Below are 68,576 nucleotides of genomic sequence, written 5' to 3' on the forward strand. Positions count from 1 at the left end.
TTAGCTAAGGCTTCCCTACATCCGCGCTGCACGTCCAGAACACTTGCCATTCAAAATCAAGTGATATTGAAAAATACCTTTATTTCCAATTACACGGCATATAATTTTTTTTTTCCTAATATAATATTTGATTCAATAAATCAGCTTTACATTTATAAAAAAAATCAAAATAGACTTGACGGTAATTGATAATCATTCATTAAAATTATGAAATTTAAATAAATATACTGTTGTATTGATGTGTTACATTTTATTTTGGTATGTAATTCTTTTTATTATCCACAAGACCTAATAAGTTGATTTATCGTGCCATGACTTGATATATTGTTTTAGAGTTCCAATCTAGTTAGTAAGAAAACAGTATTTCTAGCGTTATTAAGATACCAAAACCAGCAGAAATGTTAGTGAAATTCACAGCCATTACATCATGTGTATTTACTGCTTAATTTTGCCAAGACAATAGTATAACATATGAATATTTAGATAGTAATTGTGTCAATACACCAAGTGACTTGTGTATTATTAAGTTTTTGTATGTAAACTAAAGATATATCCGTATTTACTCATATTATGTGATAAATTCTTAAAAATATCTCGAATAAGATGGTAAATGTACACATATTTTTGCTGATTGCTGAGATTTATCTGCAAAATCTAGCCAAATTATGATATCTGAAATATAAAACTGCTTATAATTGTGTAGATGGTTGGTTTAAAAACTGCATTGTCAGCTCAAGGTTTTCTACTTGTGCCGATCTTATTGTAGGTTGGGGACCATCACTTGAAACTTCTCTCGATCCTGAGCCATTCTGATGTGCATTGCGGCATCTGGTATTTCAAACCACTGCCGAAGATTTCTGAGCCCTGATGTTCTTATAGGTACCATACCCCATCTACCCACCTACCTTTATTTTCCTCCACGAGATATGTGGCCAAAGTATGCGGCCATTCGTCTTTTGCAGTGGGTAATAGTTCTCTTTCTTTTTCCATTATATTCAGTACCTTTTCGTTGGACACTTGATAAGCCCATGAGATACGCAGCCTTGTACAACCACATTACAAATGCCTCAATTTTATTTATCATTGAGATTTGAAGTTAAGCATAAGTTTTTAAATATGACAATTATTTTATTATTACATACTTCCAAAATATGTTCTTATTGTGTATTTGTAAAATTGCCTTCGGCTGTAAACAAGCAAATAAATAATAACTTATTTGATCAAATATATCCCACCGCTAACCATATACTAGTTAAATATTTTTATATTTTATAAATTAATGCTCCTTTGTTGTTGAAATTAGGTTAGTTTTAAATCTTCGATTTCCTAAGAGAGCGAAGCGAAGAGTCATGTAACAGTGGATGATATCACTAAAATGTCTGAACAAACCAGATAGTGCGGGTTTCCTAGAGAGGGTTGACTGTGAGCAGAATGTGTCATTTGCAGGACGGCGGTCATAGCGGTACGAAAACTGCGTTTTCATGTAGTGGTGGACATTTCTGTGTCTGAAAATGAGTGCAAATGTGATTTGGACTATCACAAATGACAAAATTTCGATTGATTTTATGAGAAAATCATGAAAAATTTGCATTCTCTGTAGCATGATTTTTAAACATCTCAGTCTCCTTCAAAGGATTGTTTTTAACTTACGATGACTCCTCATCTTTCAAATATACCCACTTATAATACTAAGTATATTTAGATTGTTAATTTTCCGCCGCAGTATGTCTCAGTTTTATAAAAATAGTTGATAAAATGAAGTGATCACGGCTAGATCACGGCTAGATCACGCCTAGATCACGGCTAGATAACGGCACCCCTCTCTTAAGTTGACATCTCTGGTCACTGTTAAGATGTCCGTCTTGTTACGCCCACCTTATCATGACATGTCATGACTGATAGATAACAGCACCGCTTTCTATAGCGTAAGAGCAAATCGCAGATTATTTTGGTAAAATTTCCACCCATTGTTTTAAAATTGAGTTATTTTATTATCAAAATTACATTAATTTAATCTCTAAAAAAGTTACTTTAGATACAGCGTTTTTCTTTCATTACCATTTCCCTTCCCATACCTACTTCATTACCGTTTCCTTTCATTTCCCTTCCCATAGGGAACTGCAACTGAACTGCTTTTGTGTCAACCGTGTCGGGAATCCAACATGAGACGTCTTGACTTGTCTAGACAAAAACCACGAGGCTATTCCTTATACCAACCATGTAATTCAATTGGCAATAATCTAGATTTTAATAATCGTTTCTCACAGTATTTTCAAATTATAACCTGCATATTGTACTTTTTGTACAATTTGCAAAATGTTTCAAACTTGTATTTACAAAATATGGTGGACCCTATGTCCTTGCTTGAGCCGTCCTGTTGTATAGTATATTGTTCAATATACTAATGTTTCTATTATAATGTATTAAATAAATATAGATAATCTGCTAGTGATAGCTTTGATTTGACTCATTGCCAAAGAAAATTGTCATAATTATATGTAGGCACATTTGAGTTGAGTAATTTTACTTTGTACAAAAATCATGCATATAAACCAGATAATTGTCGATGACAGTCTATGGTTGATAGATTATTTTATAAACCTGTATCCGTCGATCAGCCAACCCAATCGATCCACATTAATCGATGACATCGATCGACATCGGTCGGATAAATGTGGTATCACCTCAGAGTAATAACGCGCTACCACTTATAAAGCCGCCCATAAGCACAAAAATTTGATTATTTAAATTAGGTACTCAGGTCGAGAATTGCCAAATCGATATTAATCTGCAATTTTGAATATACCCATGTATTTATTTTCTTATATGGTAGGTATTATATATTTATTATTGCATGGTTATTCCAATTTATATTTATATAATTCTTCTTTTATTATTATAATACGAAAATTCTCACGTTATTTATAACCAAAGCCAAGAACAGCGACGAAAGGGTCAGTTGTTACACCAAATACAAAAATTTGCAACGCTTTTGTTCTTTGCAAAAAAGCAAAATGGCACCTCTATAAGTGGGCAGCGCGTTATTACTCTGAAGGTATCACCCTTGTATTATACAGATGAGGAAGTTTAGATTTTTTAAACTTTTAAACTAAGCCAAATATTTACCTAATTTAAGCGTACTATGATTTTTAAAATTTAAAATTGCCACTCCATTTTTACTCGTTATGGTACTTCTGTAGATTTTATTCAAACAGCCATTTGTGATTGGTGATCTAATTTGTTTATAATGATGACATAGGTACAGTGCGTTTGAATGTTTAATCACACTTGAATATTTTATTTGAAAACGTTCTGTCTTACACACATAATCAAAGTTTGTTAAATATTTTGATGGACTGTACAAGTGATGATTTTTTATATTTTTTCTTGATTTTAAAGAAGTTTCAGCTCAGGTAAAATTAAATGTTTGTTTTAAAAATAATATTTCGCCGAGCGTTAAACTTCTTCATTTCAAATTCAACACTAATAGAGAAAAAATAATGAACTGTTGTTTTCAAAAACCTTTTAAGTAAGAATGTTCCTATAATGGCAGCCATGTTAATTTAAATTACACATGACAGTAACCTACTTAGATAAAATTAATAATACATCATTGTATTTTACAAAACTATTGTAAAATATTTCGTTTTAATAGGGTTTTTCATGTTTTTTTTTATTATTTTTGTTTTTATTAACGGTATTAATATTTTTTCATACGACGTCGGATAAATTTTCTAGAAAGGTTTAAAATACGCATATTTTGAATTACCCGAAAATCAGACATTTCACGCCCTGTAGGACAAATGGGACGTATGATGTTTTGACGCCAAACTTGTACGCAATGTTTATTAGAAGCGCAGACGGCGGTCATACGTGATGCCAACTGCGGGCTGTTTGGAAGTGCTCATTTTTAAACCTTATAATTATAATTGAAAACTTATTTTGAATACATAGAATTGTAAAAATCCGCTCTAAATTTATATAATATTTTTAACATCATTCCCAGCTTGTGAAAACACCCTATTATGTTCATTCTCTCAAAGAAGACTTCGATCTGTACGATTTGTAACAGTATTAAAGAAAAAAAAAACAAGAAAAAAGCGCATTGATATAAATATTGTATTTTAATGTTTTATCACATTATGTCATTTCAAGCCTAATGGCGCAGGAAAAGATTCGGGAAAGAGCGAGAAATTATTCCAGTTCCTATTATTGTTATTATTAGTGTGCCATAGAAGAAACAAATGTAGAATTAGAGTACACCGAATAATGTAGGTATAATATTATTATTATGGGTATGTTACCAATATTATACTCACATCTATCTTATTTCATAAAACAAAATGTTAACCTTCCATACTTTTAACAATCACCATATTTGATTCTTTGGCAGGGAGTCAATTATATACTGTAGATTTGACAAAAAAGTATTACTAATAGCGAATATTTACTTGTAACTTTAATCTAAGATAATATAAAGACGTCAATTGAATTAGTACTGATAATTCATAATTATGTAGTAATATTTAAGAGGCTTGTGCGTTATGCATCAAAAACTGTGTGATAAAATATTGTTTTCATGACAACCTGTTTATTTTTATTCCTCATCCTAATTCTTCAACAAGATGGTATAGTTAAGTTAAATCACATAAAAATACAATGACTTGTTACAACTCTATCTTATAATTACTTTTGTACGTAGCTAGCTATGCATACCAATAAAATTTAGCCGTTTTTTGTTTGCCCATGTCTGATATCATTCGAGTATCTACGGGGGAAAATATTATTACATTTCACGCACATCATGGACTAAATTGACTTTAGTGCTATCAATATTAGTATATATCTATGATTTTTACAACCATGACATGTAAACTCGGATATTATACAGTTTATACAAAGTTTTATTTTCACTAAATGGTGGGAAGTAGGGAGACATTCGCTGCAATATTATCCTTTAACACAAAAGCAATTTGAACAGAGTTGGCTTCAAATTATTTTTCTTAATTAAATATAACATATTTCTATACCTCTTAAAAATTTTAAAAAGTCTGTAGCGAGTACAAAAACAAACAAAAAAGTTATAACGAAATAAACTTCATCAAATAAACTATAACCACAATGCAATTTTATATTATTTGATTGATTTCATCACAAGTTTACTGCTAATAAACTTGTGTTGCTCATTGTGTTTTTAAGTTTTCTTCCTAATTAAAAAAAAGGATATTTCTCCACTGATATTTTTAGCGCATAGGTACTGCAATTGAAACACTACATTTTATCATATGTTTTACTATTTAAATTTAAGATGCTTCCAGTCCAAAAAATACTCGTCTAAGTATTTTTATTTATTGTGAAAAACTTATTTATTTTGACCCAGTCAAGAATCAAAGTTGATACCTTATACACAACTGCAGTAAACTATGTGTTCTTTTGAAATTTAAGTTTAATTTAAGATATTGAAGCTGGTGGTGTTAAAAAAAATAAAATTGTTTTATAGAATTTATGATTTTGTCCTTTTCTCCTTGGGTTTTTATTATTTATGTATGTGTTTTATATCATTTGATAGTACTTTCTCCCACCGTTTTTATTTGAATAAAAGTAAAAAATATCTTCCTAATTTGTACGAGTTTACAAAATTATTATATCATCTAAAGTGTTGATCTATGTTTTTAGTTTTTGGGTTAAGTTTAAAACACATTTATTACATCGATATTTATTTACATATATTTCTTTTGCAAAAATAAATCATGTACAATAAATTGGTTGTTTTATTTCAAGAGCTCGAAGAAACTAAACATATGAATGGCTCATTTATGAAACATTTGGAATCTGGGTAAGCATTTCCAATAATCTTACACAAATAACAGTTTTGCACACTTTTGACTAGAAATAAAATAATTCAGAAGCTATAAATGTTAGTAAATATTTGCACATAACCACTTACTGACTTTTCTATGTATGTAGGTTTCTATGAATGTTTTCTATGTACGTTTCGAAACTGATAGAGCAGTAGTAGTAGTGATGCTATATATCACGAAAGAAGACGCACTCTCGGTGGACCATTGGGTAACCTGAGGATGTGAGAGCACTCGCCCTCTACCTAATAGTCCATTACTGTAAGGACGTACTCAGTATATATATTTTCTTTTCTTCTTGGAGGGTAAGAGTTAATTTATGGGGACCAGTCACAGTGGATCTACGCAGGTCGCTGTGAAGTCAGGTGCTTAAATAAATGGCTAAATGGCACTGACCTCTATTTACAAGAATTAGAATAAGTGGTTATATAAAAATATTTACTAATGTTTATTGAAATGTTTGACCACAAAGTTTAAATATTAATAATATAATTAAGAAGCTGTTTATCTAAATTTTAAATAAAATAATCTTACTTGTATTGTTTCATGTTTTTATTATACTTTTTAATTGAACTTTTCATATGGGTAACAAAAAAGAACAAGAGAAGCTAAGAGGCCAAATATTTGTAGTTTTACAAATTCATTTGAGAATAAAATCACAAGTAAAATTCTTTAGAAAGCGAAAACAAAAGCAACTCCTTTATGTTGTGAATGTGAAACCGCATGTAAATAATATTTCCATATCATTTAAATATTCGTGGATCAAGTGGATAAAATAAACATTTACCTTATAATTAACCTGGTTGAAAACAAAGTTGTTTTATTTTCATTTTAATTATAATTAATAAACACAAAGTTAGTGCTTTAAATATATACATTTTATATTTACTTTACAACTCCCATCTGATCTTTCTGATAATTTTTTACACACAAAATTAAATAGTACATAAAACAAATACTAAACAGTCGTGTATACACAAATAAATAGTATATTTATTATGCATGTGCACATGAATAATACATTATGTAACCGAAAACTAATGTTCTAAAATATAAATTAAATTCTACCAATGCAAGACTCAAAAATTTGCATCTAAATTCACTTAGTAATTGATACTAATGTAATTTTTGGGAAGGTATTAAACACGGTATTAAAAAGTCTTTCACATTAAATTCTACGTGTCTTCTCTAGATCGCATCAAGTTAGGTAAATCAATATGTTCCATTTGTATAAATGAAACTGCGTCAAAAGTAACAATACCGAGAAGAAATGGAACACTGGTAGGAAGAGATTCGCTGACTCTTGATAAAGCTGCAGGACTTGGAATGGGTGTTGTATCACTGAAAATGAGCAAACAGTATCTCAATTATTGCATGTAATGTGTTATTTTTTGATAATGCTTATTTCGCGACATTATTCAACATGAAAATAAATAGTAACCAAAAAAAATATTCACCAATTATGTTAATATGCCTTGCATCTAAAATGTTAGGGTTTCGATAAGTCTTAAACATTTCATTTTGGCATCACAGAAATAGTTTTAATGTGTATTTCAGCAAAAGTCTACGATACTGCTTACTTTTGAGATACAGAATACATTGTAAGTCATTTAATATCATTGAAAGTAAATAAGCTCATTTATCAGCATCAATAAATACTCGAGGCAAAGGTATTTAAAAAAATGGTAAACGATAATTTGAATGAGGAAGTTCAGTGGTTTTTAATATTTTTTTTTTTTGCAGACTATCAAACTGAGCAAAAATAACATTTTAAATATTTTTATGTATTTGTGTTATCAGCATTATTTTTAAAGTTTTGTAATTTTGAAATTACTCTGCATGTGACGTCACAAGTTCTCTTCGGTGAGTTCTGCTAACTAGTGGCTTCCCGTAAACCAGAAATCTATCACAACACTCTATCATCAGTTGACTCGGAAGAACTAGTGCATCGTTCAAAGTAGTTCATTTTTATTATTTTTTTCATATATTTTCAAGAAACTTCACCGTACATTGAATGGTCTAATTTTTACCGCACATAAGAAAACATTTTTATATCCAATTTCCTATAGCCCTGAACTCTCTCATTATAAAATATAAAATATTGAATATGGTTAGATATTTACAAGTTCAGTAAACTTACCCTAATACAACAATGCTGAATGATGGATGTGGCAGGTCAGACTTTCTCAAAGTCTTAAAACTGGGTAAATACATATCATAAGATATCTTCAATCTGTCATCCCCCTTCGCAGCACTTCCGAAAAGTTTCTGATCATCGTAAGCGGAATTTAAGATCTGTAATCGTTCCAAAACAGTGGAAACAGATTTGCAGTCTTCCGGTCTTACGAGTGGGTGCGTTTTGTCAATCTTGATAGTTATGTCATTCAATCGTGATTCTGTCGCATCATTTGGTGTGGATTCATCGTCACTTATGCAGACTGTACCCGAATCGCGTTTCCTCTGGAAAAGTCTTTTAGCTTGCCCCCAACTTTGGATTAGCCAATCTTTTTCATAACTCAACTCCCTTACGTTGTTGAGAATCGCGTAACTGATTTTCAGGTTTGAACTCGCTATGTGAATATGTCTCGGCTTCTTCTGAGAGTAAACTGGCCTATTCCAAGAGTCTTTCTTAGGATACCATGTCCCAAATATACTAGCATCTTTGGAATGATCACAGACAACTTTCTTCTTACTTCTAGGAATTGTTTCTACATAACTATTACCTGTTTCTTTGGGGTTGGTTTCAGAATCTTTAGAAATTATTTTACCTAACTGATCACCATTTTGTTCAATTTTATCATTAGATAAACTGCACACGTCAAATTCAGAATCAGACGAGCTGTATGATGTGTTGACTTGAAAAGTTAATTTGGATTCCGATTGACTTCTTTTGGTTCGTAATTTTCTTCTAACCTTTCGCTTGACTCTGGAATCTGAACTCGGTGAGTAATTATTCTTTAGTCTGGAAACTTTACATGGTGAACAATCAGAATCGGAACTCAATTGTAATACTTTGTCATTTTCTACGGTAGTCAAACATCTTTTGGCATTAGTTAAGGGCACTTCTTGACACATATTGCTATGGTTTGATATTTTCTTCAATAAACACTGAGGCGTTTTAAAATCTAAAGTATAATCTTCATTAAACTTTTGATTGAACTTATCAACAGACAGCTTTAAGGCTTTTCTAAGATCATCAGATTGTTCATTTGGGCTAATTATAGAATATCTCGAAATAAGAGCTTTTATTTGTCTAAAAATACTTTCTTTCGAAATATTAGTACCACTGCTGGCAGTTTCTGGAGGTCTAGAATAGTGCACATTTTCCGGAGGAGAAATTTTACACTTGTAACAATGATTAGTTTGATTTCTGCAACGTTTCCTGTGAGACGGATTACTCTGACTTTGGGCATTGCTATTACGGGCACTGAACATTTGTGAAAAGTTGTTTTCTCTTTCCGAACTGCACGAGTTATAATTGGGATAGTTATGTCCTAAATTATTACTCGGAAATGCATTGGATCTACTGCAGAACATACTGAAAGGCTGAAAAAAGAAATTGGGAGCGAATCTCGGCCTGCTATTGAATTGCGTAAAAAAGAATGGTCGTTGACCAAAATTATTAGAAAAACTATTGACTCTTCCAAACATCCCATTCATGTGAGGAAACTGGAAATTGTTCAAGAAGTTTGCTTGTCGAGAAGACAACTGATGGAAAATATGATTCCAAAAATACATATTATTGGCAAAATTATTACGACCGACAAAATGAGAGTTAACATTTCTAGAATTTTGCGTTTGGGAATTAGACCTTGCAGCATCTTGATGACTATAATTTGTGATACATTTCAACATGGGATTGCGGCTATTTGAAGCTTCATCATAGAAATTAACACCATTACTATCAACATCATTCATATTACTTTTGTTTGATAACTTATTCAGTACTAAAAGATAATTATTTTTATGTAATGTAATATCAGGTGGGATGTACTTTTTATCTGGAGCCTTTAAATACATCACATTTTTATGGTAACAGTTTGGTATGGAATCTAAGATATTTAATTTCAGTGAAAACGACGGTAAGCACTCGACTTCAACGGGGTCAGAGTCATGGGATAAACTAGAACATACATTAATTTCACTATCCAGATTATTTGCATCACCATTACATATGGGTTGATTACAATTTGAATCATCTACGACCATGCAATCATCACTGGAACTATCGATATCCATACACGTTTGATTATTTATATCTTCAATATTTGATTCACTTTCGTTTATAACTGAACCATCATTTTCTTCTACAATTAAAACTGTTTCAACACACATTTCTATTGCATCATCAATAATTTCTTTATCAATCTCGATATCACTTTTGTTTAATTGGTTTTCGGAAAAATCTTGTAAATTATTATTATCATTACTTTCACTATTAATTAAATCTACAGGATCACAATCTTCACTATCCTTGGTAATACAAATATTATCTTCTCCGCCGGTACGATCCTTAGATCCTAAAATATTACTAGTATCCGCTTTACTCGAGTCGCTATCACCACATTTAGCATACTGCCTCGTTTCATCGTATCTGATCAATTTGTAGCCTTGCTTAGACAGTAAAGAATAAACTCTGTACTCATTTAGTGAAAGAGATTTTCCGATCAATAAGCAATATGCTTGCTGAATTGAAACTGGAACTCCGTAGTATTTAAGTTCTAATGAATTCTGTAAAAAGGACAAAAAACTAATTGAAAATAAGAAAAGAACAAAACACGAGGAAATTTTTGACAGTTTATAGTACCTAGTTAAATTCAAGTTGACATTTTTAGATAAATTTGTACCCAAATTAAAATCAGAAATTAATTGCTAGCAATCGTAAAGTTTAATAAGTTAAACTATTAGTGGTCAATATTTGATTCAAAGAGAAGAGGCAACAGACTAACTTGTAGATATTTGGAAATTATGATAGAAAAATACTATTAAAAAAATTTCATTGTAAACTATGCCGTTAACAGTAACGGCTTATAAATTATCGACTACAACAAATTTATATTATTAAAAAGCTTTATTTACCATTTCCATTAGATGTAACGTTTCTTCTGGTAATAAATACAATTGTTGATTTATTATTTGTCCCATATGAAGCCACTGGCTTCCTTTCTTTCCTGTTACCAGAGCTTTCTGTTTGTCATCTTGCCATTCTGCTTGTGTCAAAGTGCTCCTGTAATCAATACACATATAAGTTCATACTCACCATTAAAACAAATATTTCATGTTGAACTTGCGAGAAATTAAACCAGAGGAGTAGAGCACGTTTGGCAAATGTACCAACCATTATCTCCACCACGCATCTCCACTCGATTTTACCCGAGTAGTCGTCAAGTCAAAAACACTGTCCAGGATTCTGGATCTATTTCACACACAGAATTGTATTCATTATTCGCCTGGACAGACAGTGTGTTTATTAAAAATTCATCTTATAAACAAAAAAAAGCTACTAACATCACAATTATTTCTAAGGCATATATTACGTCAAAGTCTACTGTTATTAGAATGTCATCACATTGCAGCAATTGTCAGAAAAAATATGGGACTGCTTGTAGCTATGGATAGGTTATACACTTCGCACGGTTATAAAACTTCAAATAGACTGTAGGTTTACCTTTTTTCTACTCTTTGCCATTCGAGAACACATTTCCTAGCTTCTAAAGCACTTTCAATTTGCTTTTTCTCAAGCCAGGTTCCACTGGGAACAACAGATTTGGCTCCCTTTGTTGGCAAAAAAGAATCTGATTTCCTTCCGCCCGTTTCCATCAATTGCTTGCCACTAAAAAAATATTTGATTAGATACAAAGTTCGACCATGGCGAAGAAATGTCAATGAGTAAATAAACACGTATTTAATCTAAATCTGTTGATAATTAAGGGCGCAAAAAATATTTAGGATGGTGAAATGCCAATCAATGTAAAATAACACATTTTTTAAAACTTACGATAGCAATTTCACATTATTAGCCATTACTCAAATTTACATGAGCACGACAGGGACGAAATGTCAAATTTAACAGATTGTTAACCATAAACAATTTTATTATCATTTCTGATCATTTCAGAACGCATAGACAGTGACAGAAATTTAAAATATTGAGCTGAAAAGTATGATGTAGAAAAACATAGGTTTTTTTTTCCTTTATTAGGGCTTGCTACCTAAATATTATAACATCGGCCGAAAACAAGTTACATGAATTTACAAAATATAATTAACATAAAAAGACCCAAACAGAAAGGAATAACAATTTAGACACAAACAACAGACAACAAAAATAAGGGTACAAGAATAATAAAATAATAATTGTAATAATAAATATATAACTAAACTAAGAAAACTCCAACATAAATGGAAATAGGCACTAACGGAAAAACCCGCAAAAACCAGATAACGCCTATTTAACAAAAAAGAAATACTTACTTGAAACTCATTGAAATATTTTTATGAATTAAAATTTAAGGAGAAAAATTTAAATTATGAAGATAAATAGGTAAACAATCACTCTGAGATGTCGTTAATCATTTACTTTCATGTCACTTCCCAAAATAAAAGATTACAAAATGTGTACCTCTCTTTACATTTGTTTTACTCGGGGTATACGTTTCACATAGTACCGTGTAAAAAATATGAGATCTGTAGAAAAAAGCTGTATGAAATCGGTTTCTCGATATTAGGGTACTATTATATTAGGGTACATATAAGTTTCGAGGGCACTTCTTACTGCTCAGTTGGCACATTAAAAATAATTATAATTAATTACTTACCTGATAATTAATTACCTAAGACGGCGTCAGCATATATTTTTTCATATTCCGATATACAAGACCAACCTGCCGATGGTTATGCCTGTTGGAAGGGCTAACTCTATGCTGAACAACATTGCTCTGGATGTTGATCTGTTCCATGTATTCGAAGGGGTTTTCCGGAGCAGCATTCTCCTATTACTTTGACAAGAGTCTATTTCATGTATTTTTTTGTTTTTATAATATGTACGTCTTAAATTTTAGTTTGTAATATATATGTTATTTTTAAATAAACGAATTGAATTGAATTGTTTAAAAATAGATTAAGGATTTCAATAAATGAAATTGAATACTATTTATTGTAACTTAATTTTTTTCTTAAATGTATCATGTCATCAAAGTGCTTTAAAAAATCTTAACAAAGATTATTCACTTTCATAACTTTATTATATACTCGTATTTTACGCTAAGTAAAGGGGCAATGTCGGGCATTCCAATTACGAATAGTATAATATTATATTCTTATTCTTAGAGGGGGGATCAATGCTATTCAAGCTTCTGACGTCACTGTGACCTGTAAAGATCTCAACAATATTTTGAGTTTGTCCAAATTTTTGTAGACAAGGACTGGATTCGACTCCCTGGGAAGCTGTTTATATTAACATATTACAACAGAGATGAAGAACATTTAAGAAAAGGTAATATAGAAGTCTAGGCATCTACAGGGCTTATGACCTGTCAATGGCTGGTTTAAGTGGGCCACTTAAACCGTTGACATTAACTTTACGTGAGAGTGGTTTAATTATTTTTTTGTCACTTTTTTGTCACAGCTTAATAAGTACAAAAGTATACCATTTGATACTTGGGTTACCGTATATTCACGGAAACTAGACCACTGTGCACGTGCAAACCACGAGCCTACTGCGTGATATCGCATGACACATCACGGCAAAAAACTACACGACATGATAAAATACAATACAGAGTATCGAGATTTATTATTTTACAATTACTTATTCAGTTAATGCCTGGCAAATGCAATAACCAGTATACCATGAGACCGACTAATCTCCAGTCGATTTCCTTTTACTGGATTACCAGAGAGTACTTGCTAAATTTAGATAATGATTTTGATAAAATTATCATTAAAATCTATTTTGTGAAGTTTTACAATATTATTTTAATCGGGTTGTGGTCCCGTGGCCTGGTGTTACGGACTCACGGATCAGAGGTCCGAGGTTCGAACCTCACTCTGCCCCTACTTGATTTCCATTTTCTAATAGTGAGTTATTTACAACTCGTTGCAAATGGTCACCAAAATTGAAATATTTGGGTGAATTAAAAGAACGCTAATATTTCTTTAAATGAATTATTTTAAATGAGGCGTTTTTATTGGTATTTTTATCAAAGTCATTCACTATGCAGTTTTACGTTTATTTTTTAAATATTTTCAAATTTAAATAGGTACTAACAAATCTAATAAATCTCCTATAATTTTACCGTGCCGTTTAGTTTAATATGATATGTGTGAAATAGGTTATTTTCCGTTGGGTATCACGCGGCTGGTTTGTGTATTTGGAAATTCTTGTAATAATAAACAGACTTTAGTTATATATATATATATATATTTCAAACCTGTAAAAAAGCCTTTATATCATATCCTTTATATCAATATCAAATACAAAGAAAGTTAATGTCGCATTTTTTGCATATCCGTCGTTGTTCTACGATTCCGACGATATATCCTCATGTCATGAACATAAAATTGAGTGTCATTATTCTTCGAATTTGGTGTAATGTGTGATAAGTGATGATGGATGACGTAGATATGTGGGCAGGTTTACGAGTTTTATAACTGACGTAGGTAATATTCAAATTACATCAAAATGTCGTTACTTTTTGAGCGATGACGCGTTGAATTTAAATTAATTCATTAATGGGGTAGAAATTCGCTCAGAAAAAAAAGGGTTTGGGGGGAAATAAATACAAGTGACCGATCGAAGTTTCGGTTTCGGGCAGTTTAAGATAAAATAAATGCGTTTCGATTTTTTTTTTATTATAAAAAAATAAAATTATTGTTTGTACTCCCAGGAGTTACAACCAAACTTATTTTGGGACAGAATTTTGAAAATAATAACAATTTTTGATTTTTTATTTCGGCTTTTATTTAAACGGCTAAATAGTGCAGAGCCAATTTTAGCATCATCACTCCCTTTCCGTGACTAATGATGCATAGGGCACTCCATTGGTACACCACTCGCAGCGTATCTTGATCATTTTTGTTACATGAAGGAAAGGTGGTCAGTCTTACACTTCAGGTAAAAGCCCAGGGACTATGAAATATTCTGGTCTGAAAACACCCTTTTAAATAAATATTTCATATCAACCATGTCGGGAATCTATCAGACTACGGGCCGACAACATAATATAAACCTTAGAAAGCTATTTTATGCTCATCTAATGTAGAAATAACTTACATAATAATGTACATATAAATAAATAAAAATAATCTTCTCAAAAAAGAAAAACTAAGAACAGAAGTTAAATAAAAAGAATACATGGGGGTATTAAGCAAACTTAGAAATCTCCATCGGAGGAGTTACTGAGATATTTGTGAAAAACTTTGGAAAAAGCATTGTGATTTCGAATTATTATTTTTTTTTTATTTTTTATTTTTTTTTTTTTTTTTTTTTATTTATTTGGATAACCAACAGCTATAATTATCACATATTTATATAACAAAACAAATAACAAATAAGCCAATTACAGGTTTTCACAAGTAGCATCACAGTAAGTTAAAAAAGATTCTCGAACATAAAATGAATAGTAATTAAATGTAAATTTAAAAGAAAAGAAAAAAATACTACGAGTTATTTCGAAAGCAAAAGCCGCACGTTATTAAGATTATTTTCAAATAAATCTATGTTAAATGATTTATTAATTACATTAAAATTATTAAAAGTTCGCCATAAATATGAATTTTGCCTATAATTAGATGAAACAAGAGGTATGTGAAGAAGAGGGTTATTTCTTAAAACTTTGGAAGGAACATTGATAGAAAGTTTGCAAAGTAGTTCAGGACAGTCAATTGAACCAGAGGCAATTTTAAGTAAATAAATTATGTCCGCTATTTCGCGACGTTTTTGCAGAGGCAGTAGGTGATGTTTTTTACATATATGAATATACTGGTCAGATTTAAACTCAAGTTTCAACCGGAAACACATGAACTTTACGAATTTTTTTTGAATATTTTCAATGCGTGATATCTGCACATTGTACATAGGATTCCATATTTGTGATGCATATTCTAAGTTGCTTCGCACTAATGTACAGTAAAGGATTTTAAGTGTCTTTGCCATAGTGAACGACGTAGAGCTACGCATAACAAAGCCAAGCGCACGCGATGACTTTTTTATGATGCTGTCAACATGGGTGTCAAAAAGTAATTTACTATCATGGAAGACACCTAGATCCTTTACACATAATGAGCGTTGGAGGTTTTGACCCTTAAGCACATAGTTAGTACGTAAAAAATTTACTTTGCGACTAAATGTAATAACTGAACACTTAGAAGGATTAAGGTCCAAGCAGTTGGAGTTGCAGTAATCCTCTAGACGGTCGAGATCTGACTGCAGATCAAAGACGTCAGCTGGGGTCTTGATTGTTGCAAAAATTTTCATGTCGTCAGCAAAACAAAGCAAGCGCGAAGAGGTAAAGCATTTATCAATGTCGTTAACAAAAATTATGAAGAGCAAAGGTCCCAGAAGAGACCCTTGAGGCACCCCGCTGGGGACCCGTACCCAACTAGAAATAAAATTATTAACCACTACCGCTTGCGACCTGTTGTCTATATAAGATGAAAACCATCTGAAGAGGTCACCTCTAATACCGATTTTAGTTAATTTTTTTAATAGTAATTTGTGATCGATTCGGTCGAAGCATTTACTATAATCGGTGTAAATAACGTCTACCTGATGACCACCGTCCATTGAATCAGTAAGGTAATCATTAAGTAAGATTAAATTTGACACAGTAGATCTCCCTTTTAGAAAACCATGTTGAGATGGACTCAGTGAGTTTTTAATGGCGGAATATAGTTGGTTATAGATTATCCTTTCAAATACTTTAGACACTATACACAGTTTAGAAATTGGTCTATAATTGGCAATGTCGGTTTTAGGCCCTTTCTTGTGGACTGGTGTTATAAAAGCGGATTTCCAAATATGTGGGATTGTGCATTCTTTGAGAGATCTTTTGAATAGCAAAGTGATCGGTACACATATAGTACTAGCAGAATTTATGAGAAAACATGCGGGAAGGTGATCAGGTCCAGCTGATTTTGAAGTATCTAGCTTTAAGAGTAGATTTTTTACATAGTCTGTGGTAATCACTATGGAATTAATATCTGAGGTATACACATGAGACGAGGTAGATGAGGGATTAGTGGAATTTCTCGATTGGATACTAGCTGGATTTAGAAAAGTGGAGTGAAAATATTCAGAAAATGCGTTGCAAATTTCAATACCAGTGTTTACTCGCATATTACCTAATACAAGACTATTAGGAATACAGTTAGATTTGGATTTGGACTCCACATACGACCAGAAATTTTTAGGTGAGTCCTCGATGGACTTTTCCACGAAGGCAATGTAAGAATCGTGACAATCCTTTTCAAGATGTTTGATTCTATCACGTAATAATTTAAAAGTTATTAGATTGGAGTGATTGCCGTAAGTCTTATATTTTCTTAAGTATTTATCCTTTTCTTTAATTGCTTTTACTAGCGCGGGGGAGTACCATATAGGATATGAACTGTTCAAAGTCTTAACAGCGGGTACAAATTTATCTCTCAGATTTGTAAAAGTATTGTAAAAAAAGTTTACGGATTCGTCAAATGATCTAATTGAGAATTCAGTATGCCAGTCGATGTTAGAGATTGTACTATTTATTGAATCAAAGTTTGCTTTATTAAACAGATATTTAGTTAGCGGTGCAGGCTTCAGGTAAGTAAGTTCAATAAATTGAGCATTAATGAAGAGAGCATTATGATGCGGGTCAATAGGTACCAATGGGTCCATACATTCACTAACATTAACAATGTCATTAGAAATTACCAAATCTAGGATCCGTCCGTGCTTATTAAAAATTCCATTAAATTGCGACAAGTTATGTGTATTCAATTCATCGATAAGTAGGTACTCATCGTGACTTTGAGCATTAGAAGGCAAGTATGAAACATTATCAGTTGAAAGCCACTTAATACCGCTCAAGTTGAAATCACCTATTATCAAATATTTGTCAAGCGGGTTATTAGTAATTGTCATATTTAACTTAGAGAAAAAATTTATCAATTGGTCGGAAAAGGAATTGCCTGATTTTTGTTTACATAGGTATAGAACACATAAGTGTAGTTTGGTGCGCGTGCGGGTACCTGCGAGATTAAGAGATAGCGTTAGCCACAGATCTTCAGCGCTGGAGTTGAATGTCGGCTGGGCAATAGCTGATATTTCTTTACGTACCGCTAGGAGAACACCGCCGCCCCGCGACTGTCCCGTTGCCGTGTAATCCCGATCGCGACGCCAAACCATATAGCGGCTGTCAAATAGTTCACTATCGGAAATGTTGTCGTTTATCCACGTTTCGGATAGAGCTATAATATCGTAACTAGATATGCTTAAATTACGTTGGAATATAGTAGTCTTAGAACGTAATCCCCTTACATTCTGGTACAGTATATTTAAGTTGGTGTTAGCCATAAGAAAGATCGTAAATATTAATTAACATAATTATGAAACAAATTAAAATAGAAACATGCGAGTATTGATTCCGAAGATTACCGGTAGGTAGTTTAAGCAGAAAAAAATAAATGTAATGTGTTAGAGCGGGCGAGCGGATATAGTTTGCAATAAATGTGCGAATAAAAGAGACATAAAGATGTAGATACTTGCGTTGTAGATAAATAAAGTTAAATTGTAAGTAAACATTATGCTTGACTCAATGGAGAATGCTAAGATTGCGGTGTCAAGTAGTTTAATTGAAATCTATTTTTGCAAGATTTAGAGATGGTTTTAAATTACGGCATTAACAACTAATTTTCCGTTTTTGGTGGAGATTTCTTAGCTTCCTTCTAATACCCTCACATGTTCAAATTAATAAAAATAAATGACTGTTAAGGAATCAAACAAAAATTGTGATTTTTTCGTGAAAGAGATCGAATATAAATAATTATGTTATACTCGTATTAAGTACTTTGGTGGTCTCAGGATTTGCAGCCACTGTTCTAACAGGGGTGAGTGGATCCACCCTGCAGTGAGTGGCTGGAGCTTTTTAGGCGTTCCCGTAGACTCCAGGCTCTTGGGTGAAGTAGGGCAGCGAATGAGTTTACCCGTCCAGCTGTAAACATTTTGTAGGTACAGCAGTACTACCTAGGCTATCCAACACGGTGTTTCAACGAAATATCAGAGGAAAATTCCTAATTTTAAAAACCCTCTTAAAAAAAAAACTGATTTTATAAAATGAAAACAATTCATTACAATAATGTTTTTAATTGATAAAATCCTTAATGTCACGGATTAGCATCCCTTCCACAAACCACTACCCCTCACCTACCCAGCCCCTTCTCTAGTCACCATCTGATACGAACCTCTTCGTTGGTCACATACGTTTTTAATCTTAATAAAAAAAATATATTATTCAAAAATTTGATTTTCCAAAAAAATAATTAAGATATTATTAAAAGCACATCATAAAAAATGTTCTTCGGAAGTTTTTTGAAGCAAAAGACGAAATTCTGAAGTTCCGACATTTGAATAAAAAACATGAAGTCATACGGTTTGATAATTACTTTTTTTATAATTTATGAAAATTAATATAAGGTCTATAGCTAAAAAACTTTTTTTTTTATATAATTCGAGCGTTCATTAAAGAAAATCTATTACAATTCTGTTATTCAAAGTATTGTCTGTCGGAAGTAAACATTTTCACATCTTTCTGGAAATTCGTCAAAAAACCGGTCATCTTTTGAATCAAAGAATGAATCGAGCCAATTTTCGATGCCTTGGATTGAAGTGAAGCGTATTCCGGAAAGTGCATTCTGCATTGACCGAAACAAATGGAAGTCAGAAGGCGCCAAATCTGGACTATATGGCGGGTAGGGCAGAACTTCCCATCCGCTATTTTCCAAATAGATTTTAACGGGTTGAGCAACGTGTGGTCGAGTATTGTAATTTTGGAAAATCAATGTCTCCTGTCTGGTCTGCCATTCTGGCCGCTTTGTTGTTGTCGGTACAGCTCTCCAGTAATGGTTTCACCTGGTTTTAGAAGCACATAATACACAACTCCCTTCTGGTTTTCATCTCCAAACTTTTTTGGCCGCTCTTTGTTTATAATATTAAAATCACCACTTTCAAAGCGTTGAAACCACTCGAAACACTGATTTTGCAAGAGCATGTTTGCCATACAATTCCACGAGCAAAAGATGACTTTCGGCTGCAGTTTTCTTTGCAAAAAAGTGACTCAGAAAAACTTCCCGCAAATGCTGTTTTTTCGCCAATTTTCGAAACTTTCCAAGTAAATCAAACACCGTTGACTGATTTTGAAAGCTTATGAATACAGCTTAAAAATGACATGCATGTCAATGATTTGCTACACAAGTGTTGACATCTAGTGTAAAATTCTAGTTTTAAAGTTTTAGACCTAATATAATTTAGCTATGCTATGGCAAAATTAATTTAAAAAATCATAAATACTCCGGTCATCTTACATATGTACAACCCCCATAACTGTCAATAACTGACTGAATCTCTTTTCTCACAAACATCAGCCGCAGAACAGCGTCTATGTATTTTTGTTATGAATTATATCTTCGTGCTGTCTCTTATACATATTTTTTGCTATATTGGCGTCACACTCATTCTTCGCGTAGCAGGGATAAATATTTTTTATAGTAAACTCCAGTTGAGTTTTACTAATTTTACTTTCCGAATCCGGTGTGAAAGATTGTAAAAAAAAAACTTCATTATTCAAAAAAATAAGAGAGATATATCAAGTCTTGTATATATTCTCATTATCACAAGAGAGAAATGCCCCCAGGCGCATACATTTCAAACAAAAAAATTAATACGATTTTTTAAATCTGCGTCTCTTATAAAATGTTTTTTTACGTAGTAGTTTCATTCAAAGTTTTTGGGAATAGATTAAGCTATTTCAATCTGATGAAACACAGCATCTGGATAACTCACAAATAATTTAATCTATGGATATTCAAGTCATTGAATTTAATAATGATAAAAACACATGTCCTTAATGTTGACCGTTCATCAAATTTTGTTACGACTTTTATGTATGGGAGTAAAGCACAAATCCGGCAGAGGAAGTATAAAAGCTTTTGATTTTAAAATGCTATATCTTAAACATGCGAGATCAATGTGAATGTTGCTAATCCTTAAGCAGGTAGAGCATTAGTGTGAAGTACGTTTACCAGGGATGGAAATACTGAGAGAGATATTGAAAAGGTGAGTGCCGGGAACAGGGTAGGCGTTCACAATGGAGTCCGGATTCTGAAACTTATGTATGGAAATGCAAAAACAAGGATAATATGGTTTACATCCAATTTCCCGTAGAACTGAGCTTCCCAATTATTATGTAGGTTTGTCTTCAATAAATACAGGGTTGAAATATTTTTCAAGCAATTATTTTTTTATTCTCCTATTCCTTTGAAATATTTATTCTATGTCGCGGTTGGGGGTGAGTTTTGAAATGGTAGGTAAAGTTACAATGTTTCACCCCTCATCCCACACGACCCGACTGGCGGCGGTTTTTCTTACGAAAGCCTGAAATATAATAGCACTATTATTACGTCTAGTAATAATTTCACTGGCGTACATTCTTCAAGCAATGAAATTTAATAATTCCGTTTGAATGCTATTCTTTCCGTGTCCAGGCGGATAAAGTGTACAGTTCTGGGGCCTGATGCTGGGACTCGATTATGATGGGAAGACAAAGACGGTATAGTTGAAGATTTTATTTATTTATTTATTATTTACATACAATATTACATTTTAGTTATTTTAAAACATTTTTTAAATGATTTTTTTTACAGGACTCACCAAGCCAATGAATATGGCTTGTCGGTAAAGATCCTTTACAATTAATCATATGATAGTCTTACATGGTTATATAATAATAATTACTACTAACTTAAATATAGGGAGCGAAAAAAAGTACATGTAATTTATGCTTTCAAAAAAATATTTAGAAGATGTAAAAAAAAGCAAAAAATAAGTGAACGATAACGCAATTTTAAGATAAAAAAAATAAATACAGAACCGGAGTACCAAAATTTAAAACAGAAGTCTGTACATATTTAATAGGCACAAAACATTTTATTAAAAACATTATTTATTAACATATCCATATCTATATGTAAGTCTATATCTATATCACATCCGCATCCATATCCATACATATATATACCCGTGCATGCACACATACATATCCATACATACATATATACACATATATACATACATATGAACATACATATACACACATAAACATCCATGAGAATATTACTTAGTTATAAGTTCTATTTTATATATTTCTATATTTAAAAAATGTTCAATTTTTTAAATAAATAAACTCCTGATCGAATAGCCAGTCTATTATTTTGCCCTTGTCACTTTTGGTAGTGCCATTTCTCAGATTGTTTGGTAACAAATTGAACATAACTGGAACCACATATTTTAAAGTTCTTGTCCCATATTTGTTGCTTGTCTTTGGAATCACTAAACCTTCATTCATAAATTCCCTCTAGCGATTATAAAGATATACTACCGACCCCCCACCTTCAAGTTTTGGGTAGGTACATCGATATGAAACAAGGGGAAGCGTACGTCACGGTACACATATCTACGCTCTAAAATGACATAGCTTTAGTATGAGGTCATAGTTGAAGATAAAAGTCTCCCGACCGACTACAAAGGTATACTACCGATACCCCTACCATCAAGTTTTGATGTAAGTACATCGGTTTATACCAAAGGGTCTAGAACCCCTCGATACGTTTATCTACGCATTAAAAGTGTCAAAAATTTTGTTCCACCGAGCAATTTTACCTTTAATTATGATTTATGAATATTTTTCTTTAAATAATGAAACAATCCACGCAGTGGACGTCCGTTCAGTCCGGAGAACACAATCGTAACTGATATTTATGTCGCTCCTGGTCATCTCTTTCGTCCCGCGAAAATGATCGCAAGGGTTCATACAACAGTGTACTTTCTGAAAAATATGAGATACGACAATATACATTTCAAAAAACATAACTAATCGTTTTAGTAGTTGGTTCTAAAGATATACGAATATAAACGAAATACTTTAAAAACTCACAATCAACAATTTGGGTGTTACGGCATTATAATCCAAAACAAATAAAAGCACGTATTTTTCATCGTTCCCTTTCCGCACCTAATGGTGCATAGGGCACTGCATTGATACTCCAATCACAACGTATCTTGATCATTTTTGTTACATGAAGGTAAGATGAACTATGAAATATTCTAGTGTGAAAACACCCATTCAAATAAATATTTCACATCAACCATGTCGGGAATCAAACCCGAGACCTCTTGCATGGCAGGCTAACGCGCTGACCATTACACCACGAGGCCGAGACGTATTTTTATAAAAGTCAATTTTTTTACAAATTTTAATTGTGAAGGCACCAGAAATCATAACAATGCACCCAAATGATCTGCCATTAAGATATTGATTCCCATTAAGTACCGATTGTTAGTCCCCTTTCATAATTTTACATGTTACACCACTGCACCCACACTTGTCTGTGGCCACTCTTACACCTACTAAGAAGACGCCCTTTCCTTTACCCTATACACACACATACACACCCCGCAGTACGTACAATCCATTGGACTTAGTATTATAAATTGTTCGGATCTTCCTTTCCACAAGGAAAAGGGACACACACATATAAAACATTCTGACATATATTTCTATGGACACTCAAAAGGAGTTATCCGGCGCACGCGCACAAAAAATATCCGGCTCGAAGGACCACACGGAACAAGTCACATATAGCCAAAACAGACAACGGCACACAAAAGTAAACTAAAGTAACACAGCTGTAAAAAACATCGTAGGATTGGTTTGATTTTTTTGTTTCGCTCTGGGGATTTTAAGTAATTTGGCGTAGACATGTAGGCCATCGCGCTCTCGATCGTGCATCTCTTTTGCGCGGGAAAGAAAATGAATTTTCCCCACTACGCTGGTTGTAGAACGTAACCGGCATCGTTTTTCTTTGACGTAAAAATATCTACGGTTTTACAAATTTTAAATCTTGTGTTTCGTTTGATTTATAGCGCTGTAAAAGGCGCCGGCGTTTTGGGAACGGTCGGATAAATATCAGTTGTTACGTCAGTGTGTGTGATCAATTGGCGGTCATTGTTATGTTGTGACAGATGATATTTGGCGTTCGGAGTGTACAGTGACTTAAGAAACTAATGGATGAGTATCTCTGCTTTCAAATCACAAAAATCCAGTATAAAAGTAACTTTGCGGTTTGTTATACCGTTTATTTCATGTGTGGCGCCTGTTTTGTAATTAATTAGATAACTGGAAGGGGAACACAGCTGTCATGAGCCGGTATGTGTAGGGGTTACTCGGGGTTGTCTGAGTAAATGTAATTTACAATATATTTTGACGTTTCTAGGGTACATCGTGAAGGAATTTTAGACGGGGAGGCGTTTTTACGCCGAAATGGAAGTGGATTTTGTATTTATCAGCAGTATTTGTGAAGTGCTTTATTGATTTACTAATAAAAAATAAAACAAAAACTTCATATTACAACTAAAACATAGTAAGCTGCTTTTATCAAAACTATTTTACGGTGTTATTTAAATTTAGTACATAAAACAATGCAACAGTAAATAATTCATTGATTGATTTAATTTGTTTGTATTTTAAAATCACAAAACAAAATAAATGTTATTAAACAACAAACTTTAAAAAAAATTTAACACTATTTAAAAAAATATAATTAATATGTGTGCTATTGAAATTGGCAAAAATATCAAATGAAATAATTGTGTAGTGAGTTGGAACGAGGTTAATTAATTGTAATCGCTGCTACAAAGGAAACTGCACCCTACTGCTGTCATTCGGAAAGGACAATTAACTAATTTAAGGACCACATTAATATAGGTAAGTACCCATTGTTGAAACAGTACATAAAAGCTTTATTACGATGCCATGTAAAAAAATTGGCTTAATGATTTTGGTACAGTGCTTTTCACATTCTTTATTCAAGAAATATTTTTTTATTTTGTTGATTTCATCTTAAACTAGTACATTCATAATTGGGAATGTCCTAAAATTAACTTAAATCGAATTACCATTAAACTATATAATATTAACTATCAATATTAGTACACTGAACACGATAACTTACTTTTTAGAGCTTACTTATTTGATACGAGTACATATCTTCGAGATCGTAGAACAACGACGAGTGTGATTTTCTTCAACTTTACGTGAGAGCGGTTTAATTAAATTTTTTGAGGTTTTATGTCACAACTTGAAAAGTGCAAAAGTATACCATTTTATACTTGGGTTTTTAAAAAAAAAAATTACGTTTTTTTTTCAAACCACGAAAAAAACTTTTTCAATACCGAACATAAAAAAAGTCAATGTCGCATTTTTTGCACATCCGTCATTGTGCTACGATCCCGAAAAATATATCGATGTACTTTTTTTTCAAACTGAAATTTAAGTAAAATTATGTATTTTTCTTTTCTTAATTCCACTGATATTTTCTCACTTAAATATACTTTGGATGCATCAACGAATTCTGTAATTTTGCCTTACGAAATTGCCACCGTGGTTTGTTTTTTTTTCTATTTTGATGTTCACAAGAAAATATTATTTTAGTCAACTCATTTGAGGAACATCTGTTTATTATTAAGTAAATAAAAAAAAAATTACCATCACGGTACTTTAAAAAATACTAATTGATACATTGCCATAATTTTAATTTTATTCATGACTGAATTATTTTATTTTGCAGGTAATTATGCCCCATCACATTTTTTGCATACAAAGTTTTCACCTCTCTAAAATATAGAGTAAATAATCTCATCAGAATGCAGATAGTTCAGTATTTTGTTTTGCTATAAACACGGAGAAAACATTGCATGTGTAATAACTTTTAAAATAAAAAAAAAACAAAAATGTTATTTTAAAAATAAAAAACAATGCACGCGGCGGACGTACGTCTAGTCCGAAGAACACAATAGGGATATATTACGTTTTTTCAATTAAAGTTTTGAAGTAATAAAGGTCTATAAAATACTGTCCAGTAAAAAAAAAATTTTTGCTAATTATTATATTCTTTAATTTTAATTTTCAATTCCTGCAAAAACGGTAATTCCACTGGCCACGCCCCTAATTCGTCGCTATTCATGCTTATTTGTTCCTGACCATTCAAATTTGTTTAGAACATTGTTGCGAATCTTCACGTCACAACTATCAAGGCCAGACAAGTCGCGTTTTTCCCACTTTTTTTTTCAACATTTTATTTTTTCAATTTATATACGAAAACATTTCTCCATAATATCCATATTGATTTTGAAAATACAATCAATTTTTCTGAATCCATTTCAGATATTTTTATGGGTATTCGTAATATGTGATATTTCCCTGTTGTTTTATATTTAATGATTGATTTATTACATATTTTAAAAGTAATTATAACGAATATAATTTAGAACAGGGTTTTGGGTCCCGTGGCTAGGCTCAATTTTATTCTACCACAAGTTGATCCCCATTTTCTAATAGCGAGCTACTTACAACTAGTTGAAAATCAACTTCGAAATTGAAATATTTGTGTAAATCATAAGAACGCAAATAAAGATTAAGTTTTTAACCACTGTTGACTGAGTTTGGTCGTGACTGACATTGTCGTACCGGTGGGAGACATAATACAAAATTTTATGTTATATAGAAATAACAGCCGAGATTGTCAATCATATTTTTTTATTATTATGAGAAAAAACATATTTGAATATAATGTAATAATAATTTTATAAATGTTAATATTGTTTAAATGTGGATATTTAATAAAACAAAGGTTTAATTTTATATATTATAATATAATAAAGTTTTACCATTAAAACATATATTAATTCACATAGACGTTCCCTGGGCTCTCAAAAATGATGACAAACTCACGCTCAAAAGCTGCGTCTTGCCCAACGCGTATTTAGCCGTTCTTTGGCCAGTGACAGACGTGACGTTTAGAATCAAAACCAAAACTTGTGTCACGAAAGTGTGTAAAATTGTTTAGGATATATATTTAAAAATAATTACGGGACTTAAATTATGTAAATATTTGCTCATGAGTGATTGACAAAGCTTAACACAATTAATATTCAAGTATAAACATTATTTTTGTAAATGTCAAACTACGCCTAGCGGTGAAATTGCGAAGCTCTTCTTACTTGCAGGGGTGCACTGATAGGAATACGCTTTTAAAATATAATACATGCGAGTTAATATTATTTTTGCATTCTCCAAAATCCAATGAAAAGTAATGGATCGAAATAAGCAAATTCAATGGGGAATTCAAAATTACAAATTTAAAAATATTTTTGTGCTACTAATAGGTAGGAAATTTTTTTTTTTACTGTACAGTATTTCATAGACCTATTTTACTTTTAAAATGTAAAAACAGTTATATTTCCCTATAATAAGAGTTTAAGGAACGAATCTGATCCACTAAAAGAGAATGAACAAACATTTTATACAGCAAAAATGAGTATCCTATTTTTGGTGGCATATGCATGATCGTCGAATGCAGCCCTGGTGTGAATTAAAATAACTTGTCACTACTTAAAAATATTTTACTCTATAGGGCCCGTCTATGTATTAATATGTTGTACTAACAATAATAATGATTAAACTGGTATAAAACGAAGTTTAAAAATTAAATAGTATTTTTGGACGTTGCCTAGTAGGTAAAATAATTCAGCCAGATAAAAATCGCCCACATCAAAGGTTTCAATGTATGGAGATGTTTAAACGTAGGCAAAATGGTGAATGTTACACAGTGTAAAGTGGCCAGTTAAATCCGCTAATTACGCGTCGTAAGCCGTAAATGCCTGGACTTACATATTTCCTGAACGAAAATGTTTTTCTTTTGTTGTGATACGTTTTAAGGCTAAACATATATTACGTAGCATTGCAATCGTCTTCAAAAATAAAAACAGCGTTGGTACAAAATAGTATACTCAATATAAGCAAATTAGGGTTCAAATCAAATTGTGGACTAACGTTTGAAAAGTCCAAATAGGTTATTTAAATTAAGTTAATAGTTAATTTATGTAGGCTTTTTTTAATGTCTATTATAAGCAAAGTCTCGACTTTTCAAATTAGTCCCGTCCAGACAAAATTAAAGCGACAGTACACATTTGTCCAATAACAAAGCTATCATTATTTAATTAGTCAAAAGGTTAAATTAATGTTACGCTCTTGACTATGTTTAGAGTTATATAATTATACACACAAAAAAATACCGATAGTAATTATAGGTATATGTGTACGGTATACTCATATTGAAGTGGATTGGTAATACCCTCAGAGTAATAATTCTCTGTTATTACTCTAACTAGGTAATACCGTATTTTGCGGACGATAAGACGCATCGGGCCATAAGACCCACCCCAAAATGTATCTATCAATTTTCTATCTATCTACCAAGAAAAAAAAGTTTTCTACGATAAGATCCATCGGACTGTAAGACGCACCCCAATTTTTTGTTGAATTTTCAAAGTTAAAAAATGTGTCTTATGGTCCGAAAAATACGGTAATTATTGAATAGTTTCATTTTTTGTATGAAAATCAAGTTTACAAAAAAAAAATATTCGCACATAAGGTTAAGAAATATGTATTAAATAACTTATAAATAAAATAAATGTCCATTGTTATAATTAGAGCACACATAAGAACATGTTTAAGTTTGCCCTATTTCAATATTTTTAAAAAAGTCATCATTGTCATTCAACTTTTCGCAGCCAGTGCTACATAGGACACCGTATTAGTAAACCAAATGTAACTTAGTTCGATTATCTGTTACATAAAGATAAAATGATCAGTCTTACGCTTCAAGTGTCAGTCCAGGAACAGTGAAATATTGCCGTTCAAAAAACCTTCCAAATGAATGTTTCACGTGTTTTTTTTACATGTTTTGTAAATAATTAAGGTGTTTGCTGTATTTGATTAAGAATAAATTAGAATTTTGATCTCTTGACCTTTAAAGCGTGTCTTTACAGCTTTCTTGAGGTAATTACCACTAAGAATGAACAGAATGAACAACTCACTAATTAACGCACGACGACGCCGATGGTCGCTATGAAGAAATTTTAAAAATTAAAACATGTACTATTGTATTTAAAAGATGGATACAAACAACTATATTACTAAAATAATATAAGATATTTCCTGCCTGTCATACACGTTTTAATTCATTGTGTTTTTTTTTATTTACAAAATATTATGTTCTTAAATCGTTTTTTTTAAGCTTTTTGAAAAAAATGTTTTCGGTAAATTGGCGGGCTTATTGCCAAACGGCAATTTCTTCCAGCTAATAAAATAATAGTTTTATTTTTATAGTGCAAGTTACAAAACATATTCAATAGAAAATAAAGATTAAAAAGCTAAAGAAAAAAATAGAAATAGACGTATTTGTTTATAAATAACCTTAAATCAATACTCAATGGGCAAAGATATAAATAAATACTCAATGAGAGATTAAGGAAAAGAAAGGAAATGTTTCTTCAGGCGTGATTTGAAAATTTGATGAAAAAAAAAAGTATCTACAAGAATATTTATTTATTTATTCATCTATTTAAAATAGTATTTATGGATATTTTAAATATTATATGTAATTTATAATTTTTAATAATTTGACAATGTTTGAGTATGTTCAAATGCTTGGAGACTGGCTGGATTTCCTCTCTAGGGAGTTATTCATATTTAAATTTATTTAAACTGAGAGGGAATTCCATATTCCCTTCTCAAAAAATGTTTTCACTCTCCGTTGAAATAAATATAAATATGAAATAATTTGAATCGTTTTTTTTATTTTTATATTTCATCATATGTAATTATTGTTTATTATAAATTTATATTTTGTTTTATACTTCATAATAAACAAAAAAGACATATAATGGTGTAATATAAAAATTATAAAATAACAGTTCAAATTCAAGAAAAAAGAAAATACTTTGAATAGTAATTACATATGGCGCAATACTAAAAATAAAAAATTGCAATTCAAATAATAATTTAAAAAACATTCAGTATTTTTAAAATTAATAAAACATAAATCATACATACGAGGTTAAACCAGTGTGAAAAATAAAAATATATTGATGGATGCATCGAGAAAATAGGAAACTGGATGGCTGAAAACAGACTAACATTAAACCCATCAAAAACTGAACAACTATGGGTGGCTTCAGCCAGACGACAGAATTTGATCCAGGATACGGCCCTACCCAATGTAGGGAGTACCGCTTTACCCACCGTTAAACTACTGGGAGTTTTACTCAATTCTGACCTATCTCTTGACGCTCAAATTAGTAGAACGATAAGTTCATGCTTCTACCAGCTGAGACAAATTAAATGCATACGCGAAAATTTGCCGGTTGATGCCGCCCGTCAATTAATAAATGCGTTTGTAGTGTCTAGAGTCGATTATTGTAATGGTATCTATGCAGGTCTACCAATGAACAAAATGACTCGCCTACAATCTGTATTGAATGCTGCAGCGAGACTTATTTTCGGAATCTCTAAGTTCAGTCATATCACTCCACTACTTCGGGAACTACACTGGCTATGTTTTCCACAGAGGGTCGAATACAAACTCTGTTGGCTTATGTATAAGTCACTGCACAACTCGGCTCCGGAATATCTAAGGGAACTATGCATTCCAGATGAACTAGCTGACAGGCGTCTCACGCTTAGATCAGCTACGTCTACGGCGAGAGGAAAAGTTATTATACCTCTACGCAAACAGCGCACTAAATTTGGTGAACGCGCATTTGCGGTCGCAGGCCCTATGGCATGGAATGCTCTCCCAGCAGAGGTGCGAGGCTGTGAAAGTGAAGTGATGTTTCGGAAAAAACTTAAAACCCACTTGTTCTCTAAATCATTTGAATAAATCCGTAGCACGTGACAACAAAATAAATTATTTTAATTAAATTACAAATTTAAAAGCTTCAATTAAATTAACTTAATAATAGAATCACCATGTAAAGCGCCCTTGAGGTATTTTATTACAAAAATGGCGCTATATAAGTTATCCATAATAATCCATAATAATAATAATCATTAAAATTAATAAAATGTACAAAAACAAAACTCGTATGATAATTTTAATTTGGCATATGAATTGTAAATTAAAGATAAACATAACGGTTTAAGCGACATTAAAATATGTATACATATAATATTTCAAAATATATAATAATGAAATAGTGATTAGGATAAGAATGGAAAGCAAAAAGAGATTCAATAAATTATTTCATTTAATGAATATAAATATATATTATATATGCATCAAAAGTCTATGTGTCCAGGCGGATGAATAATACAGTTATGTGTGTGAAATAGAACCAGAACCCTGGACAAGTTTTTTCAGTCGGTGGCTGCTCATAAATCCTAAATAAGGAAATCGAGTAGAGAAAAGTCTGCCTCGTTGTGATATAGTTGACGTGTTCTTCTGCCATTCTTGAGGTCCCGGGTTAGATTCCTGGCAGGTAGGACACGAAATATTGATTTTAATTGTTGTTTGAACCGCAAATATTTTATTGTTCCTGGACTGGCTCCTGAAGCGTAAGGCGGTAAACCTTCATATAACGATGATCGAACTACGGTAGATTTGTTTTACCAATCCAGTACCCTGTTATATTTTTTTTGCACCACAATAGGCCAGAAGGCCCAATAACAGTAGGGAATTACAGCACAGAACGGCCAGGCTTGCAAAAAAACATGTTTAATTTTTGTGTTCTCACCGGAAATCGAACCCGGAATCTTCCGTGATTAAGTGTCTTAACCATTACACCATGGTGGCCGCAAATGCAGCCCTGAGTACGATAGGATGATGATGATTTGAAAAATCCCCTCGGATTTGAAATGTCAAATCTCGCGCTTATATTTGACAGAAGATATCGACGCACGTGCCTGCGCATGCGCAGTTTATACTTAAACTACCGCCATCTTACGGAATACAGCGCAAGCTCTATCCTAGCGGCAACGCACCGAACTAACTCAACCAGTCTTCGGAAATTAGCGTCCGCGTAAGCATGTATATCGCGTTAACTTCTAAATTACACGCAATGTTTTTACGAAATGACCATTTAGCCGGCAGTTTTTCATTTTTGTGAGACGCGTAATCGATCGGGGGGAGAATTAGGATTATTTACTTGAAACAGCATTGTGTTTTGTGGCAGTGTAAGGGAAATTAACATATTTTTATCTCGTGCGTGTAGACTTTGTTGTCATACTAGTATTGTGTCGTGTGGTGTTGTGAACGGAGATTACTTGTCAAACTGTGCCTGTTTTATCAAAAGCTGACTTACTGGGATTAATACAACATGAGGCGAATAAGTGGTGAGTTAAAATAATTCATTATGCTCACGAATTTTTAAAAATCCTTCAATGCATACGTTTGTGCAATATACAATCACGTTTGGTTGTCTCTAGGAGCGTTAACCTCCCCCCTACATAATAATACTATAATGCAAGTATTCTGGGGTAGATTTTCGAGCTACGCAGACCCCTAATCTCCAAAAATCTAGTATTGGCAATCTTTAAACCCACCAAAAAAGCGTGTGCGTATTTTTAAAATACTTAAAACATACCTACCGTTTTAATAAAAATACTACCTAAATAATATACTTAGAAAATATATTTTTTACTTGATATATCCTAGAAAAATTTATTTAATTGTTTTTTTTTGTCGATAATATACGTTTACTTCCTGTTATATTTATTCATTTAAAATTAAACACGTTTAAATATATGTGATCTTATTCAGGTTTTTTTAGGCTGTGCCCATGTCAAGCCATAATAATAAACAATAAAAAATACTATGTAAATTTAATTAGATTAAAATATAATGACATGTGATGCAATATAATAACAATCCAGAAAAATGAGGTGTAAGTAATAAATAATAAAATTCCAAAGAATACAATTTAAAAATGATAATCAAACAAAAATATTAAAATACAAATTATACACATTTAGATTTATACATAATCAAATATACAAAATAACAGTATCATTGTAATCATCAAAATAATAGTACAATAGTAAAATATAGTAGTATTGAAAAAAAAACAAAATCATAGTACCTATCATTGAAATCAATAGAAAATGAATATATATTTAAAAATAAAACATAATTGAAATCATAATTTGGTTTCTAGAAACTCACTCTACACTGTAGTAAGAAATTGGAGTAAAAAATAATTTGCCAAATAAGATTGAGTACTAAATTAATTAATACAAAAATACATAATGAAAAAACATAAAAATATCGAGATATTTTTTTTTATTTACAAACAGTGCACGAAAAAAAGTCATACTTTTATACAAAAGTATTGAGTTTTTTATTGCTTCTTCTCAGTAAAACACTTGACAAATTTACTATGCTCTATGTTTACTTTTAAAAAAATTATTTATTGATTTATATTCCACTCGTCCATGCGCTTTGTAGCTGCACGACAGTTGGTTATCTAGCTTCCATACGTAAATGTTATCAACTATAAAATACCTCAATTTTATAAATGGGGTCTAGAATTTCAACCGTCCATGCGCTAGTAGCTGCTCTTTTTATTATTATTATTTATTTTATTTTTTTAAATTTTATTAATAAACTAAATTTTTTTATCAATTTTTAAAATGTGTAAACGGGGGCTAGACCGTCCATGCGCTCTGTAGCTGCAAGATGTGCTGTAATCAAGCTGAAAGATGGGCTGAGATATTTATTTATTGTACTGCGCCCTTGAGGGGATTTTCACAAAAATGGCGCTGTATAAATTATCCAACTATATGTATATATACCAAGTATCTAAAGTAGTTGTATGTCGTAAACAAATAAATAGGTTCCTATTTGATACTTGTTGGATTTGGGCCCGCCATGTCTTCTCAGTCTCCCTCTTTTCCTGCATCGATCAACGTTCAAAATCATGATGTTCAAAAATGATAAAGTCGAAAACTAGTTTTTTTTTCTAAATGTTTTTTACAATAATTTCGAGTATCAGTTCTGCCTCAAATGTATCAAAATCACTTCTAATTGCGCATAAATGTAATGTTTTTAAATTGCTAAATTTAAAATTTGTCAAGTCTGTTCTGCTTCAATTCAAAAACTCAAAGTCTCATTTACTTAAAATTAACAAAAATGAACATGACCGTTTTTTAATATCACCCCCTGAAACGTTATTTCGCTGTCCATTCGCTCTACCAACAACCAAGCTCTTCTTCATGTCTAAACCGACGCGCATTCTTTCTTGATTTTGTCGATGATGCTTGTCTTAATCGTCTGATGCATCTCGGTATTTGTGCACCTATCGTATATAGTTTTACCACATATTCTCCTGAGAGATCGCATTTCGACAGCATCCGGCGTACTTGTATGTATGTTATTTTTTTAAAGGAATAACCCGCTAAGTCTCCATTTTGAGGCTTGTCAGCAGGTAAGATAGAGAGGGAATTTGGAAGGAGGTAATAAATAATACACCACAACACCCAGACCAATTGAGAAAATAATCTTTCTTGGATTTTTTTTTTGGCTACTGGCGGGGATCAAACCCGCGACGCCAGTTCCACAGTTGGCCGTCTAATCAACTGCGCCACGGCGCCTGTCAATATTTAATAGAAGATTATATAATAACATAAATTAATAAAGTAAAAACATTATTTATTGAGTAACTTCAGCCCTACGGGAAATTTGGTTAAAAATATGTTTTCTTGCTTGCGGTAAAAAGTAGAACAATTAATTGTAAAATAATACAAAATATTTTAATAAAAACGCACTACTTTGAACGACGTCACTGGTTCATATGCACCAACCAATGATATGAGAGCTGTGAAGGATTTCCCGATATACCGTAAACGAAGCAATCGGGAGAACTGACTAAGAAAAACGTCACACGCGGAGCTATTTCAGAAACACAAAACTTTAAAAAATCATAGCGCTGATTATACGATATATAAAAATAAAAAAAATATTTCAAAATGCTGAACTTCCTCATAGTAAAGATTTTGTAAACGACATAAAAGGTACCATCTGCCCATTTCAGGTTCAATAGATTAAAAAATAAAATAATAACAAATATGTTCACTCCATATTATAATCATTTATTGATAACGATTATTAATCTAGGTATTGTTCTGTTTACATTAACTGTTAATAAAATAGATAACTAACTATAATTATAGAATTGGATCTCAATCAGTTTTGGCCTTCCATACATACTTCTTAGTGGTTGATAGGTGATAACCTTCAAGTCTACTTCAAAAAGCGTTAACCTAAAAACAAATTAAAAAAATATTAGTTTCATCAAAGCGCATTCAATTTCGTGATTCGTCGAGAAGACGAGGCAGTGAGACCGCAGTAGTTGGAGTTTAAACAAAAAGAGCGAATGGACAGAAAATTTCAAAAATGCCCTTAATCTTAATAATAATAGTATTTGGCTTAATTATATAGCGCCATTTTTGTCAAAAATCATCTAAATGGCGCTTTAAAATTTTATACGTAAACTTACATTCTAATTATTATTATTATGGATAACTTATAAAGCGCCGTTTTCGTAATATAATACCTCAAGGGCGCTTTACAAAGTGATTAAATAAAGATATAAATTTAATTTTATCCTTTTTAATTTAAGAAAAAAATGTACTTTGTAACCGCATGCTAAGGATTTATTTATTTAACCCTTCATATACATATACAATATATATATATATATAAGGGCGGGCATATTGCCTTAATGCAATTTCTTCCTACCTACCCAAACCGTTCAGTTTGAAATAATTACAAATTGCGTAGACATATTGAATCTTACAATTTTATACAAAAATTAAAAACAAAGATTAACTAAAAAAAATTATTTTAAAACTTAACACTATACTACGAATATAAAAAATGAACACTATAGTATGAAGAGTGGATAGGGGGTGGGAGGGAAAGAAGAAGGATAAGGGAACAATAGAAATATTTAGATAGTGTTTTAAAAAATGACAATATTTAGAAATTTATTCAAATGATGTAGAGAACAAGTGGGTTTTAAGTTTCTTCCGAAACATCACTTCACTCTCGCACCTCTGCTGGGAGAGCATTCCATGATGTAGGGCCTGCGACCGCAAATGCGCTTTCGCCGAATTTAGTGCGCTGTTTGCGTAGAGGTATAATAACTTTTCCTTTCGACGTAGATGAACGAGTAGCTGATCTAAGCTTGAGACGTCTGTCTGCTAGTTCATCTGGAATGCAGAGTTCCCTTAGATATTCTGGAGCAGAGTTGTGCAGTGACTTATTCATAAGTCAACAGAGTTTGTATCCCACCCTCTGTGGAAAACGTAGGCAGTGTAATTCCCGAAGTAGTGGAGTGATATGACTGAACTTAGAGGTTCCGAAAATAGGTCTCGCTGCGGCATTCAATACAGACTGTAGGCGAGTCATTTTATTCATTGGTAGACCTGCGTAGATACCATTACAATAATCGACTCTAGAGTCTAGACACGACAAACGCATTTATTAATTGACTGGCGGCATCAACTGGCAATTTTTTGCGTATGAATTTAATCTGTATCAGCTGGTAAAAGCATGAACTTATCGTTCTATCAATTTGAGCGTCAAGAGAAAGGTCAGAATTAAGGAAGACTCCCAGTAGTTTAACGGCGGGTAAAGCGGTACTCCTTACATCAGGAAGTGCCGTATCCTGAATCAAATTCTATCGTCTGGCTGAAGCCATCCATAGTTATTCCCTAAGCTAACATCACATATTATTGATATATTTTATAAATTTATTGCATATACTCGTATAAGTATACATGTTTACCCGGGAATCTATATAAAATTAGTGAATTAGAAAATTAATACGGAGCGTCCAGTTTTGAGCGTATCCATCTCCAATTACGCGCTCCACCCTTACAAGACAAAGAGACTTGATTTGTTAGTTCCATACGAAGCACAATATTGATATAATAAAATAGGATTAAATTCACTAGTAAAATATACCTTGATAAAGAAGCTTTGAAACTGGTCGGTAGAAAAAATAAAAAATAAGTGGCTTAAAACAAAGTTGTTATATTTATTTTATTGTAAGCAAATCACGCAAATTTGTCTGTGACGATTAGAAATCGTGACGGAAAAAGCCTGCAGATTAATTTAAACATCATTGCAATCTTTTACTAAAAAAAATTCGAAAAAATGAATTATTATTAATTTTATGGCAAGTAATTAATTTATCATAGAAATAAAAGACGAGTGATGTAAATTCACACATATGGAATAGCCAGCGACGGGTTCTCGCTAGCGCCACGCCGTTGAATAAAATTAAATGTATTCATACAAAAAGATTAAGGATTTATTACTTCAATAAATTACTAACAGATTCCACCACGAATTTTCACTAACAAACTTGAGTGTTTTATACAAGGTATTTATTCATTTACTTTTTATGTATGGACGTTACAGATATTTTAACCCTTGGTCTTTTAATGATTATTTTTAGTTTGCAAATAAAGTTTTCACGACTCCCGTTCTCCGTTTATGTTGAGATATGTTTCTCATACACAAACGCTGTTTTCAGTACAATATATCCGGTTCTCTACCTCATCAAAAATTCAAACCCGTGATCTCTGCTCTCAACGCCCATAAAACCACGAACCTTTCGATTCTTATTGCTACTGTAAGCATTTACGTAAATTTTTACCTATAAAACACGGTTTTTATTACTAGAGATGATGTTTTTCTCACGGCTGTTGTATCTTAGTTTAATGCCTACTCTTTGCCAGAAAACGATTTAAAGAATTGACATCTTTAGAAAAAAAAACATTTGCATTCTTGTTATCCAAAAATTTCATTTTGTGTTAGTCGTAAAGAACCATGTTAGAAAATGTGTTTGTACGTTTATGATTTATTTTATCAAATGTTTATTTAAAAAATGTTGTTGAGTTTGTTTTGTAACGTATTAAAGCTGACTCCGGAAATGGCCTTAGAAGGCTTAATTAATAATGTCAACAATTATAAAAATGTATGTCTGAAAATAAATGAATAAAAACAAAATAAATTTTAAATCAACAGCAAACAAAAGACACGGTAGTATAAAAACATATCCATTCTTATACCCGTTTTTTTTTAAACCGTCACTTTTGATTTACGTTACTATACTTAAGGAAACGTATATCCTGAAAATGTGTAAGTACATTAAATCATACTAACTTGGTACTTAAATCAAACTATCATTATTATTTTAATTTATTGAATAAATTCTAAAAATTAAAGATTAGAAAAATGAAATCCTTTGGTACGTATAATATTTTTATTTATTTATTTTATTTTGAATTTTGAAGTAGGGCACACATAAACTAATTCTTATGTGTGCTCTTATAATAACAATTTAATAGATTGGAGAACATTTTAGAGAAGGGAGATACAACAGAGATGGAGAACATTTTAGAGAAGGGAATATGGATGTCTAGGCATTTATAGGGTTTATGACCTGTCATTGGTTGATTTGATTGGCCATTTTCACACTGCGTAACATACACCATATTTCCTTCTCTAAATTGATTTTTAATATTTTGTTGTAATTTGTTAAACTTAATAACTCTTTAAGTGGTGAAATACAATATTTTGTCTACGAATATTTGTCATACTCAAAATATTGCAATTTTATTTTTATTTTCTTTCGTTCAGGAAACATACAGTACGGTTACATAGTTTTTTATTTTACACAGTTAGACTTAACTCTAATGGACCAGTGAAGTTTCCATATTATATAATAAATATTTGTGAGGTTATCAATGAAAGTACAAAAAAGAGAAGGAAAAAAACATAAATGGAAGTTGTTTAAAAATTTAAATCAAAGTAAAAAAGTTATTTAAAAGTTTGTAGTTAGTATTTACAAAAGGAAATAATATTAAAAATGAAGAAAATTTTCTTGTAAAAGTAATCAAAAAGTAAGAATTAAAATAAAGAATGAATGAAAAACATGCTCAGATGTAAAAAAAAAAAACCTTTTTAAAAAACGAAAAACATAAATATACACATACATATTTTAAGAGATTCAAAGAAACGATGAAAAGAATCTTTAAATTAAATATAAGACAATAATTTTAAGTAAATTTAAAAAACATCTTCAAAAATAATGACACACTATCGTAAGAGCAGCAATATTTTGATTTTATACACATACACAATATAAGTTATTAAAAGTAGTTTAAAAGTATAAAAACATGTCAATGCAGCAGAGAAAAAAGAAAAAATAACAGGTAATGCAAGTAATCTTTGAAATTTGAAAAAGCAATATAAGAAGAAGATTTTAAACCAAAGATAGTTGATAAAATTTCATTAAAGCAATTTTAGTAGAGAAATTTTATTGAAAATAACAATATTATTGTATGTAATGTGAAGTGATTTAAGGGAAAAAGGGATCAGCGGAAGTTTTATTCAAAAGTTTTCAATGCACTATTTTTAAATAATTGTAATCCTGTATTCATCAATGGCCACGCTTCGACAACTTGACTGAAATTTAACTAACAAACATCTCCACTGTTAAATTTATCATTATAAATAAGTATTTATATAGTAAATACATTGACATTTATTGATGACCTTTGCTGCGTCTATGTGAATACTTAGTATATCACTGTGATAAATAATTACTATCCTACATTTTTAATCAACACATAATTAGATATAAATTTATAAATATTAATTATCCATTCTTAGTTTTACCGGATGTCATTAAATGAATTTATTATTACAAGTCGCCAATATAACTGATTAATTTGAAGTGCATTAATTTATAATCTGCAAATGTGTTTAAAGAAATTTTCTTGCTGACACAAGATCTTGCTTTTACATTATAATAATATTGGAAAAGAAAAAAAATATATTAAGTACTTACTTTATTTCGTTTTATTTTGTTTGGGAAACCGACAGTTCTCCATCTATATTTTTTCTTTATATATCCTATGTTTTTATTTTTCTTTCTCGTGTACTCGTATTTAAAATTATATAAACTCTTATACATAAACATCTAGAACAGTGTAAGTCACTCTCCAAGCACAAGAGTTAGTCTCTTTTTGGAGAGTTACAGTGATAACATTTACTAGATGTGTAACAGTAGATATGTTTAGCATTTTACAAAAACATGAACTTTTTATGAAATTTATTAATAAAAAATATAAATAAAATATTTATAGTAAACAACAGATATTTTACAAAGTAAAAAATCATTTTTTACTTTATGGTACGACATTTTACACTTCATCATCACTCTCTTTCCGCATTAAATGGTTCATAGGGTACTGTTTGGTACACCAATCTATGCGTATCTGGGTTATTTTTGTTTCATGAAGGTGAGTTGATTAGTCTTACGCTTTAGGTACCAGTCCAGGGACTATGAAATATTCTGGTGTGATAAAACAACAACAACAACAAACCATCACGCCGTTTCCCCGTAGGGGTAGGCAGAGAGGATAGAACGCCATAACACTATCTTGGCATACAGACCTCGCTTCCTCTACATTCATACATCTTCTTATGCACGCACGCCGATTATTCCTACTTTCGACATGTCCATCTTCAAGTATTTGATGGACTTGATCGTGCCATGTCTTTCTCGGTCTTCCTCGTTTTCTGCATCCATCAACATTTGCATCGTAGATCCTTTTAGTCGTTCAATCGCTGTCCATTCGCTCTACATGTCCAAACCAACGCAGCACCCCTTTCTTGATTCCGTCAATAATGCATGTCTCAGCCTTACACACTTCACGGATCTCGACATTTGTGCACCTATCATACATCGTTTAACCACGCATTCGCCTGAGGGATCGCATTTCGACAGCATTCAACCTACTTTCATCATTATTTTTCCAATTCCATACTTCGCTCCCATACATTAGAGCTGGAACTAGAACTCCGTTGTGAACTGCTAGTTTAGCCTCCTGCGATAAACATTTGTTTGCCAAAGTAGATTTTAGTGCACCGTTCACCCTGTTCCCGGCACTCACCCTCCTTTCAATATCTTAGGGTGTGATAACCCCCTTTCAAATAAATATTTCTCTTCAACCATGTCAGCCTCGCGGTGTAATGGTCAGCGCGTTTGCCCACCATGCAAAAGGTCTCGGGGTTCATTTTACACTTGTTTATTTGTAAAAAAACCACTTTAACTTTAGAGCTATACGTCGACCGGTTTTGAGGTTACTTCTTCGGCATCAGGACTTGAACTAACTTAGAATTTCGTTTATGTTCAAAGCATTAACTTTGTGGTCAAACATTTTAATGTTAGTATATATTAGTATCAATCCACTTACCGACTTTTTATGTCTACCGGTTTTGAGACGTACCGGTCTCTTCGTCAGGACACTCACTACTCCAACATGCAAATACTTTTATCACTTTTACCGTCAACATATTTACATAGTATGTACGAAAAAATACATGAATTCATGAAAATTAAAACCAATTGAACGTAGTAACGCAGAAAGCACCCAGTCAACAATTTTGAAAAAATGAAATATTTGTGTGATCGAATCCAGGAAGGTTAATTTTATTATCTGCTCAAAACAGGTCGCTTTCATACAAAAAAAACTGTAATAATCACCTTCTGAAAATTTCATGATGTCAAAATGACATAAAAATCTGTCTGTCATTAAAATCATTAAATCTGGTCATATACATAGTTTAATTATTTTTTTGTGTTATAAAAACACGAATGAATGCATTATTTATGTTTATTTAAATTTATTTCAACAGAAAAGGAAAACATTTTTGAGAAGGGGAATATGGAAGTCTAGGCATTTACAGGGACGAATCTTACCCACGTGATAAAGGTTTCAGCTCTTTTACTTCACAAAAGTCAACAGATGGAAGAGTTGAGGAAATGTGGACGTTCAAACATGGGTAGAATAGTGAATGTTACACATTATTTAAAGTGGCCACTTATACCAGCCAATGACCGGTCATAAGCCCTGTAAATGCCTAGACTTCCATATTCCCCATCTCAAAAATGTTTTTCCTCTCTGTTGAAATAAATTTAAATATGAACAACTCCCTAGGGAGGAAATCCAGCCAGTCTGCAAGCATTTGGACATACTCAAACATTGTTGCATTATTTATCATTTGCCAAAGTAAAAAACATTCCAACTGTTGTGTATATTAGATTATTCACTATTTTCACAAATAATAATAACGCAAATGTATGGAAACCCTTTTAACATTTTATTATTTAAAAAATATTAAACCACATTATCCTTACAAAAAACATTTTTATGATTGATAAATAACACTTATTTTTTATTGATTACTAAGAGTGTTTCTTGGATAAAAAATTCGGTAGATTTATTATAGTTTTTTTTCCATACAAAATTTGATGTCATACCATAAATATACTTAGGGGCAAACAAATGCTTGTGCATTTTTAGCATTAAAAAAATTTATAAAAAAGAAGAAAAAAAAAAGTATTAAGAACACATTTTTGTCGGCCTCGTAGTGTAATGGTCAGCGCCTTTGCTTACCATGCACGAGGCCTCTGGTTCGATTTCCGACATGGTTGATTTGAAATATTTATTTAAAAGTGTGTTTTTACACTAGAATATTTCATAGGACCTGGACTGGTACCTGAAGCGTAAGACTGATCATCTTACCTTCATGTGACAAAAAACATGCCAAGATACGCTACGATTCGTAACTATGCTTAACACTCTTTCCTCTATCTTTCTTGCTCTAACTACGAGTATAATGCTTTTTTTTTGCTCTAATTACAATGCCCTTAATTTATATAAATTAATAATAAATTAAGACTCATTCTTTCTAGCTGCGCTACGATCCCACTTGCTAGTTAATGATGATCACACTTACACACACCTGAACACTTACTCTCACTTAAATACACACAAACACACCTCTACACTTACTCTTATACAAATACACATAAACACACCCTTTTGTTGTACCACAATTTAATATGAATGATTTTAATTTAGAAACTTCGCTGGTCTGTCTTTAAACCGTATATTTTTTGTGTTATTATATCATTGTCGACTGTTAGTTTCTGTAAAAAAAATAATTTATTAATAAATTTTTCCTTTTTTCTTTCACTATCATTTCTTTTCTTCTACATTTGTTTTATTTAACATAATTAAAAATATTGTGTTAAGTGTGTACGTGAGTGTCCTACACTTATATACTAAAATTGTCAATATCTGTGTACATACTGTTTAATAATTAAACAATTCTTTTAAAAAAATTGTATTTTAGAAAACTAATTTGTCTCTCCTGAAAACTTAGGTTTTTGGAGATACTGTTGTTTACTTCTGGCTTACAGATATTAATGCCATTATAGATTGTCGAATAGCTATGCCTATAGTTGGTTATTACAGATAGCTCAATTTTGGTAATATATTGCTGTACAGCTCAAGGGCGTATTACAAAGCCTATACTTTAAACATAATATATTGTATCGATCATAATATGCATGTCCAGCTCGAAAGATTGTTGATATTAGTTTGATATATGGCGGAGGCGGCAATATAAACATATTACAACTTACAAGTCACTATTTTTGATTCAAAGTTTTTTTTTTTTTTGTTTATTTTTTAATTTGTCTTTGAGACCATCGAGCGCTTTAACCTACAGTCCTTAAAATATAGCTTGATAAAAATGACATTTGTCCGAAAAAGTGACGACATAACTTTGTAGTTACGTCTAAAGAGTTATTTATATTGAAACACGAAAAATCATTCGTATCTGGCGTGTTTTTTTTTTTAATACAATGCTTGAAGCATAAATAATCATAAATATATAAAATTAGCTTTAAAACTAAAATAAACCTAATTATTAACGAAGTTTTTACAAGGTTACAACAAATTAATCAATGTAAATTGATTGAATCAAAAAATTAATTCATATGATGTTGTTCATGAAAAAAGTATAAATGTCTTATTTTTTTGTGTATAATTGTATTCAACACACGATAATAGGCTTATTTTTGCGTTTTTATATCAATTTCCGGAAACAGAGTTTCATGTTTGCATGAAAAAACTGATAAAATCGATTTGATCGGTACATGATCAGTGATCAGTAATTTATCATCACTATTAAAATGAGTTTGACAGCTGTCATTTTAATCAAGCTAAATTTTAAGGACTATAAGCGGCTGTCAACAAAAATAGTGAATTTTAAAACACGTTTCTTCCAGACGCGTTCCGCCCATACATACTGTGGATGCGGCGCATCCCCTGACTATTTGAAAATAATAATACGTAGTTTATTATTAAAAATTCAAAATATGAAAAGAAAATGTTCAAATATTCCTAAAATTATCATATTCCGTGATTTATATTTTAACGTACTGAATATCAAGGTACCTCATGATAGTATTCGTTAGATTCGCTGGAATCTGGATACTTATTTTCATTTTGAGTCCATTCCTATTACAAGTTATCGAATTTCCGCGCAAGCGTATTAAAGTTCATAGAACAGCGTAAAGGTTACTTATACCGTGACTGTGAGAAGCTGTTTCTGAAAACGTGAACACTCTTGTTGTTTGGCAGTTAGCTTATTTACTATACGACCTAACTTTACTGGCTATTTGGATTTTTGTTTTTTCTTCAAGCCAGTTCAATTTTTTAAAGCGAAAGAATATATTCTATGTTGTCATATTGCTCTACAAGACTCGTAGAGATAAGGGCATCCAACCCTTGTAATGTAAAGAAAAAACGAAGAATTTAAATCTTAAATTTAAACCTGAAGCGCACTTTATAAAAGTGATTCTGGCTTTATTTATGATAAATTTTATTAAAATATTCACCTATACCTATGCACTATCATGCCTATTAAAAGTAAAGACATGATTATTTTTTGTCAGCTTCCCTACTGATAATATTCACCGCTCGCGTCTAGTATCTTTGTTTTTATCACTTCTAATACTCACCGGCTACCGGATTTTGTCTTGACCAATATCGTCATGCTGACGAAACAAAATCTTATAATATGTCAGTCAGCTGGAAAGTTCTCTGAAAGCCATGAGCACTTTCAATGTGCTGGAAGTCGATATGATACCAAGTGGATTGCTGCACAGGTTACGCAGAGAACCAAATTGTAAAATTAATCTTTTTTTTTAATGCTTAATATAAGTTTTCTTCTTCGTGATACATCAATTTTGTAACCAGTAAACCCACAATTTGTTAGCGTTAAAACAGGCTCTTGTCTAGCTAGGCGGCAAATAAGTAATTTCAGCTTTACGGAAAATTGGATACAAAAAAATATTTTCTTATGCGCGGTAAAAATTAAAGCATTAAATTATGCGGCAAAGTTACTTGCAACTTTACGAAAAAAAATTTAAAAAATATTTCAAACAACCGAACTACTTCGAACGATGTCACTAGTTTATATAAATCAACCAATGATACGAGAGTTTTGTGTTTCTGAAATACGTCTCAAGTTCTCTTCCGCTTCTTGTCGGTCAGTTCTGCCGATCGGTCCGTTGACGGTAAGTAAATCGGAAATGTTCAACGAAAATTTTTCAAATACCTAGATTATAAAAACAATAAAACGCTCTGCACTTACAGCTAATCTGCTAAACAAAATGGATTTTTACCCCTGAAAATAGACGCACTATATCTGAATTATGCTATTCATATAAATTATAAAATAATAAATTAGACTATTTTAACCTAATCTCCAAAATTAATCTTAATGTCCCCTTTTGCGTGACAAGAAATAAGTATTTATTCCATCTGCCAGTCTGTAGCACTAACTACGCACAATACTCTTTCCTCTATCGTTCTTGCTCTAACTATAATGCTTTTTTTCATCTATTGATATATTTAACACGCCCCTTAATTTATTTAAAAAAAAAAAAATACTGATTCTTTCTGGCTGTGATACGATCCAACTTGCTATTTAATGATGCTCACACTTCCACACACCTGAACACTTACTCCCACATACACACGAACACACCTATACACTTACTCTCATACAAATACACATAAACACACCCTTTTGTTGTACCACAATTTAATATGAATGATTTTTATTTAGAAATTCGCTGGTCTGTCTTTAAACCGTATCTTTTTTGTGTTATTATATCATTGTCGACTGTTAGTTTCTGTAAAATAAGTCAATAAATCGTTCACAACTCTCTTTTTATCGGTTGCTTCATATGAATTAGTGACGTCGTTCTAAGTAGTTCGTTTTTATTATTTTTTCGTACATTTTCAAGAAACTTTGCCCTACAATTTGATGTTCTAATATTTTACCACGCATAAGAAAATATTTTTTTATCCAATTTCCCGTAGGGCGGAAGATCCTCATTTGAGAAACAAGGATGAAAATAGGCGGAATACCGTCGAAATGTGATTACTCAGGCGAATGTGAAGTATTTACGCAGATACAAGATATCTGAGATCAACACTTGTCCATGCGATGATGTTACTCTCCAAGATGTCTTCCATCTATTGATGCATTGCCCCTTTTTTAGTCTGCAGAGAATGCAACTGGAGGCGCGATGCAGAAGTCTAAATGAGGATTTACACGATGTTTATTGATTTATTTATTATATTTGGGAAATCAACAGTTCTACATACATATTTATAGTTAACAAACAGATATAGTGTGTAAACTCAGAACTAATAACAGATTTCTACATATTATACAAAACTAGTAAAGAAAATATATTACATATCAAAAAAATACATATAATTTATACAAATAAAAATGTTATTTTTATGTACTCGTAAATATTTTTCAATAATCAAAGATTTTTTAAATATTTATTTTAAGAACATTAAGTTACTGTAAATTGGGCGGAATTAGGACAAGAATGCTTGAAGAGAGGATAAGGAGGGAAAGGGAGATGTACATATTTATTATTATAATGTCTACTAAGAAACATAATGCATTTTTAGTGTAAATTTTAAATCTGACAGAGTGATGTTTGTGTAATCCAAATTTTTAAATTTTGTATTGTACATTGAAAAAGTCATACGAAAAAAAGCATTTTTAACATACGATGTTTTACTTATTGGTACATGAAACAGGTGGTACCGTCTACAAATCCTGGCTGGCACATGTATTGTTATAAAACTAAGTAGTTATGTACAGTCAACTATTGCTGTCATAATTTTGTAAAGCAGTAGTTGGTCCTGTAGTAATGTTCATGTAGTAATTAATCATATGGACTTGTCAGGAGAGATAACATTATACATGACAGATATAGTAAAGGCAATAAAAGGTATCAATGATAGCAGGACACCAAATGCCGAACACTCTCTAAGTGGATCGAAAGATCTGTTGACGAATTACAACAGTCCGCCTTCTCCTGACGAGTTTTCTGTGGTTTCCTCGTCACTAGAGCAAATGCGGAGAGGCTCCTGAAACAGGCCACAGTCGAAACCTCCCACCCGATCCTTACATAATATATCAACTAAATAACCAAACAAAGTTTTTCATTCCAGTAAATTCAATAGAATAAATTATTTGTTAAATTAATTTATTTTTTTGAAGTAAACAAATAAATAACTATCCCTTTGAAGTAAATATAGACCTTGTACATTACAAGCAAGGTGAAAGAATAATGCAACTCATTTATTTTTAAAAAAAGCGTTACTTACGTTTCGCCTGAGATATCGCATTTCGTCAGCATTCAGCGTACTTTTGTTCTCGTTTATCCTAAAGGAATCTTTAGGTTCTCATTTTTCTTCATTACCCAAATCCGTAATTTATGGCGTATGCAAACCTTTTAAGATTTGACATGCTTCGATTACATAAAGTCGTGATGACGCTATTTAGGTAATAGCGTGAAGACACTAGTAATTGAATATTAATGTTTTACTTATGTTTGACATATATTACAGGGTTACACAATACTTCTCTGTATCGTCGCGTCGTTTTGCACTCTTGCGACAAAAAACCGACAAAACGTTATGCATTCATACCCTGTCGCAACGTATCGCCGAACCCGAATTTATAATACGAATTAATAACAAAAATGTTCGCATATGTTTTTATAATTCATTCTACCAATGTGACAGAGAAACATGATACAGATTGCAGCCATAAAATTATTTTTTAGTACGTGATTACTATGCTAAATGTTTTTTTCTTAATTTATTGAAAACTAAAAAACATGTCCGTAACCAGCACCGCGATTATGAATGCTATCTTCATGGTACACTGCAAGACGGTATAAACTAACATAGTTTTTATGTAAGAAAATGTGTATATTTGTATGAAAATTCAAAGTGTCTTCTTCAGTAACCTGTATATCTTATTATACAGGTTACTGACGATATATATAATTTTTCTGTACGTGTGATGTTACTGATATTCTCCTAAACGGCTAAACCGATTTACGTGCGGTTTTCAGCGAAATGTGAATCTTTGTGCTGCGCGTGTTCGTAGATATTAAAATTGTCAATGGAATTTGTAAAAAAAAAGTTAGAAGCATAAATCGTTTTTTCATCGACCTACCAGGGTTGCATTCGACGAGAATGCATATTTATACAAAAAAATGCAAGAATGTTGTTTTATTGTGTTTCAAAAAAAGTTTGTTTTTTAATGTTTTCAAACAACATTCGCTTTTTATAGATCTCAATCAGATTCTTTCCTTACGATTCCTTATAATTTATTTCTTTTTACTGGATATTTGGTAATACTAAAATAATATTAATTGACGTTAAATACATTTTTGAAAATAGCATTCATGTATAAAGTGCACCCCTGTTGGTGAGAAGAGCCGAGTTTGACATTTGCAAAAATAATTATATCCTTTGTCCTTTCTTTCTCTTTATTGTGAATACCATTCTCTTGTAAAATCTGTTTAAATTGAACTTTGTCCGTCAATTAGCAAATACTTATTTTAACATCTTGTTCATCAATCATGAAACATTAAAACGTATGCCAATTAAGTTGTTAACTGCCCACTTCCTCGCCAGCAATAACAAAAGTGTACTGAACTCCAAACTACGTGTTCCGATTACATTATCCATAGACAAAACAAGCGTAGTCACCAAGATACGCTCCTAAACCGGTTTCGTAATTAGACGGTATTATGTATTTCTTTTAATGCAGGCTTAACTTTAATCTGGTAGTCAGCTGTCTGAATTTCACATCGCTAACCGCACGATTATTTTTGACTGTATTGTGGAACTATGAAATTAGTTAGTGATTTATGGAGCTGGATGAACGAACAAATTGGTTGAATTTTGAGAAATAAGAAAAAGATGAGAGTGATTTTAAGGTTACAGAAAAATAAGAAAGATTCTGATTGAAAGAAAAATATCCTTAAATTAATTACTCTCTAGGGGATAGAAAAGATTCATAATTGCATCACTGGTGAACAAATACACTCACAAAATAAATAAATATATATTTTGTATTTATTTTTATTTAAGAAGGTAAACATGATCAGAAAATATAAATTGAAAAATAATGAAACCCAATAAACTGCGAAACCGGCTTGTCAGCAGGTTTCTTATTTTTCCTTTACAAAGAAAAACTTCATAGAAATTATGTAAATTTAAAAATTAATATAAACATTATCAAGAACTAAAAGCATACGTATTTTCTACGAAAAATTTATTTACAAAAATTTAAATTGATTACTGTTAACATAAAGCCTTGTTACATATTAGCAATTAAATTATTTTTTTCTTAAAATTTTTGTCAACATTTTTTTTAAGATCTGCTTAGGAATCTTATTGAAAATTTTAGGAATTGTATAATTAAGTGTTCTTTGGCCATACATTTACAAACCTCGGTACTGACAAGCCTTTACGTTGTGCTAGCCTTGTATTATGTGAATGTAAATGGCTCTTCTGGTAGTTACTATCAAATCGGTATCTAGTAACAAATAAGAGCCATAGAATAGCATTTACGGACAGGCACCCTTGCTTTTTAAAATATTCGGGTACCTCTTCCTTGTCAATTCTAGCTGATATGTTAATTAATTAAAGAGCCAGTTTTGTAAAGATTGAATTTTTAATGTTGATTTTACAAGAAAGGCCCCAACTGGTAATACCGTACCTAATAATTGATTCCACTAATGATTGATAAATAAGTCTTAATGTTTTTATTGGTACAAAATATTTTATTCTAAACATGCTGCCTATATCAACATGCTGTCCTTAATCTTTAATTCAAACAATATTTAGCCGCAATAGGAGTACCAATGCAGTGCCCTATGCACTACTGGGTGCTGATCGGGAGATGATGATGACGATAAAAAAATATATATGCTTATCAAGCAGTAAGCATACTTGAATTCAACAAGGTCGTTTTTTGTATATCAAAGGCAAAAAATATTCCGCTAGATTCGCCTCGAGATCTCTATAGCGCGCTGCAAGCAAAAACAGTCATTAATTGTACCCAGTAAGAGTTATCGACGACCGCTTGCAATTTCACGATATGAATAAATAATTAATTACTAAAATATAAAAAAAAGACTATCGTTAGAGATAATATACACGAGGTAACAAGTAAAGATGGTACTTACGTAGTACTGAGTTACTGAATGATGAAATTTATTATCCTATATCATATACCTACATTTAATTATTAATTTATAGATTTATACAAAGTTGCTTTGACTGTCTAACTAGGGTTATTTACCCCGCTTTAAGACAGTCCACATATAAAAACAGGAATCAATACATAGAAAAAATAAATTCAAAACAATATTTTTAGAAAAGGGTAGTAAACGTAGTGAAAATATAGTAAAAAAACATAGTAACAAAGGAGTAAAGAAGATGCTAAAATTCGTCGCTCAAGAACATGGTAAAAGCTGAAAAAAAAAATAGTTAAAAACTAGTGTTTGTAATATTACAAAAACATAGTTAAAAACATAGCCTAATACAGAGTAAAAAACAAGTAAAATACACATTTAAAAAAGAAACAGTAAAAATCGAAGTAAAAGACGGTAAAAAATAATAGTAAAAAACATTTAACGACATACTAAAAAAAAAGTTAAATACGTTCTAAAAAAACATAGTAAAAGACGTAAGGATTAATTAATTAATTTAATTTTAAGGGACATCTTACAGAGTCTATTAGAACATTATTTAACATAAACTACGTAGTAAAGTTACAAAGCCTATCAAAGACATCTCAGTTGATTTTTATAATTTAAACCAAGGGCGATATTCCAAACGCTCTCGCGGCCGTAGAAAAAGCTTTTATATCGCGTATTTACTTACAAAACAGCACCCCAGGGCGGCGACTACTAACGCTGTCGTCATCGGTATGCATCGAGAAGGTATACTTAACTTTTGTACTATCTCTATCTACCTCGGTATGACCGAGATCTACCGAGATGTCGATACGTGTTTTCAAGGAGATATTGCCATCGATTATAAAAGTGAATTGGTAGGTAATGTGCCACATTTCTCAAATGTTCCTATTGCACCTAACGGCGCGTGCTCACATTCTTTTTTTTATGACAGGTTTATTTTATTTATTTTTTACAAGTGTATTTATTAACAGGCACCATAAAGTATTTAGAAGATATTTCTTCAGTCCTTTTTTTTCATTTGAAGACCTTTCATGTTAATGATGGTTTGTGGGAGATCATTGAACAACTTTGGAATAACGCAATTTAATGTTCGCTCTCCGAAGTAATTTGTAATTCGAGGAACGACCAGGGAGTCCTTAGTTTTTAATCTAGTGTTGTGAGTGTGGGAAACTCTTTTTTTATATTCCGGATCAACGAAGTGATCTACAATAAATTTGTAGTCACAAAGTTGTTTTACCGGAAGGACATTACAGAATTTAAAATATACACCTTCGGTCATATGTTTCGCCTCACGGATTATGCTATCTGGTAAATTTTACCTATATGAGACTGGGTCGATATAGGGTCGAGGAGGGAGGAAAAGTTATTATACCTCTACGCAAACAGCGCACTAAATTTGGTGAACGCGCATTTGCGGTCGCAGGCCCTATGGCATGGAATGCTCTCCCAGCAGAGGTGCGAGGCTGTGAAAGTGAAGTGATGTTTCGGAAAAAACTTAAAACCCACTTGTTCTCTAAATCATTTGAATAAATCCGTAGCACGTGACAACAAAATAAATTATTTTAATTAAATTACAAATTTAAAAGCTTCAATTAAATTAACTTAACAATAGAATCACCATGTAAAGCGCCCTTGAGGTATTTTATTACGAAAATGGCGCTATATAAGTTATCCATAATAAATAAATAAAATAAAAAATAAATAAAAAAGATACTGCATCTTCGTAATCGCTCGAGATAATCAATCTACGTATACCGTCATAGTGAAGGTATGGTCTTCCGATTGTACTCGCCCCCCTATAACGGACAAGAAATTAGTGGATAGGCAATGCCTATTTGCCTTTATTGTATGGAACGCTTGTCGCTGGTATACCTATACAGTATTCACCTTTAAGTTTACCTTTATCTTTTGACCTCAGTTACTTATTCCAATAATGTTTTAAGCGATGACGTTGTATATTTATTATCTATTAAATCTATCGTAAACTTTAAAAAATAGAGTAATATTAACCCCGCGGGGAGTCGTAATTTGGTTCAGCTATCAACATGGGTGATTTTCTAAGTTTATTGCTTTTCTTAAAGTAATGATAGATTGCAACGGTTTTATGAGATCAGCTAAACAGAGGTCGTTTTTTGCAAAGCATTACAAAAGTACTCAAAGGTCACTTCGTTTATTTATACTAAAAAAAATACTGGAATTTAAAAAGTATGTTCATTTAAATTATTATTTTTTGTCGATTGATTTTAAAAGTTCATATTCATTTTAATTATATAACCACTTTTTTTTCTAAAAATCAAATTGTGTTTTTGGCCAGTAAAATAATTTTTTTTTGGCTGTCTTAAAACTGGATTTCTTGGCCTAGTTAAGACGGTCTATTACTGTAATCCTTTTATATAAATACATATAAGATAAATTTGTATATTGAGAACTTCATATATTTATTTATTCATGGCCGTAGACAGCGTTTTTTTTTATCAAAAAAATTTTTCGCGTTCTCATGATGTACTCAAATATTAGAATTTTTGGGGGCCATTTTCAATGAGTTTTAGAGAACTCACTATTAGAAAATGGGAACCAAGTTGTGGTAGAGCGGGATGCGAAACTTAGACATTTGATCCGTGAGTCCGCGTCACTAACCACGTGACTACAACCCTCTCCAAATGTATAAATCTTTTTAAAAAAATACAAATCCTACATACATATTGATATATTTTTTGTTATTTTTTGATTTTTGAAGATCCTCATGACTTTTTACTCTGTTTTTACTATGTTTTACTATATATACACATTTTTTTTATTTATCACATTTTTAACTATGTTTTTTTTATTATTTTTCTTTTTACTATGCTTTTTGCCATACGTATATTTAATGATTTTTTTGCTTTGTCTTTTACTATGTTTCTTGCTTTGTATTTTATTTTTCACTGCGTATTCACTTGGTTTTAAAATATGTTTTTTACTATGTCTTTTACTATGTTTCTTACAAGGTGTTTTCTTTTTACTACGTATTTTACTGGGTTATTAAATACGTTTTTAAACTTTATTTTTTACTACATTTTTACTATGTTTTTTGAACTATGGTATTTTATTATGTTTTTTACTACGTCGAATACCTTTTTATATTGATTACTGTTTTTTATATTATTTTTTAGACTGGCTTAGAACGGGGTAAATAACCCTAGTTAGATTGTCAAAACAACTTTTATAAATTTATAATTTGATGTTTATAATATGATATAAATAATAATATTTTTATGTACACATAAGCACATCGTGTATGTTGTAAACGTTAGTATAAATAAATGAAAAAAGAAGCGAAATTTTTTAAAGGTTATTTTGTCGTAAATCAGTCTTAAACTCGCTTAACCTAGTTATCATAAAGTTTGTCTTATCTTCTTTGATGTAAAAAAAGCGCCTATAAAACTACCAATAAATATATTATGTCATCCGTCAGTTTCATTCACGAGACACTGAACAAATGGCGGTAATTCCTTCCACTCCCGCGAGATAAAACTTTGATAATTTCTTTCAAATTCAAATTAGAAAGCTATCGATTTTCCGTGTAATATGACGGAACCACCTCCCGCCCGTAAAGTTCAGTCGTCTCATCTTGAACTCACGTTATTATTTTCCAGACACGTTTTCCCGACGACCTAAGTACATTTTCTCGGAGTTATAATATATTCGTATGGAACTGCTGTGTGAGAATAGAGCAGTAGTTACTAACTGGTGTTGAGAAAGACTTTATTCTACTTTCTTGATCGGCTTTTACCCTGGTGGAATTTTAGGTAAAATGCCGATTAAGACCAGATATATTATATATTATTTTTTTGGTATGTTTTGTATATTATTATTAAAAGTAAAAATGTGTAACACGTCCATGAACAAATCAGCCCATTGCAGGTAAAGTGAACCAACTGACAAAACAGTCAAACTTTTGTGTTCAATGTTTTTTCTCTAATTTTAATTACTTACCTATTTTTATATTTTTCATTAACATGGATTTTTGTGATCAAGAACCAGCAAAAAAGGCATTTGGATTATACTTCTATACTGATTACAAAAATGTAATATAAGCGATGAGTTTACTTCATCTTTGAAATATCAGTTTGTTCACTTCACTTGAAATAGGCTCAAATCTTGTTATATAGTAAGTATGCTTGTCTCCAGAAGAGATTTTTCCAAAATTCCTTAGAAATATGATAAAAAATTATGGTGGGGATTAAATCAATTAAGGTGGGTTTATCCTTTGATTTATTTATCTCCAATAATAGTCTTTATTTTTAAAAGCGTATTCAAGCAATCAGCCCTATCTAAATTTGAATAAAATTGCATACCTGACCGGCGACCAACCTTTATTTATTTAGGAAATTTTAAATAGCGACATTTTTGTGAAAATCACTTCTAGGGCGCTGTATAATAAGCATCCCAACACGCTTTGCAGCTACAGAGCGCATTGGCGGTTGTAATTCTAGTACCCCATCCCCATTAATATAATTTTTATAATTATACAAGCGCTAGATTACCTTACGTCTTGTAGCTACAGAGCGCATGGGCGGTTAAAAATCTAGACCCATTTACAGTTGAAGTTAATTTTGATAAAATATGAAAGCTTAGATCACAAAAAGTCTTGCAGCCACAAAGCGCATCGACGAGTGGAATGTCAGCATATGTTTCACAAAAAAAAAATCCACGTTGACCATGCAGAGTTTACTGTATGTTTTATGAGCATCGAACTGTACCAGTCCAGACATGAATTATCCAAAAACATTCTAAGACATCAATTGTATTAATATCTTCATCTACTCCCAAACGCACACATTCTGCTTCAAAAATAGCCACAAATTAAGACACATTCGACGTTTAATTGTTGAATTTTAAAGCAAATTTTCCGCCATCTTCCTTATATTATTATGTTTATTTTACAATGTCATTTTAAGCATATATATTTTTTTTGCACCACAACAGGCCAGGAGGCCCAATTACAGTGGTGAATTACATCACAGAACACCCAGGCTTGAGAAAAATCACCTTTTAATGTTTGTGTTCTCACCGGGAATCGAACCCGGAACCTTTCGTGTGTGAGTCAAGCGTCTTGACCACTACACCACGGAGGCCGCCGTTTAGGTGTATCCTTCTTCGCTTTAGCAAAACTTTCCAAAATTCTATTAAAAACTTCTTCCGAGATTCTTGCAGTAGGAGCCTGTTGTTGTGTCTCCTGTGAAACTTCTTTCAGCAAATATCCTTTAAACTGCATATTTCCATCTTGATCTATGTACATATCACTTGTCTCCGATGTCACTGAGATCCATACTTGTCTTTTGAAGTGTATCGTTGATTTTTTATAAAGCTTGATTGTTTATAACTGCCTCGTGTAGTTTTGCCGGTTGAAGATTTTCCAGGATAAAAAAGGTATGTTTATCGGCATCCGTAATTGAGGTTCTGCAGATTATATTTGATTTTGGATCTTCACCTGCGTTCATCGTAAATTCAAATCTTAACTTTTCCATTGTTGTTAACAGCTGTTGAAGTGTTGTTTTAATTAAGGTTTTGCGAAACAAACACTAAATTGAGTTGCTCTGAAAAAAATATTTTTTTATTAAACAATGCTCAACCTATTTCACTAATACATCAAGTACGTTTAAAGGTAATTATAAGTCTTGCCTGAAAAGAGAAACAAGATTTAAAGCTATTATTTCACAAATTCCTTTACTTATAATATAGAAACGATTTCATTTGTACACTCGTCTGTCATTGTCATTCTTCCACAGATCATTTTACTACCATAGATAGGAAACTAAATAGAGTGCTATAGACTTATTTTACATGTGGTTTCATAAATAATTAAATAACTGTAACCTTTAGTGTAAGAACGAGTAAACGACATTTGTATTAAATTATATTATTGACTCAATTTTATTCTTCAATGACCTTTTATTTTATTTTTATTTCGTACAACAATATTTATTTAATTTATAATTCATCACTTCATCATAAAACTTAGGGTGGGTTTGTGATTATAATCATTGAGTTTTATTATTACAATCCTGTAAGTGTTCTGTCGCCTATGTAACGCCTACATAAAACCTATTCTCCTCTACGGATGCGAATCGTGGCACCTCACTAGGCCCAAAACCGCAAAATACTGAGTTTTGAGAATAGGTGTCTCAGAAGAATCTTGGATGCGCGGTGGTTTGACTTTGTGTGGAATGAAGTAATAAGAGAACGGTCGCAGCAAACTCCCGTGACAACTGTCATCAGGCGGAGGCGATACGGTTGGCTTGGACATATACTGCGGATGCCTCCTGAGAGCCTTAACCGCGCTTGCCTACTTTGCAAGGTATCAGGTTCTCGACGTCCTGGACGTTCACTGCTGACTGTTCATGTTAGAACTACGGGACGCGACCCTGATTCGGGAGGATGCACAGAAGCTGACAGAAATGCCTGGAGGATCTTCGTGGAAACCATATGCTCCAACTAGGGAGAGGACATGGAATGATTCATCATCAAAAGTTGAACGTTTGATTCATCGACGCATGTATTTTTTACATTTTTTTTTTTGCACCACAACAGGCCAGGAGGCCTAATTACAGTGGTGAATTACATCACAGAGCACCCAGGCTTGAGAAAAATCACATTTTAATTTTTGTGTTCTCACCGGGAATCGAACCCGGAACCTTCCGTGCGTGAGTCAAGCGTCTTGACCACTACACCACGGAGGCCGCCTGATGATAATGTATGTGTTCTCTGTGTTCAGTTAGATAAAGGTGGACGAGTGTAGAAAAGTCCGCCTCGTCGCAAAGTGGTCGGCGCGTCCGCCTACCATTCTTGAGGTTCTAGGTTCTATTCCTAGCAGGGTGGGCGTGATCAATTTTAAAGATTGTTAAAACTGCAATGTCGTCAGTGATACAACTATACCGCATAACCTTTTTTTTACGCCAGGGTTTTACTGCAATAAATTCTTTATAGGAACTAAGAGCCGTTAGTTCCAAATTATTGCTATTTTTACTCCGAACAATTATGGTTTTTCTGATACTCCAGTGGTACTTTTCTTCTTCTTCTTATGGTTCCTCTCCCCGATGGAGGTTGGAAATCATCGTTGCGATTCTTACTTTGTTGGCAGCTGCCCTGAACAAGGACTGAGTGCTCAACGGAACCAGTCGCTTTTGGTTGATAAAAATATTAAATTATGTATTAACAAAACGCTTCACAGGTTTCCATGAAAATTAATTTAATAGTTACGAGGATCGCAGGATCACCGTTGATATTTCATTGTTTCAGGACTGGTATCTAAATAAGACTGATCAGCTTTCCTTTATGTTATAGACGATCAAAATACGCTGCATTCGTTTTACCAATTATTATTATTATTATAGATAACTTATATAGCGTCATTTTCGTAATATAATACCTCAAGGGCGCTTTACAAAGTGATTATATAAAGATATTAATTTAATTTTAACTTTTTAATTTAAGAAAAATAATGTAGTTTGTTATCACACGCTAAGGATTTAGAGAACAAGTAGGTTTTAAGTTTCTTCCGAAACATCACTTCACTCTCACAGTTTCGTACCTCTGCTGGGAGAGCATTCCATGCCGTAGGGCCTGCGACCGCAAATGCGCGTTCGCCGAATTTAGTGCGCTGTTTGCGTAGAAGTACAAGAACTTTTCCTTTCGACGTAGATGTGGCTGATCTAAGCGTAAGACGTCTGTCAGTTAGTTCATCTGGAATGCAGAATTCCCTTAGATATTCTGGTGCAGAGTTGTGCAGTGACTTATACATAAGCCAACGGAGTTTGTATTCCACCCTCTGTGGAAAACGTACCCAGTGTAATTCCCCATGCATTGCCCTATGCACCACTGAATGTAAAAATGGTAATGATGCTGATTATGAATCATACTTAAATAAATATTAGGTAAATACTTACCTACATTTTATGTCAAGTTATTATTTTCGGTCGATTAAAACAGACTGCCAGTTGCTTTAGATTCGCTAACAATTTGTGTGCAATAAACTACGTGTATAATTATGTTAGTAATTAGTAATAAATAAGCCGAAATTCTGCATCTCGCGTGAAACAGATAAAAATAAATTAAAATTACAATATGTTTTGCACACGTTCATTTGTAATATTGTGTACATTTGTGTTTGTCTTATCTGCCAAATTTAAGCTGTTTTATGTTTGCGCTTTGTAAACCGGAGATTGTGTCACATCTCTGAATATGTCACCCATTCTGAGACATAATTATTACTTACGCAATAAATATGTAAATATTTCAGTTTTCTTTGGCGTAAAATTAGCGAGAGGTGACACAAATAAAATAAAATGTTAAAGGGGATTGTACCAGATAGCATCACCCGTGAGGCGAAACATATGGGCGAAGATGTATATTTAAAATTCTGTAATGTCCTGCCGGTAAAACAATTTTGTGACTACAAATTGATCGTAAATCACTGTTGATCCAGAATATAAAAAAAAGAGTTTCTCACACTCACAAAACTAGATTAAAAACTAAGGGCTCCCTGATCGTTCCCCGAATTACAAATTACTTCGGAGAGCGAACATTAAATTTCGTTTTTCCAAAGTTGTTTAATGATCTCCCACAAACCATCATTAACATGAAAGATCATCAAATGGAAAAAAAGAACTGAAGAAACATCTTCTCAATACTTTATGGTGCCTGTTCATAAATAAATTTGTATATTATAAATAAAATAATGTAAAATAAACTTGTCATAAAAAAAATGTTTCCCACCGAAAAGTCTTTAGACTTAGTGGGTCACAAATTGTTATATGTATTTTGAAATATCAAATAAACGCTGCTCTGCAGCACTGAAACTGAAAACATCTCAACAACATGGCATCGAAATATTTTTTCCTTTTCAAAAATTATCTTTTGACATGTCATTTTGACGTTTATCGAGTTAACCTTTGTATATGTCTGTTTATGGTGTGATCACCCAATAGTGATGTCTCCGCCCTTCGGGTACCGGCTAGGTGTAGGTACCGCTGCTGGTACAGTCAACCCTCCCATAACACGAATAATTCGTACCGCGCTTTAAGAAACCCTGAATTAATACAAATCAGATAATTCGTACTGCGTTATATAGAAACCACCCTAAGCGAATTAAAAAAAATGTACATAAATCAGACCGATTTGTTTTGCATCGCATACATACGAGTATGTATCATATTTCATTCTCAACGTTCAAGTTTTGAAGGAATCGTTTAATAAATAAAATGTTATACAAATATAATACGAATGGCAACGAATTTTCGTAATTTTACATATTTGTGTGTAGTTTTATTATATATGATACATATTAGATGCTGTTCATTCATTATTGTTTTTATTATTAGCCTAACCCCCTTTTTATATATTGGGCCGAAAAATCTAGTTTTCTATTTCTAGTTTGCTCATATTTATCTAAATATTAGCAAAGTAGATTCCTCTAAATTCCCTGATTGTACATAAATGACATTTGAGATTTATTACGAGATTTTTTCGTCTGGAAAATCCAATCATTTTTTTTTTTTTTTTTTTTTTTATTTATTTACTTAAGTTAGTTAATATTACATTGTATATTAACTAATATATTTACAATTATAACAAATACTTATTAAATATTTCTTACATAACTACATTATTACAATAAACATAAGATTTTTTTTTTTAAATCCGTAAGTTTTTTTTCATTCTTCATACTTTCAGGCATCTCATCATACAGTTTTAACCCTTTATACATTAAGCTATTTTGTGATTTTGTTTTTTTCTTAAGTGGTTTTGTGGTTTTCTTATTTTTGACCACTTGAACGATGAAATATTATCATCTGTGTCTAGTCTACGAGATTTAGGTATTATACTTGAAACGAAAAATTAATTTGCAATTCATCTTGAACATGTTATCCATAAATCCTTAAAACTCCTTGGATTTATTAACAGAAGCACAACTGACAAAAAATATCAATACCCTTAAAACTCTCTCCTGTTCCCTAGTTTGCCCGCACCTAGAGTATGACAGAGTATTCCTCTGTTATCTGGACTCCATATTATGATGTTCACATAAAAAATATTAAATCAGTTCAACGTCAATTTTTAAGAAAGAAAGGCTGGAGGTTGGGCTTATCCAGAGATCGATATACGTATAATGAGTTAGAAACTACCTTGAATATATCTTCTCTTCAAGACCGTCAAAATAAATCCGACCTTATAGTCCTATTTAAAATGCTCAACTCACTCTTTGATGCAGCTGAACCACTGAGCCCAATAAAATTAAATATCTCAACTTGAAACCTCAGACAAAACTTACTCTTTCATACTGATAACCATAGAACTAACTATGGTTTTCATTCCCCTATGCCCAGAATTCTTAGGTCTGCCAACAAACATACCAGCCTTGATTTTATTGAAAACAAGTTGTCTTCTTTCATACGATCACTGAATCAAATTCAATAATAAACACCTCTCTCCTGCTTCCACTCCAACCAAGTCTACTATATACCTTTGTGTCTTTCTACTTTCTTTTAAAATATTTTTCTATGCATAAACATGTCCTTAAAAATGCCGATTGGGCGTATATATAAATAAATAAATTTGTACTTCCCAGTGGATTATAAATGACATTCGAACTTCCCAATCGAAAATAAATACCAGTCGAACAATGCAACGTACAGATGAACACAATAGATAAACTTTTCTAAAAAGAAGAAGACAAGTCATTTACGTTGTTGGAATGTTGTCTTGTGCGAAAAACGCGTTTTACAGAAACTGCGTTATAAGAGGATTATTCACAATTTTCGCTTCGCGTTATTAATGTACCGCATAATAGGAGGGTTGACTGAACTTCCTAATAATGGCAGACTGTTCCCGCCCAAATTTCATTTGCCGCGATATTTTCACGAATCCCTAAAATTTAATTTGAATTTGGAATTTGCACATTTGGAACGACATCAAATTTTATGCCGCCATAGAAAACATTATTAATATTCCCGCGCTGTCAAATTATGTACATTCGGGGTGCGCAGAACAACCGACATTTCTAATAATTCTGTTTTTTTACTACTGCAACTATCATGCCATTTATTTCTAAGAGAAGTCAAAGAGGGTGGAATTATGAAACGCGACTTCGACGTATTTATCATTTGCCAAAGTAAAAAACATTCCAACTGTTATGTACATTTGATTATTCACTTTTTTCACGAAAGTGCTATTATCTCAGTTTCGTTTTTCTATGGCTGGCTGCTTTCTGCATAATTACGTTCAATTATGGCAAGTTGAAAAAGTTTTTTATATTATTGATCGTTTTAATTTTTAATATTCTAATAAAATATGTTTTCATATAAAAAAATCTAGGTAAGTACAAAACATTGGAAAACATTTTTTTTAACCTTTTTTAAATGTACGTTCAAGTAAAGTTAGGTTATTTGTAAAATATGATATTTAATAAATATATTAATACTAACAGTTAAACAAATTATTCACGAATACTCAAAAAGTATTAAAAGGGTAAATAATATAATCATGAATTTCAAAGGGAAACCGTAACGTGTAAATAAATTAACACATTTCAAAATTAAAAAAAAATAATAGGAAAAATATTTTGTAGGTATGTGACCAAAGAGACGCTTTTTATTTTTTTATTTAAATCTTAAAGTAGGGCACACATATCATACATATTGTTATGTGTGTTCTAATAATAACATTGCAAATATATTTAATTTATAAATTGTTTATCACATATGTCTTGACCATTATTTTAAATTTTGATATGTTTTTTTCTTCATAAATATTTTTTCCATTTCGTAATACTTTTTAATTGCTTTAAATAAAATTGAATTTTGTGACTTTGCCTTTTTCCTAAATGGAAGTCTAATTTTGTTCTTTTCTCTAGTATTGTGATCGTGTTCATGCTGGTTCCGATCAATTTTTTTCCAAAATTCTGTTTTTTTATTAGAGTTTATAATTTTACGAACAAATATCATTGTATTGTAAAATATTCTTTGTTTATATGCTAATAATTTCATTTAATTTACCATCGACTTTACCCTCGTGTGTCTGTTTTTTTTCAAAATGATTCTAAAGGCTTTATTTTGTAATACAGTTAGTTTACCTATGTTTTCTTTGTTTGATAAAAATAAAATGCTACTACAGTAGTTAACGTGTGGTTCAATAATTGCTTTGTAAATAGTTTTGCAAGAGTCCTTATCAATAAATCTTCTGATCCTTCCCAAAATTGATATTTTTTTTGCAATCTTATTTATTACCATCTTAGCGTTTTGGTGAAATGTAAGTTTTGAATCCAACATTACACCTAAATATTTAATTTCAATGACTTCTTTAAGAATGATGAATGATTTTAAAAAAAAATAGTTTGCCGTAGATATGTGTTCGGATTTCAATATCACGTTTATAAACATGGAATCGAAAAGATGACTGAGTCTTAGTGCGGTAGTGATAAATTCTTAATCTGCAAAATATCCGAGTATATAGGTATGTATATAATATTTGTGAAATTGGCTAATGGCGATCAAAAGAGTTTAGAATTCATTAAAACCGCGTTTTATTTATTTATTGTATCAGTCGTAAGGCGTGGAGTTTGTTACCCACGCAAGATGTTTTAAGAATGTGGTACCGACATCCGTTTTAAAAAATATGAAGACGTGTCCTGTCCTTATTTAAGCGTTTTTTTTCTTTTTGGTTTCTTTAAGATGCATTAGACATTAATGTTATATATGTGATTAACTTACTCTCAAGTCACAAAACTTAGAGCCCTTTCAAGACTCTATCAACTAGGAATAATTTCGCCAGCTCGATCATTAAAAAATATGACGTAAAAAAATTGTAACTGAGAGAAGACTCATTATTCGATATTTCGATTGTACATTTTTTTTTCAAGAAACATAAAATAAATTAAAATCATTATTTTTAATTGAATCGGCATTCACTTCGTAACACTTCATAATAATTTAAAATCATTATCCCTATTTTACTCAAATTTGCCGAGGTACATAAAAATATATTTATGTGATTTTTTAATTATTTTGTATTTTATCCAAAAGCATAAGTAAAAGTATTAATTTCATATGTTTCGTCATGCTCATTATTTTTTAATTCTTAACCGTGACAGAACGGATTGATGACATTATAAGACATGACGCAGTATTTTGAGAAATAATGGGTCGAAGGAAGAAAAAAATGTAATAGCTTTTGAACCTTTTGGGTTGTAGTCCCGTGATAGTATTGTGGGCTCACGAGCCAAAGGTGCGAGGTTTAAATCCCACTCTACCACAACTCGATTTCCATTTCTCCAGCACAAGTTATTTATGACTTTTAGGAAATGGTCTGAAAATTTTTAATATTTGAGTAAATAATAAGAACTCAAGTATTTCTCTTTTTTTAAAAAAAAAGGCATTAAAAAAAAACACGAATAGTACATCAAATTATTCTTATTCTTAGAGGTGGAGGTCAGTCCTATTCAAGCTCCTGACGTCACTGCGGCCTGTAAAGATCTATTGTGACGGGTCTCCGTGAATAGTTCTCGCCCTGTAAGCTCAAGTCTATAAAGAGCCTAGCTACTGTGTGGAAGGCGAGAGTTAGAATTTAATTATGCCAAATCTTCCCCTCCAAGCCCAAGTCTATGAAAAGCCAAACATCAAAACTTTCGTTTTTTTATTAAATCTTCGCCAGATTAAAAATGTTTATTACTTATTTGAATTTGATAAAAAAAGACATTAATTTTTTAAAAGCAATTACGGTGTAAAAACCAACGCTTCCCGTGATACTGGATATTTTTATTTAATTTATTTGTAAGTATAAGTAGTAAGCATTTAGCGGAGTTAAAGAAACTCATCCATTGCGGTATTTACGATGACTGTTATTTTTCAGTCAATTTTAATGGATCATTTTGTGTAAACGTTTGCGTTTTTTGTATGGTTAAAACGAGAAGTAGCAATTTAATTCCCCGCTCTCCGATGGCTCGATAATTTGCTGCGATTGCCTTTTTTAGCAGCAACGGTACGTTCAGAACAAGAATGCGATCAAAAAGTTGTCGTACATCAAGTTCGACAATTTAACGTCTTTCCGAACGTGTTCCTTCACTTTTATGCCTGTCGACATAACCACGTGAAAACGACGCCCACGTTAACTTGGAATTAGATAATGGATATTGCCTCATAAAATGTTTCACTTTTATAATAGTCAACGGGAAAATTCTTGGTCTCAAATAATACACTAAAGAAATGTAAGCGATTTTTCACACCTAATGGAAACGTGTTTCGAGTCAAAGATCTATTAATTTAGGAACGAAACACTAGCGATGTTTGGTTTAATCGATATTCCCCGAATAGTTGTTAACGGTTATTCTGCCCGACTCTAAAATGTATTTTTACTAAGAAATTCTTACTTTTCTTTCATTTTTTTGCCGAATTCACAATCGATCAAGTACTTATTTAGAAGATAAAAAAGTCATTTTACTGGTATATTTTCCTCGTCAAAAAATAAACTTCGTAAGTTAAGTTAAAAGGTCTTCGTATAAAAAAATATTTTTTTTGAATAAACCATAAAATGCGATGGTAAAGGTATTTTTTTCCGTGCGACGTCGGATAATTTTTCTACAATGGTTAGAATTGTACTGTAATTTGTACGATAGTGTACTGTCAGTTCCAGGATGCAGAACTAAATTCGCACAGAGGCACTCCTTACATGTTGTTCCAAGATCCCCAATCTTCTAACCGAGGAATTACAAAACATTAAATCCCTGGTACAGTTTGAAGTACGTTTGAGGTCTTGGATTACCATGGAAGGAACAGATAGACACCTTTTTTTTTTAAATTAAAAATAAAATGTACACTGCAAATAAATCCTGTTTTCATAATATCAGCATATGTTAATTTTCTTTTTCTTTTCTTTTTCTTTTCTTTTCTTTTCATGGTCATATCATACCATATTTATATGTTATAAACTTATTAATAATTAAAAAAGGAATGGCCCACGCTCAGACGCTGAAGTCTTCGTGGGCATTTTTTCCAATTTATGTTATAGCTTAATTTTTAGATGTATTTTTTTAAAGTGTGTTTTTGTAATTAAAATTCTATGTAAATATATGTATGGAAAAATAAATAAAATTACGCATGTTTTAATTACCTGAAACGAGACGTTTCACGTCCTGTGGGACAATGTAGACCATTACGAATGAAGTGAAAATTGATATTTTAAGGGTTAAGTAAACTCATTGCTTATATTACATTTCCGTAATCAGTAATCCAATTATTTTTCCTGGTTCTTTGTGTACAAAACATCCGTGTTAATTAAAATTATCAGGACTGTTTGGAAAAAACAATAGGCAAAAAGCTTGTAGAGTTAAAACATATATTTACTTGTAAGTAGTTTATTACACATATTTTAAGACATAAGTGAGTAATTAGTTGACACAGACATACAAGCATATCACCACAAATAATATGTTGGATCAGAAACATAATAATATTTTTTTAAATATATATATGGCACATCAGTATGGTAAACAGTATACTCAAACATTCGGAAAATCATCAAGTAGTTTCCCACTCCAATCCCTCCCACTGAGGAAAATCCAGTCCTTAACTCCTCTCTTGAAATTAGCTTTTGTCCAAAATATTAAACACTCGATGCGATAAAGGAGAGATGTCTTTGAGCTAAAGCCGTACTGGTTTTAGGTATGACATAATAGTGCTCTGGGAAAACCTCGTACGAATATTTTTCTGAGCCACGACCAGAAGTGTGCAAGTGCTTCTTTTAGATACAGTTATCTCATATCCAGCACTTTCGTGTATTGGAAAAACTGTTCTGACGGGCATGTTGGAGGGTGCCGGAAAATTATTCTCTAAAATAATTTCTGTGATATCATGAGAGGCTTAGATACAGCTTTCTCAACCCAGAGTTTAGGACCTGAACCTCCCATCGCAGATTCCTAATGATAACACTAAGGTATTTATTGTGATCAAAAGTTTTACCATTTTGTCAATCGGTTAACTTCACCTGCAATTAGTTCCATTGATAATTATGCAAATCATTTGAATGTTAAAACCTCGCTTCAAATCTCCCGGTTGGTGACGACCCCCATTATTCTAGTATTGTCCAATTATTACGGTTCTCTCTTAAGCTAGAAATATAGGTAAATTTTTACCCTCGTTTCCCGAGTCAATCAAAAACAAAATATCTCATTAACAGTCAATGGCGTTTGGAATTAGCATTTGATTACTGAATTCCTGATAAGGGCGAAATTCAACTGGCCACCAAATAGTATAAATCAAACAAAATAAGGCCAATTTAAATATGAACATCTAAAAAAATCCAAAAATACAAACTCATTTGATCCTTTTTCTATTCTCCTGAATGAGTTTTCTGTAGTTTCCTCTTCTTAAAGCAAATTCGGCGATTATCCCACCAGATCCTCACACTTTAATAGTTAGAATAATTAGAAAGAACATACCTTTTGCAGTAAATACAAGCTTTGTACATAATAAGTTAGGCAAAATTAAGCAACTCCCATTAAAAAAAAGATTTTTTTTTCCGTTTGCTTTGTATTCAATACCTTTTTACTTGATTTTTTGTTATTTTTTAAATATATATATTCAAATTAGTGTACAAAAGTAAAAAAAATCCAGATCGCGCCAAACTAAAAATAAATAAAACTGTATCGACGCGTTTCTAAAACGTTTTATTTTTTTAATAGCAAATTATCACAAAATATCAAATAATCACAAAAACCAATAAATATATTTTTTTAAAACCACTAAAAATTAAACAACACAAATATATTTGAACTGGATAAACACATCTTTACACCTTGAAGTTTTGATTCTCGATGAGGAAATCTTTTAATCGTTTGCTTCTTTGCTGCAATCTGGTAGAGTTCTTTACCTCGGCAGGAAGCTTATTAAATAGCTTTGGTACAATATATTCTGTCGTCTGCTTCCATAGAAGTTTTGTGCTCTAGACATTAATTGAATTAATTTGGAGTATTTTCGTTTGAGTTCTCAAACTATAAAATATTTTTGTTTGAAAAATGTGTTTCTATTTTAACAATAAAATGTCGAGAGAGATAGTTTACATTTGAAGCTGTAGTTTGTAAAAGGCATTTTCCGAGAATTTCATGGGTACATTTCCCATTGATTGTTTTTGTTTCTGAAATGATATGAAAGGAGATCTCGTAAAACTTTTTTATTTTCGTTTTATACAGGAGTCGATCACTGGGGGAAGATAAAAGTATTTTCAGAATAACTCCTAGTGAATATTTTATCCGGAGTTTGACTCACACTTACGATATTGTAAATTATGTAAATTTCCGACGAATGAACATTATAGTAAATCGGTAAATGCTAGAACTTACACTATACGAGGTTATATATTTATTGTACTGTCTGTATCATTTTGATTTAAAAATAAAATATATATTATTACTACACGTAGCCACATATATTATGCAAAATATTTTATACTAAATCGAAGTGATATAATTTTAAAGTTTATAAGGTTGTGACATATAAAAATGTCTTATTTGAATTAAATAAACATACCTACGTATATTTAAAATTGTATTTACTTAATTAAGTATACATGTAAACATGTAATAACTTATATTTAGATATAAGTTATTAATTTTTAAATACTTGGTACACTTCCACTTATTTATTTGACCAATTAGCGCTTTCACCCTCTAATGGGCATCTTCAGACTGGTCTTCAGACAGATTTTCAGTCTGAAGATGCCCATTAGAGGGTGAAAGCGCTAATTGGTCAAATAAATAAGCGGAAGTGTACCAAGTATTTTATAATTAATAACTTATATGTAAATATAAGTAATTACATAATTACAATGGAATTCCATCAAGAATTGTCAATATATAATTTAAATAAAATTCACATTAACTATAGATATAGGTTGAGTTTTTTTACTGTCATTTCTTGGTAGAACTGCATTTTAATTATAATAATAAAAATACGCATATAGTTTTATTCCACCCTTGTTTATAAATTTAAATTGAAATACATTTAAATTCAAATACATTTTCATTATTCAATTTCATTTCATCGGTTTTCATTATATACATTCAA

General features: G+C 31.7%; 2 protein-coding genes and 1 pseudogene across 2 annotated transcripts; all 3 read right to left on the bottom strand.

Annotated features, from left to right (window-relative positions):
- Nucleotides 1-6,392: 6,392 nt before the first annotated feature.
- Nucleotides 6,393-11,931, bottom strand: LOC148273028 (uncharacterized). Its single transcript, XM_088239255.1, has 5 exons — nucleotides 11,857-11,931; nucleotides 11,527-11,691; nucleotides 10,938-11,085; nucleotides 7,999-10,589; nucleotides 6,393-7,199 (listed from the first exon to the last, which is right to left on the bottom strand). The coding sequence occupies exons 1-5, from the start codon at nucleotides 11,880-11,882 to the stop codon at nucleotides 7,034-7,036; spliced, it is 3,096 nt and encodes a 1,031-aa protein (XP_088095381.1). The 5' UTR covers nucleotides 11,883-11,931; the 3' UTR covers nucleotides 6,393-7,033.
- Nucleotides 11,932-13,676: 1,745 nt separating this feature from the next.
- Nucleotides 13,677-18,541, bottom strand: LOC148273029 (uncharacterized). The gene is made up of 2 exons (XM_088239253.1): nucleotides 17,191-18,541; nucleotides 13,677-13,766 (listed from the first exon to the last, which is right to left on the bottom strand). Exons 1-2 carry the CDS (start codon nucleotides 18,409-18,411, stop codon nucleotides 13,677-13,679), a joined length of 1,311 nt encoding a protein of 436 aa, XP_088095379.1. The 5' UTR covers nucleotides 18,412-18,541.
- Nucleotides 18,542-54,614: 36,073 nt separating this feature from the next.
- On the bottom strand, nucleotides 54,615-55,991 carry LOC148273030 (uncharacterized; annotated as a pseudogene).
- Nucleotides 55,992-68,576: the final 12,585 nt, after the last annotated feature.

Source organism: Micrasema longulum, unplaced genomic scaffold (genome assembly GCF_059751315.1).
Source record: "Micrasema longulum isolate JH-2025_06_02 unplaced genomic scaffold, ASM5975131v1 h1tg002101l, whole genome shotgun sequence".
Classification (NCBI taxonomy): Eukaryota; Metazoa; Arthropoda; class Insecta; order Trichoptera; family Brachycentridae; genus Micrasema; species Micrasema longulum.

What these genes read in the sequence shown, in the direction of transcription:
- LOC148273028 (XM_088239255.1), bottom strand. Translation starts at nt 11,882, where the DNA reads ATGGCTAATAATGTGAAATTGCTATC. An exon ending in AATAATGTGAAATTGCTATC is followed by an intron (nt 11,692 to 11,856) that starts GTAAGTTTTAAA and finishes ATATTTTTTTAG; the next exon opens with TGGCAAGCAATTGATGGAAA. An exon ending in TTCAGCATTGTTGTATTAGG is followed by an intron (nt 7,200 to 7,998) that starts GTAAGTTTACTG and finishes GCTCATTTTCAG; the next exon opens with TGATACAACACCCATTCCAA.
- LOC148273029 (XM_088239253.1), bottom strand. Translation starts at nt 18,411, where the DNA reads ATGGCTAACACCAACTTAAATATACTGTACCAGAATGTAAGGGGATTA. An exon ending in TTGTATTAGGTAATATGCGA is followed by an intron (nt 13,767 to 17,190) that starts GTAAACACTGGT and finishes ATCTAAATTTAG; the next exon opens with CAAGTACTCTCTGGTAATCC.